General features: G+C 39.1%; 1 pseudogene across 1 annotated transcript; it reads right to left on the reverse strand.

Annotated features, from left to right (window-relative positions):
* Nucleotides 1-40564: 40564 nt before the first annotated feature.
* Nucleotides 40565-41361, reverse strand: LOC308617559 (rRNA-processing protein FCF1 homolog; annotated as a pseudogene). The gene has a single exon. The product of its transcript is annotated as an rRNA-processing protein FCF1 homolog (transcript).
* Between the last annotated feature and the right edge of the window lie 15195 nt (nucleotides 41362-56556).

The following is a 56556-nucleotide window of genomic DNA, read 5'->3' on the forward strand; positions in this document are numbered from 1 at the left end:
GATAACATAAATGTTGGAAATATCTGACAAAGACTTTGAAACAGCTATTATACAAATGCTTCAAGAAGCAATCCTGAACACTCTTGCAATAAGTGTTAAAATAAAAAGTTTCAGCAAAGAAATAGAATATATAAAGAAGAATCAAATTAAAATTTTAGCATGGGAAAATACAATAGCCACCCCCCCCTCCCCAATCTCATTGAATGGGCTCAGTAGCTGAATGAAAATAACAGAGAACAGTCATTCAGTAAGCTTGGAGACTGAGCAATATAAATAATCTAATCTGAACAATGGAGAGAAAAACACCGGAAAAAATAAATAGAATCTCAGGGATCAGTGGGAAAATACCAGAAGGCCTAGCAATATGCCAATAGAGTCTCAGAAAAATGGGAGAAATAGGGTATTGATGAAAAAAAATTAAGTAATGGCTGAAAACTTCCCAAGTTTGGGGAGAAAAAACAACCATAAACCTAGAGGTTAATGAAGCTAAGCAAATCCCAAATAGGGTAAACACAAAGAAATCTATGTACAGATACATACAGCATAATCAAACTGCTAAAAACCAAAGATAAAGAAAAAATATTGAAAGCATTCAAAGAAAAATGACATATCAACTATAAGGGGAATAATGATTCATATAACTGAGGATTTCTTATCAGAAACCATAGAAGGCAAGAAATGGCATGAAATTCTTAAACTGTTGAAAGAAAAAACTGTCAACCCTGAATTTTATATCTAAATAAAATATCCTTTTAGTAGTGAAGGTAAATTAAAGATATTCTCAGATGAAGGAAAACTAAGAGAATCTGTATCTATCTGCTGTGAAAGAATTTCTAAAGGAAGCTAAGGAAGCTTTTCAGAAAGAAGGGAAATGATTCCAGAAAAAAACTTGGGACTTCAGGAATGAAGGAAGAGCAACAGAAAGAGTAAATATAAGGGGAAACGTGACAGTCTTGAAATCTTTAACCCAAAGGAGACTGGAAATGGGAACCAGAATAATGTAAAACAAAGGGAAAAACAGAAAACAAAAAATGATAGTTTTAAATCTAAACATATCAATAATTATATTAAATGTAAGCAATCTGAAGATACCAATTAAAAAGCAAAAATGGTCAGAACAGATTTTAAAAATGAACTATATACTGTCTAAAAATAGTCTAAAAATATAATGTGATAGGCAAGTTGAAATAATTATGAGAAATGATATACTATGCAAAAACTAATCAAAAGAAAGGTGGACTGACTATGGTAATATCACAAAGCACACTTCAGAGCAAAAAACGTTGCCAGGAATAAAGACGGACATTAGATAATGAAAAAAAGTTTCAATTTACCAAAAAGCCATAATAATTCCCAATGTATATGAACCTAACAACAGATATTCAAAATACACAAAGCAAGAAGCTACAGTGCTAAAAGGAAAGATAGACACATTCAAAATTATAGTTGGAGACTTGAACAGTCCTCTCTCAGTAATAAATAAAAGTAGTTGAAAGAAAGTCAGCACGAAAATAGAACAAACTAATATCATCAACTAACTTGATTTACTTGACATTTATAGAACTCTGCCCAAGAACAGCAAAATACACATTCTTTCTGGGAGCACAGGGAATATTCACCAAGATGGATGATATTCTGGATTATAATTCACACTGACCAACATATAATAATGGAAATCATACAAAGTATGTTCTTTGACCATAATGGAATTATACTAAAAACAAATAACAGAAAGAAAACAAGAAAGTCCCCGAACACTTGAAAGTTAAAGTTCATGATTCAAAATGATCTATGCTTCAATAGACTGTCTTAAGGGAAATTAGAAGATATTTTAACTGAATGAAAATGAAATGCAACATAACAAACTCTATGGAATTCAGTTAATGCAGTGCACAAAGAGGAATTTATAACAGTAAATGTTTATAATATAAAAAAAACAAAATTTAAAACTTCTACACTGTGAAAGATAATGGCAAGAGAATGAGAAGATAAACCACAGACTGGGAGAAAACATCTGCAAAAGCCACATTTGATAAAGGATTGTATAAAATAATACAAAAAACTCTTAAAACTAAACAAGAAGAAAATAACCTGATTAAAAAATGGGCCAAAGACCTTAAGACATCTCACCAAAGAAGATATACAGATGCACATAAGCATATGAAAAGACGTTTCACACCATAAGACATCGGAAAAATGCAAATTAAAACAAGATACCAGTACACACCTAATAGAATGGCCATTATCTGGAACACCTATAGCAACAAATGCTGGCGAGGAGGTGAAATAGGAATTCTCATGCATTGCTGGTGGTAATGTGAAATGGTACAGCTACTTTGGAAGACAGTTTGACAGTTTCTTAGAAAACTAAACATGCTCTTACCATATGATTCAGCAAATGCATTCTTTGGTATTTACCCAAAGAAGTAGGAAACTTATGTCCACACAAAAACCTGCACATGGATGTCTGTAGCAGCTTTATTCATAATTGCTAAAACTTGGAAACAACCAAGATGTCCTTCTGTAGGTGAATGGATAAATAAACTGAAGTACATCCAGACAATGGAACGCTATTCAGTGCTAAACAGAGATGCACTATCAAGACATGAGAAGGTACAGAGAAACCTTAAATGCATATTACTAAGTGAAAGAAGTCAATCTGAAAAGATCATATTCTGTATAGTGACATTCTGTAAAAGGTAAAAAACTATGGAGACAATAAAAAGATCAGTGGTTAGCCGGGTTTGGGTGGGGAGAGATATGAATAGAGCACAGAGGATTTTTAGGGCAGTGAAATTATTCTGAATGATACCATAATGATGGATACATGTCATTATACATTTGTTCAAACTCACAGAATGTGCAATACTAAGAATGAACCATAATGTAAACGATGGACTTTATGATGTATCAATATAGATTCATCAGTTGTAACACATGTACCGTTCTGGTGAGCAGTGTTGATAACAGGGGAGGTTATGGATGCGTGGGGACAAGGTGACATATGAGAAATCTCTGGCCCTCCACTCAATTTTGCTGTGAAGTTAAAAGTGCTCTAAAATTCTTACTAAAACAAACAAGCAAGCAAAAAAACTAAACAAAAACCATTTACAATGACATCAAAACAGGAAGTAACTAGGAATGAATCTAACAAAAGATGTGTGAGACCTTTGTGTGCAATATTATTAAATCTTAGTGAAACAACTTAAAGGAGATCTAAATAGATATATACCATGTTCAAGGACTAGACGATAACGTATGGCAAAAATGTTAATGCTCCTCAAATTAATGAATAAATTCAAGCAATTCCAATCATACTGCCAAATGTTTCTCTACTGTATTTGACCTGCATGTTAGAAAATTTTATTTGGTAGTCTAAGAGCCAAGAATAGCTAAGAAAATCTTGAAGAAAAAGACAGAATTGAGAAGACTTTCCCAGCAGATATTAAAACAAATTACATCCTGACAGTGTGGAATATGCGTGGGATAAACCAATAGACCAATGCAAACAAATAAAAAGTCCAGAAACAGACCCTGGCATATATGAACTCTTCATATATTACAAGGATAACATACAATTATGTGCAGAAAGAAGTGACGGTCTAATAAATGGTGCTGGAATGACTATCAGAAAAAGAAAAAAATCAAATTTCTAGCTCACTTTATACATTAAAAATCATCTTCAAATGTACTAAAGAACTAAACATGAAAGGCCAAACTATATATTCTCTTAGAAGAAAATTCTTGGATATATCTTAAAGATTTGGGGTTTAAAAGTTATTTTAAATAGATTTGAAAGATGTTTTGAACATAACACAAAATGTCAAGTCCCAAAGGAGAAAGTGATATATCCATCCACATTAAAGTTTAAAACTTATCTTCATCTAGACACCATGAAGGAAGTAAAAAACAAACAAAAACTAAAGAAGATAGTTTTTACTCTCTATAAGAACCAAAAAACTAGTATCCAGATTATATAAATTTCTCACATAAATCACTGAGTAAATTGCAACCAATAGAAAATCAGACAAAAGCCTTAAACAGAATATACCAAAAAGGAAATGAAAATTAGCCAATAAACATGAGAAGATGCCCAACTTCTTTAGCAATAAAAAGTAAAGCAAGTTAAAACCGCAAGAATCACCATGTCTCACCCAAATTTTCAGGCAAAAAGTTAAAAATCTGACACTATCACATATAAGCATATATATGGAACAACAGGAACTTCGGTACATTGGTGGTGTGAGGTACAAATTGACCCAAACACTTTGAAAAACAGACTGGAATTCCACAGGAAAGGTGAATGTACACAAAATGTATGATCCCCGAATTTCACTTCTGGAGTAAATACATAAGAATATTAATAAAAATTACAAGAAAACCAAAATGTCCATCAATAGTAGAATGGAAAATAGTCTTAAAATGGAATACTATTCAGCAGGGAAACTGAATGAAGGACAGCTACACACACCAATGAATCTCCCCTAAACCTCATATTAATTGAATGAAATAAAGGTGACAGAGGAGATGTTATAGAGTAGTTTGTATTCACTAAGTTCAAAGATGGGAGACATATTCATAAGCAGTAAAATTATTTAAAATGAAAAGAAAATAGGGTGATTATTATAAAAGTCAGAATGATAAACCTCTGGGTGGAGAGTGAGAAGGTGATGCAACTGGGGAGAGGAACACAGGGGAACTTTTGAAAGAACTGGCAGCAAACACATAGGTGCATAATTTAGTAAAACTTTTTAAGCCAAAATATACACCTACACACTCTTTTGTATGATATACTCTTAATAAAACAAATGGAAAATTGCATAGTAAAGTAAATAAATTTTTATGAGATCCCAATACTGAATTACTGTGCTTGTTCAAGAAGTTGCAACCTGATATAGAATTTTTTGTTATAATTTTTCTCAGTCTAACATATTCCAGTTTTCAGTTCTTGACTCTCCTTAATGCCAAAATATAATTATAATATGGTATTTTGTTTAAGCATGTGCAATTAAAAGGACACCATTGTATACACCAGTGTATAATGTTTTCCAACTGCTAGAGGTGGAGAACATAATTCCATGTTGTGTATATATTCCTACTGAGGACTCTCTATTTCATAGATTATATAATATTAGAAAGGTCTCCTTCATGCCACCAAACTCTCTATCTCAAATTATAGATTAGAAGTGAGTTATTGTTTGGTGCAGAAGTCAGGAGACTGCTCGCAGAGTACCACTAATACATTTTAGGAAATACTACCCAGGCATAAAAGGGCCACTTTTTGAAGCCAGAATTGCCAGTGCATTATTGCTCTTTTTGTGCAGTTTGGCATAAGTCAAGGACATATTTGGTGCTATGTTGAGAAGAAAGGAAACCCTGTCCAGTCGATTAGAACTGGAGCTTAAGTGGGCAAGTGGAGAAAGTTCATAGGAACCAATCATAATCCCATTTATTTTCTACCACAGTGTCTTTTATAGAAGACTCGTTAACCCACTGTTTTCATATCTCAGTATTTCCTCCTTTCTTGTGATCCTTAAGATTATTCTGTCCTTTGAAACTAGAAATATAGAGTTAAGTTTTCCTTTCTATATAAGTAGATAAAATTCATACAAGCTTCTCTGCAGATTACAGATCAAAGAGTCTTTAGAAGATTTGTTTCTCTTGCTATAACCTGTAAAATATTTTTCCTTGCTAATTTATATCTACCTATAAATAGACACATTTTATCTTAAGATATAAATTAATCATTATTTTGCATAATATGGTAGAAAATGAACTTTCACTCTGATACTGGCTAGGGCTAGTGAGTTCTAGCCCCTTTCTGTGCAAGTCATGAATATATTTTAAGACTATTTTGCAGTGAGAATATAAGTAGCAGTATTTGCATCAAATAATACAATAGATACAGTGTTCCCTGAAAAGTCATGCTCTGTACATTTAACTCAACTTGGCAGAAACCACCATTCCTTCTACGGAGGATACTAATACTGTGTATAGAAATTTACATAGAAAATATGCTTGCAGACTTCTTGTAGTTAGAGTTTAAAATATGCAACCTAAATTGGATCAATTTTATGTCAATATTCTATGGGAATTAAAAAAATTTAGATCAGAACTTTGACAATTCTTACATAGACACCTATCCACATAATGAGTATAGGAGTGTGTGTGTTTATTTATTTATTTGATTTTTCTTCCAAATCGTTCACATTGAACAATCAGTTGAGATGAAATCAGCCTGATTCTGAGAGAAATGTAGCTTTCATTAGATACAGGTAATACATGAAGGTAGATCCCTGAAAAACCTGAGTATTAAAATCTCCAAAAATTATTGGCAAACTCTAAGCCATGATCATTCAAATTAAATGATTTATTATTACAATTTTGTTTGTTTTGAACAAACCGTACTGAAGTAATTGAAGATACACACACACATACACGCAGATCACTGGTGTATAGCTTAATAAATTTTCACAAAATAAACACATCTGTGCAACCAGGACTTACATCCAGAGAAAGAATATTACCATATCCCAGAAATTTCCCTCAGACCCCCTTTCAGTCACCTTCTGTCCCCAAAGGAAGTCACTATCTGACTTTTAAGACCATAGATAAAATTTGTCCAACTTTGAACTTTATGTAAGTGGAATCATATGGCAGGTACTCATTTGTGTCCTTTTTTTTGCACTCAACATTGTGTTTATAAAATTTATCCATGTTGATTTATGTATTTATATTTTGCTCATTCATATTGCTGTTCAGTATAAAATAATGATTTTAAGGCATCATGTATGACTGTATACAATGTGTTAAAGATATCATATTTAGTAAAATACTACTTTGAGGGTCAGTGGCTTAACCTAGCTGTATAACACGGAATAGAATTTGGGATCAAAGGAGCTGGAGGTAAGTTAGTAGCAGAAGCTCTTATTAACTCTTCCACCCTATATAGGAAAGGCTGACCTTACTCCTCAGTTCATATAGGAAGCCCCTATTACCAGGCTACTGTAGTTTACCTTATTCCTAATTTAGCAGACCCTGATGGTTGGCTCATCCAAGAGCCATTAAAACTATTGTCTTTTCCTCTCTTTCCTCTATAGAGGCTGAAAGAGCCTGGTATACATTTTCCCCAATCCCTCATACGACTAAGGAATGACCATATGATACAGTCCTGCCAATGACATTTGAGGGAGTTTTTGGAGATTTCTGGGAAAAATTTGATTTTTTTTGTTAAAGAGCTAAGTGTGGAGAGGAAAACAACCCAGAATAGCCAATATTGAAGCCAATATTGAAGGAGAAGAACAAAGTTGGAAGACTAACAGCATCCAACTTTAAGATTTATTAAAAAGCTACAGTACTCAAGACAGTGTGGTATTGGTGAAACAATAGACAAATAGATGTAGCAAAAGAGAGAATCCAGAAATAGATCCCTATAAGCATAGTCAACTGATCTTTGACAAAGGAGCAAGGGCAATACAATGGGGCAAAAATAGTCTCTTCAACAAATGGTGCTGGAACAACTGGACATCTACATGCAAATCAAGCAATCAATCAATCAATCCAGCCAGCCACAGACCTTACATACCTCACAAAAATTAACACAAAATGGATCACCGATCTAAATGTGAGACACAAATCTATAAAAATCCTAAAAGATAACATAGGAGAAAATCTAGATGACCTTGGGCATGGTGATGCCTGTTTAGATACAACACCAAAGTCTATCAAAAGAACTAATTCACAATCTGGACTTCATAAAATTAAAAACTTCTGCTCTGCTAAAGACAGTGGCTTGAGGATGAGAAGACAAACCATAGACTAGGAGAAAATATTTGCAAAAGACACTTCTAATAAAGAAATGAATTTATAACATATTTTTACAAATTCATAAAACTCAACAATAAAAAACAAATGACCAAATTTAAAAAGTGGGACAAAGAGCTTAAGAGACACCTTACCAAAGAAGATATAGGCATACCTCATTTTATTGTACTTCACTTTACTGCAGTTTGCAGATGCTGTGTTTTTTTACAAATTGAAGGGTTATGGCAAAGCCATGTCAAGCAAGTCTATCGATGCCATTTTTCCAACAGCATTTCCTCACTTCATGTCTCTGGGTCACACTTTGGTAATTCTTGCAATATTTCAAACTTTATTATTATTATTATATGTTATGGTGATCTGTGGTCAGTGATCTTTGATGTCACTACCATGACTTGCTAAAGGCTCAGATAATGGTTAGCACTTTTTAGCAATAAAGTATTTTTTAATTAAAGTATGTACTTTTTAAAAGACATAATAGACTTAATATTGAACACTTACACATAATAGATATAATTGAACACTTAATAGACTGCATTCTAGTGTAAATATAAATTTTATGTGCATTGGGAGGCCAAAAATTCATGTGACATGCTTTATTGCCATATTCACTTTATTGTAGTGGTCTGGAACTGAGCCTGCAATATCTCTGAGGTATGCCTGTATACAGTTGGCAAATAAGCAAATTAAAACATCGTAAGATACTACTACACACCTATTAGAATAACCAAAATCTGGAACACTGACAACAAATGCTGACAAGGATGTGAAGCAACAGGAACTCTCATACATTGCTGGTGGGAATGCAAAGTGGTATAGCCACTTTATAAGACAGTTTGGTAGTTTCTTAAAAAACAACATACAGCCACCCTCACTATCTGATGGGGGATTAGTTCCAGAACCACCCCCCTCCAAGGATACCAAAATCCATGGATGCTCAAGTCCCTCATATAAAATGGCATAGCATTTACATATAACCTATGTGCATCCTCCCATATACTTTAAATCATCTCGAGATTACTTATAATACTTAATACGATGTAAATACCATATAATTAGTTGTAAATACAACACACATGCTATGTAAACACTTGCTGACGTAGGGCAAATTCGAGTTTTGCTTTTTGGAACTTTTCTGGAATTTCTTTTTTCAAATATTTTCGATCCACAGTTGGTTGAATCCACAGATGTGGAACCCGTGAATATGGAGGATTGACTGTGTTCATAGGTTTTACCTGTGTTTCACAGATTGTATTACCATATGACCCAACAAACTCACCCCTTAGTATTTACCCAAAGGAGCTAAAACCTTATGTCCACTCCAACAACTGCACACAGATGTCTATAACAGCTTTATGCATAACTACCAAAATTTAGAAGTAACCAAGATGCCCTTCAGAAGGTGAATGGCTAAATAAACTGTGGTACATCGAGACAATGGAATACAGGCACACCTCAGAGATGTTGCAGGTTTGGTTCCAGACCATCAAAATAATAAAGCAAGTATTGCAATAAAGTGAGACACACAAATTATAACACAAATTATAACACACAAAAGTTATTTTACACTATACTGTGGTCTATTAAGTGTGCAATAGCACTACGTGTGAAAAAACAATGTACACATGTTTATTTAAAATTAATGCTGTTGATTTGCTAGACACAGGGTTGCCACAAACCCTTCATTTGTAAAAAATGCATTATCTGGGAAGTGCAATAAATGAGGTATGTCTGTATTATTTGGTGCTAAGAAGAAATGAACTGTGAGGCCATGAGAAGACATGGAGAAACTCTAAATGAATATTGCTGAGTGAAAGAATCCACTCTGAAAAGGCTACACTCTGTGATTCTAACTATTCTGGAAAAGGCAAAACTATGGAGACAGTACAAAGATGGGTAATTACTAGGGGTGGAGTTGGGGGAAGGGATGAGTGGGTAGAGCAGAGAGGGTTTTTAGGGCAGTGAAAATATATTTTATACTTTGTATGATACCATGACAATGGGTATATATCATTACCCATTTGTTAAAACCCACAGAATGTACAACACCAGGAGCTATGATATAACATAGTTCATCAATTGTAACAAATGTACCATTTTGCTGAGTGATGTTGATAATGGGGGAGACTATGCATGTTTGGGGACATGTACCATCTGCTCAATTTTGTTGTGAACCTACAACTACTCTAAAAAAATGAAGTCTTCAAAAAAATAAATGTAACAAAAAAAAAAGAGATAAACATAAGAGGAGAGGGGATCAATGTCATTATTACCTCATCTTCCTGTCTTGCTTCTGAATATGATTCCTGGAGCTTCAGCAGTCCTTTCGAGATCATGAAATAATGAGCATGAAAATGAAATGGTAACACACTAAAGTGATCAAGCCAAAAGGTGAAAATCAGAAACTCTGATAATACCATTGGTGCTGAACCAATGTTTAGACTCATGGTTCAGTAAAATGAATAATTTCTTTATGATTTAACCCCATGTTATTCAAGGTTTCAATTAGTGCAGTTAAAAGTATATCTGATACACCCTTTATACTGATAATCAAGGTACAAACATGCATTGAAGAATGTTGCTTGGAATTACAGTGTATTTTACATTGATTTCTTGAAAAGCAACAATATCCTGATTGAAAATATAAAACTGCATACTCATCCAAAAGATGAACCATGCCTCGTTATCAAACACCTGAAATGCTTTCAGATGCTTTGTTTTTTAAAAACAATTATTGTGAATTTCTTGCAACTGTAGTACAACTTGTGCAAACGTTCAAATATCTTACTGTTTAGACACTTCCTGGTCCACTGGGGAATTCTGGTGGTAGACTGCTAGCTAAGCACCTAGCTAAAATCCCCAGAGGTCAGTGGACTTCAAACATGATTATTATCCCACCAGTAACAGAAAATATTTTTACATCTTCCTTTAAACAAGTAGACTACTATAATCATAGTTCTGAAATCGTTTATTGTCTCATTAAATTAACAGTTTCCCACAGACTTTTTTTAAATCTTTTTATCTTATATTGGAATATAGTTGATTAACAATGTTGTGTTAGTTTTGGGTGTACAACAAAGTGAGTCAGTTATACATATACATGTATCTACTCTTTTTCAAATTCTTTTCCCAATTAGGTTCTCACGGAATATTGAGCAGAGTTGTCAGGGAAGGAGCATTTAAAAGTCCTTTGTTCCTCCCACTGAAAACTGAAACCTTTATTTATACCTATTTATGTTTATTTGTAGCAAACAACACTTTATCTCTCCCTTGCTGACTTTCTATGGCAACATCTAAGTAAGAATAAATTGGACTTAAGCTAAGTTTTCTTTTGATTGAAAGCAAATCTGATATCTCAAAATATAGATGGATACACACTCCAATGAGTATTTCATGAGTATTTGGAGTCTTTTGTATAACAAGACATCTTATTAACAATTTATATTTCTTATGTTTGTGATGAGACCATAGGCTGTATTGAGTTGGCTTAAACAATGCAGTCGGAAAAGCTGTCCTCAAATTTTACTGTTAGTAATATTTTAGTAGAGAGCTTGAGGAATCATAAGAAAAATGTATGTTAATGATCCTGCTTTGCTTCCTTGGAGAAGCACTATTTTTATACAATTAAGGGCCCAGTCAATGAATTTTTCCATTCTTATTATATTTTATAGCAGGAAATTCAAAGAGTTTGGGGGTTTAAAGAACAACTGTATGGTGTTTGTGAAGCTGAAAAAATTTCTGCATACTCAGACCCCCTCCATCTGATCAGTCTAGACTACTTTAATGGACCTCATTCATTTAAACTAAAATTTAAATTGTGTCATGAAAATGATGACAAATATTTCCCAGAAAAGCCAAAACTGAGTACTTATGAATATCTGTTCTTCTTATAAACCACTGATTGTAAACAGAAGGAATGAATCAAAGAGCTCTGATGTAACCATTTTATGTACATTTTGCATGGTATATTAAAATTCTAGAATTTGATAAACTCAGAAGATAAATAGGAAAATAAAATTCCATACAAAAAGCAGCAGATACAAAAATGCACATTTTCCAAATGATGAATAATAAATAATATAGCTAAGACTCATGGACACCCAGTATTATTTATCAGACTGTATTTAAGCATGGTGCAAGAAGAAAGTACTTATGCAGCATGTAAGCCAGTCTTTGACCAGCTTTGGCACTTAAACAGGAGTAAGATTTTTGGAGCCACAGATGTCTTCTGCACAGATAGGGTTTTATTTAATACCAAGTATGTTTTTTTCTACTTACATTTCCTGGAAAATAAGTACGTATTTTGTAACCAGTCTATGAATAATGAAATACCTTCTCATGAATGGCAGACTTCAGAAAATTCAGGATTTCAACCTTGGTAAACAAGTATGTATTTGTATGTCTGTCTAGGCTTATGTGTACCTATGCTGCATTCCATAAACCATCTCACAAAAAGGTTTCTGAAGCCCTCTCCTGACTCCCACTTCCCACATTTCATGAAGGAATGTGTGTGTGGAAAGGGGGGACTCTTCACAGAAGGATTCTAGTCAAGTGTTTCTGTCTTGAAACCAACCACAGGCTACTTCAGGAAGCAGAGCAGTTTGGAACATTCTATTGGAATGTTGGTAACATTCTATTGGAAGATGGACGAGAATAAGTGCTCTTAGTTCATCAGAGAGATTCTAGAGGCTTCTTACTAGTGGATAGAGTCAAAGAAGACTTTGATGATGGTGAACCAGGATGAGAAAGAAGACTTCTATGTTTTAACAAAGTAGGAAGTAGAGGTGGAAACCAGTTGTGTGTGTATGATGCGTGGTGTATTACCGTAGGGTAAGGCTTCTGACCTCCAGATGTCTATGCCTCTTGTTTCATCCAGAATCTAATTTTTTGATTCCTTCAGTTTGTACTTAGTGAAATGTTCAAACCACCCCTCACCACATCTCCCTCCCATGCTCACCCCCTCCCCACACACATACATAACTCAGATGGATAAAGATCCCTCAGGGTTCCTTTCTTGGAGACAGAAAGTACAGTTGGCCTGCAGATGGCCACTGAGATGACCCTGGCCTCTTTCAATTACAGACTCAATGAGTTCCTTTGGTTTCTCAGAGATTGGATGAGATATAAACTACAAAGATAATCAGAACTAATAACTCAGTTAACATTTAAATTCCATTTTTTGTTTAAGGAAAATTATATAAAAGTAATCATAATTCATGTATTGTTTAATATCTAGAAATTTAGATAAATATCTGTAATATTGACTACCCATTTGATTTTTGATTTGCCAAGCAGATTTTGGGTTTTATTTTTCTCTCAGGTAATTCACTTATAATTTGATATGTCAATAGGTGGCTATGGTGCCTGATTAAGGCATTCTTATCTAAACAGAGGGTAAACCATGCAAATAAAAATCCTAACTCAAAGATAAGAGGATATTTTCTATTCAAATATACAACTGTTCAAAAAGGAAATAGATTTTTTTCCTAAGAATGTGTAATGTGGTGTCTTTTATGTGTATTTGACTTGTATCACTTTTCATTACTATAAAATAATTTGTATTTATTCATCAGTTTAAAAATAATACTAATCTTTATACCCCCCAATAATATTTTGAAAATGATAGTGAATGGTAAATTGTGTTTGTACTAATAGTGGCACCACTGTAGGTGTTAAACAGAAATAACATCTGTGATTTGCTGAAATGAGTCTTGAATTTTTCAAGTATTTGTTATGCAGGAGTTTCAGAGATACATCCATTGCATAAAATATGACCACCCCGTAATTATGTGACCGTTGTGAAATAGTCAATCAAAACATACAAAGAAGAAACAAAAAATCATCCATAAGCCTAACACTAAGAAACATAATTATGATCTTTTTAAAAAAAGGTATAACTGCTGAAATGTTAAGCAAAATTTTAACTTATATTTTCCTTATTATACAAAATTAGAGTCAGGTTAGAAGAAACACTAACATCAGTTAAATACCTCAATTACTTAAATACTAATGCTGCATAACTACTGCTTACTTGGATTTATCTCCACCCTCATTTATTACTGTTAGATTTGACGAGAACGCAACTCCTGCATGCCTTCAGCCATGCGGTAGCCCTTCTTGGTCCCTTCATTCTTCTAAACACCAAGTTCCCTGACTCTACTTCCAAAATACACTTCAGATTCTCTCACATTCCTTCATCTTTGCTGCCACTGCCCTTGTCTAAGCTTCCATCATCTTGTACCTAGACTAAGGCCAAAGTCTCCCGACTAGTCTCCTTGCTCCCACTTCTGCCCCTTTAAAACTGCCTCTCCATTCAACAGTCAAAAATGGCTGTTATCCGTGGTTTGTGACCACCTAGAGGGGTGGGATAGGGAGAGTGGGAGGGAGGGAGACGCAAGAGAGAAGAGATATGGGAACATATGCATATGTATAACTGATTCACTTTGTTATAAAGCAGAAACTAACACACCATTGTAAAGCAATTATACTCCAATAAAGATGTTAAAAAAATGGCTGTTAATAAATGACTGGATTGATTTATTTAATCATTCATAGCTTTGAACCTACTTTTTTTTTTTTTTTTTTGCAGTACGCCGGCCTCTCACTGCTGTGGCCTCTCCCGTTGCGGAGCACAGGCTCCGGACACACAGGCTCAGCGGCCATGGCTCACAGGCCCAGCCGCTCCGCGGCATGTGGGATCTTCCCGGACCGGGGCACGAACCCGTGTCCCCTGCATCGGCAGGCGGACTCTCAACCACTGCGCCACCAGGGAAGCCCTGAACCTACTTTGAGGCTGGTACTTTTCTAGGCACTGGGGATAAATCAGTGAACAAAACGAAGTTCCTTTTCTCATGCCACAACTTATAGGTTCTGGAATTCCTATGCTTTCTCAGGCTCCATGTTCTTGCTCAGGGCACCCATTCTGCCTGGAATGCCTTTTTCCTCACATCCTTGCTTAGTTTACTTGCACCGGTTCTTCAAGAGTCAGCAAAGTGGTCACCTCTTTGAGGAAGACTTCTGTGTCCCACACCCCACCAGGTTGGGTTAATGTACCTATCTGTACTTTCAAGGTTTTCTGTGCATTGCTGTCTCTCAGCTCATAGCTGCACTGTATTATCATAGTTAATTACCTTGCTGTCTCCCTGCATTAGACTGTGTAATGCTCCTAAGAGGGGACTCTGTGTTTCCACTCTTGTTTATTAGATTACACCATGACCCCATGATCTAACTATGTTATTGGAAAGCTGTTGAGACAAAAGACCCAGAGAATTTAATTTCAGCATCATACAGATATGAGGCAGCAAATAAAAAATCTAGTGAAGGGTCTCAAGTTTAGAAGTCCATTCTGGGCGTTTTCTTTTATATCTTCTGCACAAGTTTTAGAATCTGGTTGGTTGGGAACGCCCCTAATTAAGGTAGAGATTGCATAAGCAGAAACGGGTTTGTGGAGTCTGAAAACAAACACAGTCAATATCAAACCCATTCTTAACCTTCCTGCTGGGTGATTCTCTGCAAATTATATGTGTGAGATTCACTTTTCTCATTTACATCCCAATAATCGATATCTAGGTCATGAAATATCTAGTTGGTTTTCCTCCAGGCAAATGAAAATGTTGAAGCTAATGGTGAGATATCCATGCAATGTGAGTTTTTATTTATTTCAATCACTGGTAATTTTCTGACTGTTCTCCTTGAAGTTTGGACCTATCTTTTAAGCCTATTTATCTCCATCCCTCTTATTTTCCCAGGCATAGGAATGTGGTAGGGTGTGTTAGACAGTGGTTTACAGTCAAACATAATTGGTCGGCTCTCTCAGAGAATATGTTTTTCTGAGATTCTGTCTGTGGAAAGAACATTGAATCCACATGTGTTGTTTTCTCTTGTTGCCATTGACATCCAGAAGTCAACATCTGGTCTGTTTTTAGCCTTTTAAAAACTTTTCTTTCTTTTTGTTTTAATGTGGCTTTCCTATTTTTCTAAACTTATCCCAGATGCCAAGATTGTTTAAATTCTAACTTTTCTCCAGGGCTTTATTTTGTATGGATAATAGATCAGTGAATGATTATTATCACTTTCCTCTGTAAAATGAAGGATGATAATCCTTATTTATGTTCTCCTAGGCTTTTCTAAAGATGAATTGGCTGTTTAAAACAAACTGTTTTAAAGTTGAATTTTATGCTTTTCTAATTAAAGGAGTATTTTAAAAATAATTGAAAAAAACTGACTTAATACATCAGAACAAAACTATCTTCTTCTTGGCTCAGGATGAACTGGCTTGATTTTGCAAAGGCCAAAGGACTCATTTTGTTAGTGCTGAATTTATTCACCTTCTTAATCTTAGTTTAGAATATGTAATATTGTGTGGGGGGTAGAGATTGGAGAACTAAGGGCAATTCCTTTAATAGGAAGGAATAGGGCTTCCCTGGTGGCGCAGTGGTTGAGAGTCCGCCTGCTGATGCAGGAGACACGGGTTCGTGCCCCGGTCCGGGAAGATCCCACATGCCGCGGAGCGACTGGGCCGGTGAGTCATGACCACTGAGCCTGCGCATCCGGAGCCTGTGCTCCGCAACAGGAGAGACCACAACAGTGAGAGGCCCGCATACCGCAAAAAAAAAAAAAAAAAAAAAAAAAAGGAAGGAATAAAGACTCATACTAAAACTTGCCTTAGATTTAATAGTGATCACTCTCCAGAATAACATGGCCCAATGTTTAGAGGGAAAAAAATGATTAGAGGCTCTGACCAGCCCAAATTTCAATTCTAAAAGATCAAAAATTCTCCATTTAACCTTAACCCATGTGAATTTCTTGAATCTCAGCCAAGTTTATTTTACAACTGGAAAGTACCACGACCACCCTGAAAAAACAGATGATAATTTTGCCTTAAAAATATCATTAAATAAATATTGATTCCTCAGGAGAAAAGCTCAAGCCGCAGACATCCACACCCAATAATTAGCTAATCTACTCTAAATGCCAAAGACAAATTGAAAAAAAATCTTAAAAGAAACTAAAGCCTTTCTTCATAGTTTAACAGGTGTATGAAATACTATAACCAAATTTCTGTTGCCTAGAGTTGGATTGCCAAATACTTCTTTGGTTTTAAATATTTAATGGATTTTTTAAATTAAAATGTTTTAATATAAACTGCTGTTTAAATAATTCTCCTAATGCTCTTATTCCCCTTTCCCTATGACTAATGCTTGAGAAATCATAGTCATTTTTGCTCAAAAATTATCTGAAGCTATTTAACTCCTTTTCCTCAAATATTAGCATAAATATTGCTGACCAATCACATTTCTTACTTATTGCCTCCCATTAAGATCATTTACCATGAGAAGGTGTAAAAGGGAATATAAGGTGGTCCATAGTGTTCATACTTCAAGTTGATGTTATCCTTTCAAATGATTTAATGTAAACATGTCTATTAATTATTCTCTGCATACATTTTCTAATTTGTCACCATATTCCAGGATTTTCTTCTAGAAAGCTGATTTGTATATGCAGTATTATGAAATTATTAATACACTAATGCATGATCTTGGGCACAACATAAGAGTATGTATTGACTGCTCCAATTTGTAAATTTCACATTTGGGGAAAATAGATTCATGGTGAAATATGCTTTGATGATAAATATGAGAGTTTTTCTCAGAAAATCAAAAGTAGAACACTGTCCAAAGATTGTTTAAAAACACATAATTTTCCAGAAGTCTTCTTGCTTCCTAATAATGAAGGACCCTGAAGTAACTTCAAGGTTGGTGGTCTAAATAAGAATTGAGTGGCAAGGACTGTCACTACAGGCTCTCACATTATTTTACCCACAGAAGTTTCCTTTTAAAGCAAACTCTACTAAGGATTCCAGAATTTGGGCAGAGATGAAATTAGAGTCCAGTCTTCCAGTTCACATTCTTTCTATAAAAATACAGTCACACGATTCTTATACCTGTGTTCTCATGTGAGTCACAGGATTCCTATTGTAAACGATGAAAGATGAATAGAGATAAGATTTGAGAAAGATAAAAAGACCCCCTTCAATATTATGTCATAACCAGGCTTCTGTTATACATTATTACTCTGAAAGTAAATTCAGGATATTTAATACTTTCTCATGAAATTTTAACTTTGCCTCATTTTCAGAACTTCTTGAGATTTTTTTTCTTAAAGCTTCGTTGGGCATTAGAAATCAAAGATTGTCAGTTGATGCCGATGATGATCATTGAAAACTACAACACTGAAAATGGTGATACTGATGATGCAGAAATAAATACAGTCCTGCTCTACCAAGTGCTCTTGTATCCTCTTCACTTTACCAGCATAAATTCTCACCAACAAATCTGAATTAGCTACTCCCATTGCCTTTCCAGCATATGATTTCCTGCCTCCTACCTGGTGACAGAAATATTTTACCCCTTGAGAAATTTTTTAAATCATTTTTTTATCAGAATCAGAGCGTGAGTGATGAAATTTTTTTTAAAAACAATTAACTTCAGATTTCTTTCTTGTCTGTCTGCACACACCTGCTTTCAACTTCATAATTGTTTCTTCCATTTGGGATCTGGTTTACCAGGCCACAAGACTAAGCCACCCACTCTCTTCTGATACTATCAGGTTTGAGTTAGGGACTGTCACCACAAGAAGAGACCTTAAGGTTATTTTGCTCAACTCCCTCATTCAGAAGATGATGAAACAGAACCAGAGATGCGAAGGGACCTATTCAAGGTCATGCAGCTAGGTAGTGGTAGACTTGGTTTAGATTTTGGAGGTGGGGGGAGGATTCTTTGTTATACATTCACTGGGTAATGCACCTCCTTTTCTTTATAATTGTAATTGTTTATTGTGTAGATGTTGTTGAAAATGGCCTTTTTTTCCCTCTTAACTGAATAATATGAACGTGATTTGCTCTGGATATCTGTGAAGCTGATGTCTTTGGTGGTATTGGTTGCCTGTCATGTGTGCGCCTTTCCTTCTTGGGTAAGGAATGAGGTAAGGAATTACCCATTACTCTTGATGTCCACAAAAATAAGAAATGGCAGGTGCTTGCTTTCACAGCTTTTGTAGCATCTAGGATAAAGGCATATAACACTGACATTGTCAGACACTCTCGGCCAATAAATCCACTCTAAGGCAAGTGATGTGAAGATACAGGGACAAAGATTTTGTCCTGGTGCAGGTAGCAGAGACAACGGTTCCAGGGTGAGCATTGGCAATGATGTCAGTAGCAGACAATGTCCAAGACTGGCAGGGGCAACATCTGACATCCTGCAGGTATGGCCATCATGTCCATCCTGATGTTTAGCTGTGTTCCTGGTGCTCAGGCTTTCTTGGTTCCTGCTTGTTTTCTGTGCCTAACATTCCAGCTTTTCTGGAAATTTTGCGAGTATCCAATAACCTTTTTGAGAAATTCTTTTTGGATTTAGCTCATCTGGAGTTAGTTTTGTTTACTTCCAAGAGGAAGTCTGATAGTTACATGGCTTGAATAGAGAAGTTTTGCTTTCTGGATCGATCTTGGAATACCGAACGAATATGCTTGCTTTGGTATAGATTTGACTAGCAGAGAGATGTATCAAGGGCCAACTTAATTTCTCAACTGTCAATAAGTGGTGGCTGTCCATTCTAGCCTCTCCAGAATATTCCCTATACAATTAGCAAAATATTTCAAGTAAAGTATGTTTCTCTCTTTTTTTTTCACAGGTGGGCTCAGTTATTCCATCTTTATGTAAGTTTTCCAAAGGCTTTGCTATAAAAACTGTATGCATCACGCACAGATCTAAAGAAATTTACTTAATTTATGTTATATTCATAAAAGTTTTCCTCCTACTATTGTTCTTTCTAAGTGGTAAGAACACTGGACCAGAAATCTGGAGAACGTAGATCATAGTTCTTGTCCTTTTCCCAACTGATTTCTCACCTTTGTAAATGACTTCATCTTTCTGGGCATAAATTTCCTCTGTGTAAAATGTGGGAGAGGAAAACCTGAGGAAGGTGGGCTGTATCACTTCTTGTATTACTTCTTGTTACACAGACTCTGATTTTACATGAAAATGTGGGAACAGGGGAAAATTTGTCCTGTTCCTTTCTCCCCAACACCTCCAAATAAGCATCATTATCCATCCTTCAATAAAATACAAGGAGCAATAAAAGCAGAAAAAGGGGGAAAAAACACCTTGTTTTCTTTTGATAGACGCTCATGAAATATAGCAAGTCAGTTTCAATTTTCTGGAGCTTTGTACAATAATTAATCTTAATTATTGCCTAGAGTAACAAAGCACGCACAATTCCAAGCTTTTAAAGAATTCCATTCATTAAAATAAAGGAACCAGGCATAGGTAGAGTGATAGTTTTTATGAAGCACTTGACTTGAAATTTTCCAACATCTGTAGAGAGTTAAAAAACAATCACTACGATCATTACAGTTACCCTGAAGCCAGCAATATATGAGCAATCCTTAGGCGCTTTATGGGTCCTACAAAATCATCAAATAGATCTTCAAAAGTGTTTGCAGTAAGAACCACACCTCTTTTTTTCTGGGCATGGAAAAACCATGTAAAATAGACTCGCAATGAAGCCAGCATTGTAAGTAACAGACACAAAGTTTATTTTTAGAGACTGAATTGCTATTAGTATGTAGTTGGACACTTTTTTAGTCTGACTTAAACATGCAAGAAACATCTTTCTGATCATTTATAAAGTCTTGTCTCCACCTTACACAGAATATAAAATGTAAAGTTTCCAATAATAGGGACACAGTTAAATGCATTCACGGGTGCTTTCTCTTTCAACACAATTAATTTGCCCTAAGCAGTACCTAGTTCATGAGGCCTTAAATTGTCAGGAATGAATGGGTATGTTCTCTGCCCTAACTTCAACATGAGGCAATGGCAGACACTGCTCTTTTCAGCTTATTTAAGTTGACTTTGGACCCTTTTCCTATATTCAGTGTCCCCTTAGTGAGAATGGTCATGAACTTCGAGCTGTCTGTCTCCTCCCTAAAAGACTGGCTTCGCTGCCACATGAGTCCTCCCCTTATTGGAAGTTGACACTGCACTAATAAAGAACTGCTGGCAAATGATTGTAATTAGGAAATTTAAACTTGGGAGTATTAGGAAAAGGCAGATTAGTTCTGTATTACCCTTGAGCATTTTTAGAAGGCACAAAGTACTGTTTGCTTCTAATTAAAACCAGAGGAAATACTGAATGAAGGCCAGCTTTACATGTAATGAAGAAGGTGTGTATTTGGACAGGCTTTCTCCCTGCTATTACTTCATTGAAAACCCAACTTCTCAAATTTCTTTAGTAGGGGAAAGCCACTTTGATTCAATTTTTCAAACTAGGAAGGAAGATGGCCATGTCCCTAAGGAGAGGTTGTACAATGATTCAAATTCATATTAAAGTACACATGGCTGACATTAGATTGTTTTCTGAAGGCTGGTTAGGATAAGAAGAAAAGAACATTAAGACAGTAAGAGTCTTTAAAAACAAAAAGATCGGGCCTCCCTGGTGGCGCAGTGGTTGAGAGTCCGCCTGCCGATGCAGGGGATACGGGTTCGTGCCCCGGTCTGGGAGGATCCCATATGCCGCGGAGCGGCTGGGCCCGTGAGCCATGGCCGCTGGGCCTGCGCGTCCGGAGCCTGTGCTCCGCAACGGGAGAGGCCACAACAGTGAGAGGCCCGCATACCGCAAAAAGAAAAAAAAAAAAACAAAAAAAAAAAAACAAAAAGATCTTGGAAATTGGACAGGAAGCATAATTCATCCACAAAGAAACATTGGGCAAGCAGGTATTTAGGAGGAAGTTGTGAGCCAGCTTGATGCTTACTCACTAGGCTTACTGAGAGGTTGTTAGGTAAGTTCTGTCTTAATGGGGGCTCCTTGGTCAGGTGTGGCTTGATGTCCAAAGAATACATCAAGCAAATGTTGGCAATAGAAATCTTAGTAGGACTTTTTATTTCTTGCCTATCTTCATATCTGGTATGTGAAATCCTTGGGGTAAGGAGTATTACTGTTTTATTCACCATTAGATCTCCAACACCTGATAAGGACTCAATAAATATTTGATATAGGTAGAAAGAAGGAAAGGAAAGAGGGAAGGAAGGGAGGAGGGAAGGAAGAAAGAATGGAAAAAGCAGAGGCCCACTGAGACCACCTCATGGCAGGAAATCTGGGGCATGTGTTTTTCGGTTGTCCAATGAGTGTGTAGCTATCTTTCAGAAGTCCTGTGTATGATGTGTGCAAATAGATTCCCAACAACCCCAAGCAAATGTGGTTATAAGACAGCTGACACAACAGCCTCCTGGCTGAGTTTGTCCCACTGTGTTCATTCTCCCCAAAGTTCCCTCTGGCTTCTGACTTACTTCCCACTACTTAGTTCCTCCCTCTTGGAACACATAGATGTGTCTGCATCACCCACCATGCTGCCCTTTGACTTGTATTTGACTGCTGGTCCTCAACTGAGGTCCTACTTTTTCTTGGAATTGACCACAGAGTCTGTGACTGGCTTTTTAGACACAAAGTCTGCAGAACCAGTGACTATCCAGGTGTTTTAGATTGAGTAGCAACTTTTATTCTCAGTGTGACCCCGGTCTGGCCACTGCCCAACCTTGTCAAGTCCTATGTTCGCAATGTGGTCTAAATCTTAGGGGTGAGATTGAGTCTTCAGAGGAGGGAACTAAAGGGTTTACCTCTGAGGAGCTAGCAACAGCAGAGACTGAGGAACGGGGAAGAAAGAAGAAAGAAAGGAGCTCCATGGGATCTGGGAGCACAGAAAGGGGGTGGGAATGCAAGAGCTCTATGTACTTTAAAATCTGGCCCGGGATTTGTCCTGTCTCAAATGCTGACTGTACCAGCCCATAAAACATTTAGAGAGATGCACAACTGTGCAAACAAAGCAAATTGCAAACCAGTTTCAGTAATTTCTCAATGAAGGGATTACCTTGTAATTCTCTGTGAACCTCCTATTTTGCAAGCCTAAAGGGAAAATGGTTTGTTCTGGACACGTCTATTATTGCTTGTCCCCCCTCAGCTGGTTGGAAGGGAAGCTGCCCTTGCCTTCAAGCCTCTGCTGAGCACAGACAACCATGCTCACTGGCCTTATCCATAAAATACGGTCAAAATAGCGTCTGCCTCCCAAGTTGTTATTGGGATTAAATGAACATGTCTAGAGGGTTTAGGAGGTTGTCTGGCACATAGTAAGTATCCATTAGATGTTAGCAGTGGTACTGACTGTGATGATACGAGATGACAGTGATGATTATGATGATGTTAACATATCACTGGCTGTGACTGATTGGACAAGGCATGTTATTAGTCCAAAGCTACCAATCCAGAAGCTGCACACTGCTTTATGATTTCTGTGGTTGGTTTCAAAAGATGAGCTAGACCAATTAGAGCCCTTTCTCAGAGACCAATGGAGACTGACAAAGGCTGGGAGGGGAAAGGTTGGGAGGGGAAACTAATTGAAATAAGGGTGGGTGGGTGGGGGAAGAAGAGGCATCGTAAGAAATGCACTCAGAAGCAGGGACACTTTGGGACTTCCCTGGTGGTGCAGTGGTTAAGAATCTGCCTGCCAATGCAGGGGACACGGGTTCAATCCCTGGTCCAGGAACATCCCACGTGCCGCAAAGCAACGCAGCCCATGAGCCACAACTACTGAGCCTGTGCTCTAGAGCCTGCGAGCCACAACTACTGAGCCCACATGCCACAATTACTGAAGCCTGCGCTCCCTAAAGCCTACATGCTGCAACTACTGAGCCCGCACACTGCAACTACTGAAGCCCGTGCGCCTAGAGCCCATGCTCCGCAACAAGAGAAGCCATCGCAATGAGAAGCCCGTGCACTGCAATGAAGAGTAGTCCCCACTCGCCACAACTAGAGAAAGCCCACATGCAGCAACGAAGACCCAATGTAGCCAAAAGTAGAGTAAAAAAAAAAGCAGGGACACTTTGCAGGAGACTGAGAGAAAGAGAGCCCACAGTGCTCAGTTCTCAGTCTGCTACTCTCACTACTGTTTTCTTAAATATCTCCTAGATTCCAACCTTCCCTCCTGGCTTTTAGTTTTAAACCCATTTGGGTTTGAGTGTCTGTGTTTACGAGTCCAAAGAACCCTGACTGGATTTTAAAAATACTTTTTATAGTATAATTAATCATACTACAAAAAAATGAGTCAGATATTATCTGGCTACAAGACTTCCTTTCAACTGCAGTTTACAAATTTTAGAGCATACCAATGATTACTAACGCTGATGAACAGATTCAGCTGTTTATGGGTATTAGAATTTCTATGGCTGGGCTCTTCTACGTAATTGCATCCTCGTGTCCACTATAAATTTAGAGATTGCTAGATGTCTGTGAACTCACCACCGACTGACATGGCAAGGGAAAGTGTCAGGGGTGCAAACTCCAATGCCTACAGGGGCATTAATGCATAGAATGGATGTAATACAGTAGAGAATGGTAGGAACATTGCCAACCAAAGAGGCATTCCCTCCTGTGCCTTCCAGGCCCCTCCCCAAAAAGGGACTTTCTTCTCATATCAGTCTTCTGTTAATTATGGAAATGTGTTCCCAATATAAAAGCTAAAAATCCAAAATTTTAAAATTTCAGTCTTCTGTCTGTTAAATACTGGGAACTAATTTAATATTTTTTTTAAAAGATATGGCCCAAAGAAATGTGTCTGCAGACCAAACTTTACCTGAGGCTAACAGTTTGCACCCTCTGATATAATATATAGGATGTGAAATATACTCTGGTAAAGAAATGGATGCTTCACAATTTACCACATTTCCTAAATCCCTAGCCAACTATGTGGTTATACTTTAGAAAGACAAGAGAGGGAAGACTTTGCGACTTTCTGCCAGACGTAAATGGAAAATGTATATCAACACTTGTCTAAACATTTCAAAAAAGTGTTAACATAATTATCATCAAATTATGGATCCTGCTGATTAATAATGCATACATAATAATGCAATAATGCCTTTCATATTGCAATGAAATCATGTTAAGTCCCCTAGCACCCCTGCACACCTGCATGTCATTTTGCAACTGTTTTCTCCATTATATACATTTCAGCAACACTGCAGTACATGGGTAATTTTCAAACCTTTTCCCCTATTTCTAACAGATCACTATTAAATGCTTAGCTTCAGGAGTTGTATTTAAATGTACTCTTTGACTATGATTAGAAAGTAGTTTAAGTGATATACACACATTTTTTAATTTCCCTAGAATAATGTGCTCTGGTTTTTAAGTTTTCCAGATTAACCCAATTAATTGGAATAGAATATACATTTCTGTTGAAATGCAAAGCGTATAAAAGATGATACAAGGCATGGCTTTCAGATTATAATTCTGTGATAAGTCTCCTCGCCTGCTTCAATTGTCCTCTTATTTATTTTCAAAAGACTACGTGAAAAAATACTGACTTCTGTGAAATGTAAATCTTTTATATTCTGTCTTTTCCTCTAAATTCCTCAAATTTAAAGCAAAGTCTTTATAATGGACAGATTAACTTCCTTCCACATCCTCTCTCTTAAAACTTGTGTGTCTAAGGCTACAGACAAAAGACGTAAGAGATTCAGTTATTGCTATGTAAGAACTCTAGATCTAGTACGAAAAATGACTACTTCCAGTGTTAGCCCTGATAATGTAAAGAGCTTAGAAGTCATTGCTCCTGTCCTTAGAATAAGAGAAAGCTGAACAAATAAGAACAATCAGCAACTATTTTTAGACACATTAGAGAACTGAGGTTGTAGGGGAAATTCCCCTGAAATCTGGAGACAAGTGGTGGTAGGTAAATAATAGCTGCCCGAAGAAGTTCACATCCTAAGTCCTGGAATCTGTGAATATGTTACTTTACACAGCAAAGGGAAATTAAGGTTGCAGATGGAATTATGGTTGCTAACCAACTAACAGGTAAATAGATTATAGATTGGGCCCAAAGTAATCACAAGGGGCCCTAAAAGTAGAAGAGGGAGGCAATGTGAAACGTACTCTGCCCTGTGTTAATGGTTTGCAAGATGGAGGAATGGATTTACCATCAAGGAATGCAGGTGGGCTGTAGAAGGTGGAAAAAATTAGGGAAAAGAGTCTCCTATGGAACATCCAGAAGAAATGGGGCCCTGTCAACTCAGTGATTTTAGCCCAGTGAGACCCATACAAATTTCTGACTTCCAGAACTATAAACTTGTGTTGTTTTAAGACATCAGGCTTGTGGTAACTTGATACAGTAGCAATAGGAAAATAATACTGATAGATAGGTGAATCCAGAGAGTCACAGCCAGGCAGCTTACCTGAAGCAGAAGCCACTAGGGCCATCAACTGGTAGGAACATCAAATGCTCATTTTCACAAACTGCTGGAGGCTGAGTGTGAACTAGTGAGAAAGTTCTGGGGGCCACGGGCCTCTCGAGAGGCCTCAACATTTTTACGGCGTTTATCACTGGGTTCTCCTGACGAAGATCTAAGTCCTCCTGTGGCTTGGGGTCAGGGGGAAGACCAATCAACATAAAATACACCCAGAATGAAGTATACATTTGATTGTTTTTTACTTATACCTTAATGTGAATTGGGGAAATACTGATTTAAGCCAGCAGTTCATAAAGGATGGTCCTGCAATCAGCAGCACCCACATCACCTGGGAACCTGTTAGAAATGCAAGTCTTTGGAACCCACTCCACCACTACTGAATCAGAAACTCGGGGGGTGGGCCCAGATATCAGTGTTTTAACAAATCTTCCAGGAGATTCTGTTGGAGCTAACATTTGAGGAATAAGAGGTTTCAGAAAAAAGAGGGCCCAAGACAGATCCCTTGCATTAATAGGAGCTCTTCTATTATAGGAGGGCATCTAGACATTTCCTTGTGTTTCCTTGGGGCGGTGTGTGTGTGTGTGTGTGTGTGTGTGTGTGTGTGTGTGAAGAAGAAGGCTGCTGAAAACCAGCAGAGTTAGAAAGGCCTTTCCATGGTCAGGAATAGATGCCCTGGGAGCAGGAACTGCAAGCAACCCCTCCAAGCCTGGGTTTGCAAGGGGCTGGCAGTATCTGAAAGAGCCAAGGAGAATCCAAGCCAGCAACATAGTGGACCGACCAGCCAGTTCTGCACAGACCCAGCACCCAGGGAGGTAGTAAGGAGCTTCCTGTGAGGTAGAAGGGGAAGCAAGCAAACAGTTCTTAGATGTCGAGGTATGAACTCTCTGAACATTTGCGTGAAATGAGACTGCTTGCGTGTTTAATTTGGAATATAAAGTTATCCCCAAACCCTTTGCCTACCCAAACACTAACCAGTTAGCTTAGAGCTCATGAAGCAATCACACACAAATTTTTTAAAAAAGACAAAACCAACTAATTTTGCAAATCTGTATAGAGTGGACATATTTCAACACAATTACATAAAGCTACTTAATCTACTGGATTATTTGGAAAATATTTGAGCATTAAAAGTCTTTATTCCAGATATCTTTTGTCAAATATTCTCTAAGATGTGAACGTGATGGAAGCACTCTTGAAATAGAGATGTTGCAGTGACAAACTAAAACCACTTGAGGGCAGTAAAAGCACATTTCTTGCCGGTTGGTTGCAGATGATTTAATTATAACTTTAAAATTGAACACTTTACCAAAATGCCCTTTTTTGTATTTCTCCCTTGGTCTAGAGTTATCTCCCACCTCCGTAGTTCAGATTCCTAGAGCATTTCTCTCATGTAGGTGAAACAACAACAAAAAGTATTTTAAATGCACACTTTTTTTTTTTTTTTGATTATCAGCTCTGTTTTTGCTGCGGCTTGTAACTGATGTAATTCTGAAACATTTCTCAATTAAGTCACTAGTTCAATTTCTTCACCTCGAATAATCTGTTATGTTCATGTAAGTATACCCTAAAGTCCATCTATATATGTGGGCACCCGTGTGTGTGTGTGTGTGTGTGTGTGTGTGTGTGTGTGTGCGCGCGCGTTTACCCAGAAGAGTTTGAGTAAATAAGTTAAAAAACATTTGAAACCATTACAGTGAACCAGCAGAATTCTTCGGGGGCACATTCATAAAGTACCTTTATTCTTTCCCATCACTGTCCTGTAAACCCACTATGTCATATGTCGGCCTCTTTTTCATGACCACCTTGCAAAAATCTTGGGCAAGTCTCAGATGTTAAAAAAAAAGTTGTCAAGTTACTTTTGTTTCCTTCTCAAAATATCTTATTTCAGTAATTAAAATGTCCATCTTATAAAATACTTAAAATTCTAAACTTCATGTAAAGCTAAGCTTTCCCCTTCGTCACTTTGTCTGCTTCTGCAGTGGGGAGAAGTGGTCCGGTGATGACAAACATTCAGGCTGACTTCTCTGCCTAGTTTCTACTCATCTTCCTGCTTACTAGGCTGCCTCTTACTCCTGGAGGATCGGAAGAGGGAAGAGAGGTAAAGAGACGTCTTTCATTGAAATCTCTATAATCCCCACTGATTTTCTCTGGCTGTGGCAGAAGTTTAGGCTTAAGTTCTCTTGAGGCAACTTTTGGGAACTTTTGTGAGCTGTGTGATTTCACTACTGTGTCCAGGGCCAGCTTCACTGGTGTGAGTCCTGTGTGGATGCTCAGGACCACCAGGTTAGAGGGGCCCCAGGCTTGGTCTAAATGCTCTGTCATGGCCATCTTGAAATTTTTAATAAATTTTGAAGAAGAGAACCCCGAGCTTTCCTTCTTTACTGGGTCCCACAAGTTACAAAGCAGGTCCTGACTGAGCCCCTCCAACTTCAGCTCTGTTGCAGGGCAATGCCTCTCCTTCAGCTGTCAATTTATAATCTCCCCCTCAGCTTCTTTCTGGTCAGATTACATCTCTGGCAGAAACTCCCTTGGGCAGTATTCTGTGCATTGAGACCACAAGCCAATACCCCTACTTAGGTTCTTTTGCTCCAAAAAAGCAAGAACTTTGGGGAGTACATACAGCTATTGGAAAGCTCTATGCTAGTAGTGCCACAAGTTCTCTGGGGAACCAACCTCTCCCCAGAGATTTTTTTCTCAGGCAGGAGTCAGATGATTCTATTCTGTTCCTAAGCAATGACGGTCCCACTGAAGCTCTCCATGTGCTCCTTGAAGCCCCTCCTCCTCTAGATACTGTCAACAAATCAATCCCTCCTCTGGCTCCCTGACTTCTTCACCTCAATTCTTTTATACCCTCAAGATGGGTGAGAAGCTGAGGGTCAAAACTTCAGTTTTTGGCGCCTGCTATGCAGGGTCTGTGTAGGGAGTTCAGCCTCGCTCTGAAAACTGCAAGTTCTTGCCCCGTGCTATTTTGTTCTCAGCCTTTAGGAAACTCAGCAGAAACAGAGAAAGAGTCCCAGTACAGTGCTCAGCCACATCATTTATGACAACAAAATTTTGCTTAAAGGTAGGGATTTTGAAATTAAAGTATTTGAGAAACATTTTAAGTAGTCCCAATTCTATAAAGATGTCAATAACTTCATCAATACGAGAAAGAAATTCCATTTAACAAATATTTTGAGCACCTCCTGTGTGTAGCAACCAGTCTTAAGTTCTACTGATATGCAAATTAATAAGACGGCCCCACAGTCTTGGGGAGCTCACAGTCAGACAATTTTCTGAGGTAAGATGGGTGATTAAAATTAAGTTCTGTCATGGGTTTTGTGTTAGTTTCCTGAGCTTGCGGGTGACAGCGGGGGTTGTGGAGCTTCTTTCCTGAAGCTTCCTGATTGACAGATGGCTTTTAAGAACCTCTTTAATAGAACTACCCCTCATATCTGAGTCTCTGGCTCCACCATACACACAGGATGGAATCCCAACCTATATACTTTCAGACAAGGGGTTCCACTTTACCCGTAAACTCTGTTATGCCCATTCAAAACTAAAATCCATAGCAAAGCTTTGCACAGGGCATCTTGAATTTTTTTCTATCTCATTGCTATGAGGAATCAATATTAGAGGCAATAGACAAAAACCTTTTGTAGCTTCTCCTTCAGTGTGAGAGAAACAGTCCGCAAAGAGAAATGGATAGGCCTCAGACTCTGATTTGTCCATTAATGGATACAGAGGGAAGCCAACAGCAGCATTCTTTGTGACACTGGATGTTTTAACTTGGAATTTTGTTCCCCCCTTTTATTTTCCCCCATCGGAGAGTTCCTAGTATGATTAATAAAATCTTATTAAATCTTTTAGGTTATGGATCCCTTTGGCAATGAAAGGGACATTTAGATCTCCAACAAGGAAAAAAATTCCCAGGTTAATTGAGTAAAAAAATACCCCACTTGGTTGGAAAGGAAACAGGGGATGGGGTGGATTTCAGTTTGGAATTTCCTGGACATAGCAATTATAAAGTGATTCACAACTTGGAAAAGTTTGTCCAGATATTGTCTTTCTGGTACTAAAGAAAGAAAGCCAATGCATACTGATTATAGAGTTTGATGGCTGGATCATTTTCTAAATAGGCTGACCTACTGGTGATATTTTTCTTGGGGGCAGGGAGTCACATTTTGTGTAAACATCCTTTGCCATAATGGAGCCAAATCATGCCTTCTTTCTTATCAGCTCTGGCATGTTTCTTCCCTAGAGCACTGAAGTCATCATGTATCACTCTCAGCACGAAGGAGCAGTGTTTCTGAAGCAATATCGGTTGCTTCCATAGCCCATGCACTAGGCGTTAGTATATCATATCATATACCACTCATTAATGATAATTTCTCTCATTCTCAGAATATGGTTCTCACACTTTTAGGAAAGATGCCAGGAATGCTCATTTCTCACTCCACTCTCATCTGCACTTGCAAATCTTCCCAAAGGATGCATTTTTCAGTCCTTCCTTTCTACCTAGAGAGATACTAGATTTAAAGTTATATAATCCTCGGCTGCTATTGGTAAAACCTCTGATGGAAGCCCCAGATTATCAGTGTCTCTGCCCACCCCAACTTTGAGAGGCCCAGCCAATTTATAACCCAGCAGAGGGTGTCAGTGCTCTGAGGGTAAAAACTGTCTTACAGAGCATTCGCCTTCTCTGGCTGAACCCTGACCAGTAACAAATGATTAAGCATACTCCTGTGGCTAGCTAACTTTATAGTATTATCCCATTCACTTCGGGACAAGTAAGGACATAATTGGGAAGCGAGGGCTGCTGTTACCAGTCTACTCTTGAAAAGACCCTCCAAATATATACCTTAAATTTAACCATGTAGCCTGCTTCAGTGCTAAAATGTCTAGTTTATGAATGGGGGATTGAGCTTTTAGCCATAGACTAGCAAATGCCAGCATTTTCTTTCTCCACATATTTAATTTTTAAAAATATACCACCACTCATAAGACTTATGCGCCAGCACCCACGTATGACATGTAATGACTGAAATTCGTAGAACTCAAATGGAGATGTTTTGATTAATAGAGAGGTTCCTGGGAGTGACAGCTGCATCATGGTGACGTGAGACACTCTCTGTCTCTCCTCTTCAATCTACCACCCGTAAAACATCTGTAACTCAACAAAACGTTCCTCTGCCCAATACGTCAGGACGTCGGAGAGCTCCATACATCGGTATATCGAACGGTGGGTGAACTGACCACACAGAAGAGGCAGAAACAGGGGTACAGCAGAGGTGGTGCCCGAAATCCTGGTTTCCCCGCTACAGCAGCTAAGCCTGAAGCCCAAGAGAACCCAGTAGCAACAAGAGAAGTAGTGCACGTGACTCCAGCCTCCTGGCTGCAGGAGTACACACTACCACAGGGGACTGGCAGCAGCAGCAGCAGTGAGACCTGTGACCCCATCCTTCCAGCTATGGTGGCACCTGCAACTCTGGCTCCCCCACCTACAGTGGTGGCATCCATGACCCAACAACCCCAAACGTGGCAAAGGCACCCATGACCCCAGCTCCCTGCATACCTTCCCCCTTCCCCTATCATGGTGGTGCTCTCAGCCCAGGCAATCCTGAACACCGTGGAGGTGCCCTGCCGTCCTGGTGTGTCCTGGTGTCCCCAGCAGCAACACCAGTGACAGCAGTGACACTGACAGCATCGAGGCATCAGCAACCCTGGAGGCACAAGCAGTGACAATGAGGGCACCAGGTGACACCTCTGACAGAAGTGTTGGAGAAGGGAAAGTTCCCATTCTCAAAGAACAGCCAGAGGCAGAGCAGGTAAGAGAACCAAAAACTTGTGCTATAGCGCCACCTAGTGAAAAAGAAAAGAAAGGCCTCTAATTACCAATCTATTGGATCGTTTGACTCAAATAAAAAAAGCTTTACCTAGAGAAGAAAGGTAGTCACTACTTAAAATGCACCACATCAGAACAACTTATCAGACACCATGAAGAACCCCAGTAGCACTGTGCCACTGAAAGAAAATGAAAATTCTTCAGAAACCAAATTTAAAGGCATGGAATATTATGATCTAACTGAGAAACATTCAACATAGTTGTCATGAAGCTCAATAAGCTACAAGAAAACTCAGAAAGGTAATCCAATGAGTTCATGAATAAAATTAACAAACAGAAAGAAGGCTTTACCAAAGAGACTGAAACTCTAATAAAGAACCAAAGAGAGAGACCTTCAAGATGGTGGAGGAGTAAGACATGGAGATCACCTTCCTCCCCACAAATACATCAGAAATACATCTACATGTGGAACAACTCCTACAGAACACCTACTGAACGCTGGAAGGAGACCTCACACCTCCCCAAAGGCAAGAAATTCCCCACGTACCTGGGTAGGGCAAAAGAAAAAAGAATAAACAGAGACAAAAGAATAGGGACGGAACCTGCACCAGTGGGAGGGAGCCGTGAAGGAGGAAAGGTTTCCACACACTAGAAGCCCCTTTGCGGGCGGAGACTGTGGGTGTCGGAGGGGGAAGCTTCGGAGCCACGGAGGAGAGCGCAGCAACAGGGGTGCAGAGAGCAAAGCGGGGAGATTCCCGCACAGAGGATCGGTGCCGACCGGCACTCACCAGCCCGAGAGGCTTGTCTGCTCACCCGCCGGGGCGGGCGGGGCTGGGAGCTGAGACTCGGGCTTCGGTCGGATCGCAGGGAGAGGACTGGGGCTGGCGGCGTGAACACAGCCTGAAGGGGCTAATGGACCACAGCTAGCCGGGAGGGAGTGTGGGAAAAAATCTGGACCTGCCGAAGAGGCAAAAGACTTTTTCTTCCCTCTTTGTTTCCTGGTGCGAGAGGAGAGGGGATTAAGAGCGCTGCTTAAAGGAGCTCCAGAGACGGGCGCGAGCCGCGGATAACAGCACGGACCCCAGAGACGGGCATGAGACGCTAAGGCTGCTGCTACGGCCACCAAGAAGCCTGTGTGCAAGCACAGGTCACTATCCACACCTCCCCTCCGGGGAGCCTGTGCGGCCCGCCACTGCCAGGGTCCCGTGATCCAGGGACAACTTCCCTGGGAGAACGCACGATGCTCCTTAGGCTGGTGCAATGTCACGCTGGCCTCTGCCGCCGCAGGATCGCCCCGCATCCGTGCCCCTCCCTCCCCCAGCCTGAGTGAGCCAGAGCCCCCGAAGCAGCGGCTCCTTTAACCCTGTCCTGTTTGAGCGAAATACAGAGGCCCTCAGGCGACCTACATGCAGAGGCGGGGCCAAATCCAAAGCTGAACCCCAGGAGCTGTGTGAACAGAGAAGAGAAAGGGAATCTCTCCCATTAGCCTCAGGAGCAGCGGATTAAATCTCCACAATCAACTCGATGTACGCTGCATCTGTGGAATACCTGAATAGACAACGAATCATCCCAAAATTGAGGCAGTGAACTTTGTGCGACTTTGTCTGTATAGCTTTGCTTTTACCATTTGTCCTAGGAGGTTTTGTCTGTCAGGGGTTTTTTTTGCCTTTTTTTAATATAGTTTTTAGTGCTTGTTATCATTGGTGGATTTGTTTTTTGGCTTCGTTGCTCTCTTCTTTCTTTCTTTTTTAATTACTTTTTAATTTTTTTATTTTAATACTATTTTTTATTTTAATTATTTTATTTTCTTTCTTTTCCTCCCTCCCTCCCTCCCCTCTTCCTTCCTTCCTTCCTTCCTGCCTCCCTCCCTTCCTTCCTTCCTTTCTTCCTTCCTTTCTTTCTCCCTTTTCTTCTGAGCCATGTCGCTAACAGAGTCTTGGTGCTCCGGCCGGATGTCAGGCCTGTGCCTCTGAGGTGGGAAAGCCAACTTCAGGACACTGGTCCACAAGGTACCTCCCAGCTCCACGTAATATCAAATGGCAAAAATCTCCCAGAGATCTCCATCTCAACAGCAGCACCCAGCTTCACTCAACGACCAGCAAGCTACAGTGCTGGACACCTTATGCCAAACAACTGGCAAGACAGGAACACAACCCCACCCATTAGCAGAGAGGCTGCCTAAAATCATAATAAGTCCACAGACACCCCAAACACAGCACCGGATGCAGTCCTGCCCACCAGAAGACAAGGTCCAGGCCCACCTACCAAAACACAGGCATCAGTCCCCTCTACCAGGAAGCCTACAGAACCCACTGAACCAACCTTACCCACTGGGGGCAGACAATGGAACCTACGAACCTGCAGCCTGTGAAAAGGAGACCCCAAACACAATATGTTAAGCAAAATGAAAAGACAGAGAAACACACAGCAGATGAAGGAGCAAGGTAAAAACCGACCAGACCAAACAAATGAATAGGAAATACACAGTAATGATAGTAAAGATGATCCAAAATCTTGGAAATAGAATGGAGAAAATACAAGAAACATTTAACAAGGACCTAGAAGAATTAAAGAGCAAACAAACAATAATGAACAACTCAATAAATGGAATTTAAAGTTCTCTAGAAGGGATCGATAACAGAATAAATGACGCAGAAGAACAGAAAAGTGACCAGGAAAATAGAATAGTGGAAATAACTACTGCAGAGCAGAATAAAGAAAAAAGAATGACAAGAATTGAGGACACTCTCAGAGACCTCTGGGACAACATTAAATACACCAATATTCAAATTATAGGGGTCCCAAAAGAAGAAGAGAAAAAGAAAGGGACTAAGAAAATATTTGAAGAGATTATGGTCAAAAACTTCCCTAATATGGGAAAGGAAATAGTCAGTCAAGTACAGGAAGCAGACAGTCTCATACAGGATGAATCCAAGGAGAAACACTCCAAGACACATATTAATCAAACTATCAAAAATTAAATACAAAGAAAAAATATTAAAAACAGCAAGGGAAAAACAACAGATAACATACAAGGGAATCCCCATAAGGTTAACAGCTGATCTTTCAGAAGAAACTCTGCAAGCCAGAAGGGAGTGGCAGGACATATTTAAAGTGATGAAGGAGAAAAACCTACAACCAAGATTACTCTACCCAGCAAGGATCTCATTCAGATTCGATGGGGAAATTAAAACCTTTACAGACAAGCAAAAGCTAAGAGAATTCAGCACCACCAAACCAGCTTTACAACAAATGCTAAAGGAACTTCCCTAGGCAGGAAACACAAGGAAAGGAAAAGACCTACAATAACAAACCCAAAACAATTGAGAAAATGGTAATAGGAACATACATGTCGATAACTACCTTAAATGTAAATGGATAAAAAGCTCCAACCAAAAGACACAGACTGGCTGAGTGGATACAAAAATAAGAACTGTATATATGCTGTCTACAAGAGACCCACATCAGACCTAGGTACACATACAGACTGAAAGTGAGGGGATGGAAAAATATATTCCATGCAAATGGAAATCACAAGAAAGCTGGAGTAGCAATTCTCATATCAGACAAAATAGACTTTAAAATAAAGACTATTACAAGAGACAAAGTAGGACACGACCTAATGGCCAAGGGATCAACCCAAGAAGAAGATATAACAATTTTAAGATTTATGAACCCAACATAGGAGCACCTCAATACATAAGGCAAATACTAACAGCAATGAAAGGGGAAATTGACAGTAACACAATCATAGTAGCGGATTTTGACACCCCACTTTCACCAATGGACAGATCATCCAAATTGAAAATAAATACAGAAACACAAGCTTTAAATGATACATTAAACAAGATGGACTTCATTGATATTTATAGGACATTCCATCCAAAACAACAGAATACACTTCTCAAGTGCTCATGGAACATTCTCCAGAATAGATCATATCCTGGTCACAAATCAAGCCTTGGTAAATTTAAGAATATTGAAATCATAGCAAGTATCTTTTCCGACCAAAACACTATGAGACTAGATATCAATTACAGGAAAAAATCTGTAAAAAATAAAAACACATGGAGGCTAAAGAATACACTACTAAATAACGAAGAGATCACTGAGGAAATCAAAGAGGAAATTGAAAAATACCTAGAAACAAATGACAATGAAAACACGATTACCCAAAATCTATGGGACGCAGCAAAAGAAGTTCTAAGAGGGAATTTTATAGCAATACAATCCTACCTCAAGAAACAAGAAACATCTCAAATAAACAACCTAACCTTACACCTAAAACAATTAGAGAAAGAAGAACAAAATAAACCCAAAGTTAGCAGAAGAAAAGAAATCATAAAGATCACATCAGAAAAAAATGAAAAAGAAATGAAGGAAACAGTAGCAATGATCAATAAAACTAAAAGCTGGTTCTTTGAGAAGATAAACAAAATTGATAAATCATTAGCCAGGGTCATCAAGAAAAAAAGGGACAAAAATCAATAAAATTACAAGTGAAAAAGGAGAAGTAACAAGTGATACTGAAGAAATACTGAGGATATGAGAGATTAACAGAAGCAACTATATGCCAATAAAATGGACAATCTGGAAAAAATGGACAAATTCTTAGAAAAGCACAACCCTCCAAGACTGAACCAGGAAGAAATACAAAATATAAACAGACCAATCATAAGCACTGAAATTGAGACTGTGCTTAAAAATCTTCCAACAAACAAAAACCCAGGACCAGATGGCTTCACAAGTGAATTCTATCAAACATGTAGAGAAGAGCTAACACCTATCTTTCTCAAACTCTTCCAAAAAATTGCAGAGGGAGGAACACTCGCAAACTCACTATACAAGGCCACCATCACACTGATACCAAAACCAGACAAAGATGTCACAAAGAAAGAAAACTACAGGCCAATATCACTGATGAACATAGATGCAAAAATCCTCAACAAAATACTAGCAGACAGAATCCAACAGCACATTAAAAGGATCATACACCATGATCGAGTGGGGTTTATCCCAGGAATGCAAGGATTCTTCAATATAGGCAAATCAATCAATGTGACACACCATATTACCAAACTGAAGGAGAAAAACCATATATGATCACCTCAACAGATACAGAAAAAGCTTTTCACAAAATTCAACAACCATTTATGATAAAAACCCTCCAGAAAGCAGGCATAGAGGGAACTTTGCTCAACATAATAAAGGCCATATATGAGAATCCCACAGCCAACATTGTTGCAATGGTGAAAAACAGAAACCATTTCCAGTAAGATCAGGAACAAGACAAGGTGTTCCACTCTCACCACTATTATTCAACATAGCTTTGGAAATTTTAGCCCCATCAATCAGAGAAGAAAATGATATGAAAGGAATCAAAGTCAGAAAAGAAGATGTAAACCTGTCACTGTTTGCAGATGACATGATACTATACATAGAGAACCCTAAAGATGCTACCAGAAAACTCCCAGAGCTAATCAATGCATTTGGTAAAGTAGCAGGATACAAAATTAACGCACAGAAATCTCTTCCATTCCTATACACTGATGATGAAAAATCTGAAAGAGAAATTAATGAAACACTCCCATTTACCACTGCAACAAAAAGAATAAAGTACCTAGGAATAAACCTACCTAGGGAGACAAAAGACCTGTATGCAGAAAACTGAGACACTACTGAAAGAAATTAATGATGATACAAACAGATGGAGAGATGTTCTTGGATTGGAAGAATCAACATTGTGAAAATGACTATACTACCCAAAGCAATCTACGCATTCAGTGCAATCCCTATCAAACTACCACTGGCATTTTTCACAGAACTTGAACAAAAAATTTCACAATTTGTATGGAAACACAAAAGACCCCGAATAGCCAAAGCAATCTTGAGAAAGAAAAATGGAGCTGGAGGAATCAGGCTCCCTGACTTCAGACTATACTACAAAGCTACAGTAATTAAGACAGTACAGTACTGGCACAAAAACAGAAATATAGATCAATGGAACAGGATAGAAAGCCCAGATATAAACCCACACACATATGGTCACCTTATTTTTGATAAAGGAGGCAAGAATATACAATGGAGAAAAGACAGCCTCTTCAATAAGTGGTGCTGGGAAAACTGGACAGCTATATGTAAAAGAATGAAATTAGAGCACTCCCTAATACCATACACATAAATAAAACCAAAATGGATTACAGACCTAAATGTAAGGCTAGACACTATAAAACTCTTAGAGGAAAACATAGGCAGAACATTCTAGGACATAAATCACAGCAAGATCCTTTTTAACGCACCTCCTAGAGAAATGGAAATAAAAACAAAAATAAACAAATGGGACCTAATGAAACTTCAAAGCTTTTGCACAGGAAAGGAAACCATAAACAACACGAAAAGATGACCCTCAGAATGGGAGAAAATATTTGCAAATGAAGCAACTGACAAAGGATTAATCTCCAAAATTTACAAGCAGCTCATGCAGCTCAATATCAAAAAAACAAACAACCCAATCCAAAAATGGGCAGAAGACCTAAACAGACATTTCTCCAAAGAAGATATACAGATTGCCAACAAACACATGAAAGGATGCTCAATATCACTAATCATTAGAGAAATGCAAATCAAAACTACAATGAGGTATCACCTCACACCAGTCAGAATGGCCATCATCAAAAAATCTAAAACCAACAAATGCTGGAGAGGGTGTGGAGAAAAGGGAACCACCCCTCCTGCACTGTTGGTGGGAATGCAAATTGATACAGCCACTATGGAGAACAGTATGGAGGCTCCTTTAAAAACTAATAATAGAACTACTATACGACCCAGCAATTCCACTACTGGGCATATACCCTGAGAAAACCATAATTCAAAAAAAGTCATGTACCACAATGTTCATTGCAGCTCTATTTACAATAGCCAGTACATGGAAGCAACCTAAGTGTCCATCAACAGATGAATGGATAAAGAAGATGTGGCACATATATACAATGGAATATCACTCAGCCGTAAAAGGAAATGAAATTCAGTTTTCTGTAGTGAGGTGGATGGACCTAGAGTCTTTCATACAGAGTGAAGTAAGTCAGAAAGAGAAAAAGAAATACCATATGCTAAGACACATATATGGAATCTAAAAAGGAAAAAAAAGTTCTGAAGAACCTAGGGGCAGGACAGGAATAAAGACGCAGATGTAGAGAATGGACTTGAGGACACAGGGAGGGGGAAGGATAAGCTGGGATGAAGTGAGAGAGTGGCATGGACATATATACACTACCAAATGTAAAATAGATAGCTAGTGGGAAGCAGCCACATAGCACAGGGAGATCAGCTCAATGCTTTGTGATCACCCAGAGGGGTGGGATAGGGAGGGTGGGAGGGAGATGCAAGAGGGAGGAGATATGGGGATATATGTATATGTATAGCTGATTTACTTTGTTATAAAGCAGAAACTAACACACCATTGTAAAGCTATTATACTCCAATAAAGATGTTTTAAAAAAAAAAGTGAAAGTAGGCAAACCCCTCTGTAAATTAAAAATGCTATCTGCAAAAAAAAAAAAAAAAAGAACCACATAGAAATTCTGGAGTGGAAGAACTAAAAAAAAGTGAGATGAAATATGCATTAGAAAACATTGAAAATAGAGCAGACCATATGGAAAAGAGAATTATCAAGCTCAAAGATAAAAATCTAGAAATAATTCAGGTAGAAGAGGAGAGAGAACTAAGAACTAAAAATAAATTAAGAAATTCTACAAGAACAATCTGCCTTCACTGGAAAAGGCAACATAGGGATAATAGTTATCCCAGGAGGAGAAGAGATGAAGGAGGGGACAGAAAGCTTATTTAAAGAAATAATAGCTGAGATCTTCCAAAACTTGGAGAAGAAACTGGATATACAGGTCATGATGCTAAGAGAACACCTAAGTACTTCAATGCAAAAACACATTCTCCAAGATACATTATATTAAACTATCAAAATTCAATGACAAAATATTTTTAAGGCAACCAGGGGAAAAAAGACAGTAACCCCCAAAGGAACCCCCATTAGTCTATCAACAAAATTTTTAGCAGAAGCTCTATAGGCCAGGAGAGTGGAATGACATATTCAAAATATCAAAAGGTAAAAAATATCAGCCAAGAGTACTCTATCCAGCAAAGTTATGCTTCAGATATGAAGGAGAAATAAAGGCTTTCCCAGACAAACAATAGCTGAGGGAGTTCATCACCACTAGACCTGTCTAACAAGAAATGTAGAAAGGAACTCTTCTTCCAGAAAAAAAAAGGGCAAAGTACAGAAAACTCTGAGTAAGGTGATAAATAGACAGAATCAAAAAATTGCTACTCTGTATCAGAATAGACTGTTAAACATTTAATTATAGCATAAAGGTTAAAGAGAAAAAAGCAGTATAAATTAACATTAGCTACTTCTATTTGGTAGCAAACTCACAACATAAAAAGAGGTTATTTGAGACAATAAAAACATAAAAGGGGAATAGGAAAAGGATGGAGGCCATGTAGGCAAATGAAGATAAGACACTATCAGGAGAAAAAGGACTATTTTACCTATGAGACTTTTTTTTTTATGTGAGCAATTATTTGATTTATAAAAAGATGCAACAGATTTTAAAATGACACAAAATATAATTTTCAAAACAACATTAAAAAGTGAGTATATTTAACCATACTCAGCTCATTACAGAGCATATGGGTGAGTGGAATAATAATTCATGCTATAGCATGTTTAATGAACTGGCAAAAGATAAAGTTGGTCAAAGGAAGGCAGAGGAAATTTGTCTTTTAAGAATTAGAACCGAGGGGCCCCATAATCATCTGGCAACTGCTCAGTGTTGTACCTATGGTTAGAAATGTACATGATGGGAACTCCAGGGATCTTCCGGATTCTTTGTTTAAGGTCCTGGTCAACTGTGGCCACAATGTAACACTTGTGCTGAGTTGCTCTTTGTACTAAGCAGTCAACTGCATAGGTTCCTTTGTGTGTGCATGGTAATCGTTCAAATCTTGGATCCTTGGCAATTCTTAGAGCCACTCAATACTTCTGCCCCAATTTCTCAATTTCAGCCATTACACAGTCAGTTATACAAGGGATACACTTGGCATACAGCCAGTCCATCACTGACTGCACTAAGTCCAGTTTGGCTTTAATGGAAAAGTTGATAAAGTTGGTATCAACCAGGATGTGGTAAGGTGGGCCCAGCTGTGTGCTATATTGGAAGAATAAGCAGGAAGGGTGTTGGGGGACTTCTCTTTCCTTGAGTGCACTGGGATCTTTTGTTTCTTTCTTTTTCAGTTTTAATCTATCCCTTTCTTTAAGCCTCTGATCTCTGAGACTAAGCATTTGCTTCATGGTTGCATACTTCCGTGTTTTCTTTTGCTTCCCCATGTTCACGCCACACTGTTGTTTCTCTACCTATGACACATTTTATACAAACCTCACGGTAACCACAAAACATAAATCTAGAGCAGAGACACGAAATATAAAAAAAGAGAACACTGAGAAAAACATCATAGAAACTGCCAGACTAAAATGGCAGACATAAACACAAGGAAAAAGAAACAATGGAGATATAAAAGAACCAGAAAACAAAAGACAAAATAGCAGTACTAAGTCCTCATTTATCAGTAATCCCCCTAAATGTAAATGGGTTGAATTCACCAGTCAAAAGAAATAGAGTGGATGGATGGATTAAAAACAAGACCCAACTATATGCTATATCTAGGCGACTCATCCAGCTCTAAAGACAAACTGAAGCTCCAAGTGAAGGGAGGGAAGATGATACTCCAAACAAATGACAGCCAAAAGAAAGTGGGTATAGCCACATCCATCCAACAAAATAAACTTCAATCAAAAAAGGTAACAAGAGACAAAGATGGACATTATAGAGTGATAAACAGGACAATTCATCAAGACATAACAGTTATTAATATATATGCAGCTAATATAACAGCACCAAAATATTTAAAGCAATTATTAACAGACCCAAAGGGAGAAATTGACAGGAACACAACTACAGTTAGAACTTTTAACACCCCACTTATATCAATGGAGATTCCTCAAAAAATTAAGACTAGAAGTACTAAATGATCCAGCTATTTCATTTCTGGATATTTAACCAAACAATACAAAAACACTAAATGGAAAGATATATGCACCCCTATGTTCATTGCAACATTATTTACAATACTCAAGATATGGAAACAATCTAAGTGCCCATAAATGGATGAATGGATAAAGATGTGGCATATATACATACAATGGAATACTACTACTCAGCCATAAAAAGATGAAATCTTGCTATCTGCAACAACATGGATGGACCTTGAGGGCATTAATATGCTAAGTAAAATAAGTCAAGTACCGTATGATTTCACTCATACGTGGAATGTAAAAAAAAGAAAACAAAATAAATGAACAAACCAAACAGAAAATACATAGATACAGAGAACAGATTAGTGGTTACCAGAGGGGAAGGGGGTGGGGGAAGGGTAAAATGGGTAAAGGGAGTCAACCATATGGTAATGAGTGGAAACCAGACTTATAGTGATGGACATGCTGCAGTGTATATAGAAGTCAAAATATAATGTTGTATACAAGAAACATATAATGCTATAAACCATTGTTACCTTAACAAAACCAAACAGTGGTTCTCAACCCTTGCAAAATATTAAATTCACAAGGAGAGATTTTAAAAGGAAAAACAGATTACCTGAATCAGAATTTCTGAATTTTAAAAAATCTCCCCAGGTGGTTCTCATTATCAGACATGGTTCAGAAACACTGGCCTAGAGTTTAGAATACCTGCTCCAGGTGGTGGTAGTGTCAGCCCTTTCTCTCCCACAGCTGCCATGGGCATTAGCTTACAGATGGGAAGGAGCTTGGTGCTAACCAAATGCTCACAAATCAAATCAGTGAGAGACGCAGGATCCAGGTGGAATCTTTTTTTTTTTTTTTTTTTTTTTTTTTTGCAGTACGCGGGCCTCTCACTGTTGCAGCCTCTCCCGTTGCGGAGCACAGGCTCCGGACGCGCAGGCTCAGCAGGCCCAGCCGCTCCGTGGCATGTGGGATCTTCCCGGACCAGGGCACGAACCTGTGTCCCCTGAATCGGCAGGCGGACTCTCAACCACTGCACCACCAGGGAAGCCCCCAGGTGGAATCCTTGATTGACATTCCTAAACACCAGCTGAACTTCCAAAGCATTGTCACTTCTCTACATCAACTGGGAGGAGGGTAGTAGATAAGGACAAGATTTCCCCTGATGAGAAACTATGTCTGCTATATAATTAACAGAGTCATGGTCACATCAGAACTAATACTTCTTAGGAAATATTTTCTATTCAGCTTCCTTGAGATAGTATAACCCTCTAAGGATTCAGATTTTTCCTCCTGAAGTCTTTCCAAATACAATTATACTACCTAAATATTCCAACACCTTCAAATACCATCCCACACCAGTCACTGGTAGGTAAATGATATCTGGAGAAATCTTGATGCACTGTTTCAGACTGTAAAAAATTTCCTCTGGACAAATGAATCCTAAATTTTTCTCATCTCCTTCACCGTCATAAACAATAGCCATTCTTTAAATCTAACAGTGAGAACCACTGTCTCCACCAGTAATCCTAGGGTGTATTAACATCAAGGTATATTGGTCAGATTTTGTCCATTGGTTTAGTATATGACCATCAATATCTATTTTTAACCTTTCTAGATTTCTGAAGACATTTGGATTCCAAAACTCAGTTCTGTAATGGTTACAAGGTCTTTAACATGGTCTGATGGCTTTTTAACCATTTTCCTTAAATGGTAATGTGTCTTATAATAATTATGTTCTATTTTGTACCCCTTTGCAACAACCCAATCTCACTCTTAGAGAATATCGCATTCTTATCAGGTAGCTTTCCTATTCTCTCCTTCTACTGCATGCATTCTAAGGAGTCACTGAAGTCAAAATTGTCTGAACTCAGGTTTCAGGCTCCTCTCATTTAGAAACACTAGCTGGGACATGTCGGAAATTACTTCTTTGGGTCTTCTGACATCTGTCAGTCTCAAAAATCATGTGGGTAGCTATGGCCATATTCTGTTATTAGAACATATTATCACAATAATAATCACTTTTTAACATTAAAAAGTTTAGACCAATCTAAGTTAAAATTCCACTGAAAATTCTAATTCAAAGCCTTTCCTGCCTTATGATTGTACTCTCTTCCCTCTTCTGCTTCATATTCCTCTAAAATCAGATTGTGGAGATATGGGATTAAAAGAAAGAAGCAATAATCTTCCACGTAACTCATTCTGCTTCAGTCCCTTGTCTTTGATATCCTGCATGGCCACAAGTACAAATTCTTTAGAGGACCTATTGGGAGTGTCCTCACTGTAGAGTTGTCTGGTGTGGGTCATGTGCTTTCTAGATGACTTTTTCCAATGACTTCACAGATCCAACTTGCCCCTGGGTTCTTCTTACCTAGATGATAGCCTCTGGATTGGGGACTGGTAAATGGCTCAAACCTAATGTCCCTTGACTGATGGCAAACTTGCATGTCCTTGCCAGGCTAATAAAGGCTACACTGCTGTTGCTTCTTTCAATATCTTTGTCAACATGGACTAATTTAGCAAGTTTTTCATCTTTTGGGTAAGAAACAGCTTAGGTCATTACACTCACATATGCATTTGAACTTCCAGGGACACATGTCTGGTCTCCTAAGAACTCTCTTACTGCACTCTGTCCTGTAGACTGATATTCTCTTCTTTTGCTGATCACATACTAAAAAATTTTGTCATGCGATTATTGTCCTTATTTGGTCTTTACTCCAAGAACTTCCTTTGAGACAGCAATTGATTTGGGTCAGATATTAAACCCCAGTTCTATCTGCTGTGGCCAAGGATATGGGGTTATGGGGGCCTTGCCCGTTTAGAAGTTTCTCTGGGAGCAGACTCTCTAATCACAGGGCTAGAGCAGATTTATTAAGGGTGAGTGGGGTACCGAGGAAAGAAATAATTTCATGTCCACTATTTCTCCAAAGTATAATTCTCTAAGGTATAAATATCAAGGATAGGAGAGAAGAACTCAGAAATCGGGATACCTAGAAGAGAGTAGATCTTTAATAATTATACTTTGGTTTTTGTAAATTCTTTACTGGCCTCACTCACTCATCTGACAAGATAAGTAAAATCAGTGGAAGCACCCTGATTAGAGTTTTTAAAGAGACAGGAAAGAAAATGGAAAAATGGACGTTTCTTACAGTAGTTAACATTTGCATAGCCAGTTACAAAACTTAGCCTGCTACTAAGTGAAAGATTTTATTTCAGAGTTTAAAGATCAGTATGAGACAGACAAGTAAACCATGATATTTTGTGGCAATTTTCATGTTGTCTTATAATTACAACTCGAGTCTCAAAGATAAAGTAAATAGATACATATCATCTCCACAATTTAAAGATCAACACTAGATTTACTCCTGCCTAACTCAGCAAAAGCTGGCAAAACGAGTCTTCTCCCAGTCTTTATAGATAAAGCACTAGACTGGTTTCTCACCGAGTCTGAACGCTCTTCCTCTGGGGTTCATGAAATAACTCTACACCCTTTCAATAAGTTTCTCAATTTTGCCTAAGGTATTTTATGTGAATCTCTGTTACTTGCAACCAAATGACCCCAGACTAAAATATGAAGTACTGTGGTCTTAAGTAGCTCGTCAGACAACCACACCGTTTTCCTTTTCTAGTCAATACCTAATGGAAGTAACTAGGGAACACCTGGGGTAACGAGACCAACCTCTGAAAGTTATGGAAGGACTTCTTAAGGTCAAAATGTGGGGGGGGCTTCCCTGGGGGCGCAGTGGTTGGGGGTCCGCCTGCCGGTGCAGGGGGCGCGGGTTTGTGCCCCGGTCCGGGAGGACCCCACGTGCCGCGAAGCGGCTGGGCCCGTGAGCCATGGCCGCTGAGCCTGCGCGTCAGGAGCCTGTGCTCCGCAACGGGAGGGGCCGCGGTGGTGGGAGGCCCGCGTACTGCCAAAAAAAAAAATAATAATAATAATAATTTTTAAAATGTGGGGAAAACCGAAGGTTCAGGTGATAACTCAGTCATCCTGACGGCAAATAAAATAAAAACTGTCAACTCAGCTACATAGGGGAGCAGGCACACTTGAAAGACGTGGGTAATATGAGGGGCATGTCTCACATTTGTCCCTGGCAAAGCCCATTAACAATTCCCAGGAGATAATAACAGAATCTGGGTAATAAAATAAAGTCTAACCTTTTTTCTTCTTTTCCTTTGTGCCTCCTTTGGTTTCACTTGCTCATAGGGTGCTGCGCAGAGGCCTCGCCCCCCGGGACTTCATGCCAGAGTTCCTAGTGCGAAAGGGCTGTGCCTGACACTTCAGCTCATCAGGTCGTCAACCTGCAGGCAGAAGCGCTCCACAGGACACTCAATTTAAGAAGGTGGCAGCGCGCCGTGTGCAGAGACCCTACGCCCGACACGGCACTCTGGAGCGTGAGCTGCGCAGGCGCGCGCACTCGCCTGGCGCGAGCCCCACCCCTTCCCCCTGCTGACGAGATTCCCGCGAAGCAGCCCCGCGCACAGCCGGTCCGGGAGAGCGTGGACTGTATCTCTGGCTCGCGCCTCTCCGTTCTTTAATCAAAGAATAAAGCTTTTCCTTTGCTTCTGAGCCAAATTTACCCTCGTTCTATTGACGGAGGACCCTTGTTAGGGACGACTCGGAAGGGTTGGTAACAATTCCTATCATGTATTATTCCTATTACATACCTTATAGCCCATATGCCATTTTACACGTATTATCTTCCTTATGAGACTATGAAGCTCTGAGGACATAAGTTCCTAATTCATCTTTATATTTTCCCATCAACCAGCATGGGGTCTGTTATTTAGTATATAGTGTGCTTAATAGGTATTTGTCAAGAGTGAAACTGATGGGGAACTAGGATTAGTCTCATTGGAACTAATGGATAGATAGCCCTATCTCAGGGATAGCTTATTTGATGAAAACAAAGGGAATATACCTTAAAAGAAGAGACACTCTGTGTTTCCCTGGTGGCGCAGGGGTTGAGAGTCCGCCTGCCGATGCAGGGGACACGGGTTCGTGCCCCAGTCTGGGAAGATCCCACATGCCGCGGAGCGGCTAGGCCCTTGAGCCATGGCCGCTGAGCCTGCGCGTCCGGAGCCTGTGCTCCGCAATGGGAGAGGCCACAACAGTGAGAGGCCCGCGTACCGCAAAAAAAAAAAAGAAGAGACACTCTGAGATGTTACCTTATGGGTAGAGTAGTGGTTCTCAAGCAGGACTAGTTTGTCCCCCAGGGGATGTTTGGTGATGCCTGGAGACATTTTTGTTTGTTACAACTGGGAGTAAGGTATGCTACTAATATCTAGTGGTCAGAGGCCTGGGATGCTGTTAAACATCCTACAATGCCTAGAACGGCTCTATTCTCCACCCTCCACCTGCTGCAAAATGTTAATAGTACCAAGGTTGAAAAATACTAGAGTTTCCTCTGATCAAAGAGTTTTTCTTGATGACTGGAGCAGAAACAACACCTTTGGGCTTCAGTTACTAATACCAACATCTGGTGCCAGAGGTACTTTTTGCCCCACTATAGCAATTCTCCCCTTATTTCTTTTGATAATAGAACATCTTGAGTTTTAGCTGGATCCTTGACTACCAACTAGAGACTCCAGCTCTCATCCTCTCTTGTAGGCAAGCTTGAGGATGGGAGTAAATTCTTGCCAATGAAAAGGAGTGGAAATGATGTGTGCTTTGTGTCCTTAAAAAGGAAAATTTTTGCACTCTTCATTCTTTCCTTCCTGTAAATTATAACATGGATGTGGAGGGTATGAATGATATTTGTCCATGTGGATACAGATAAAATTACAGGAAAGGAATTCCTTGATGGTCCAGTGGTTAGGACTTGGCACTATCACTGACACAGCCCATGGCCCGGGTTCAATCCCTGGTCGGGGAACTAAGATCCCACAAGCCCTGCTGGTGTGGCCAAACAAACAAACAAAAAACAACAAAAAGCAAAACAAAACAAAAAAAACCTTACATGGAATGCAGAGTGATGCAGAGTGATGGGATAAAAGAAACCTGGTCTCATGGAGCAAAGTCACCTACCTAATTTGTCCTGCCTGTTTCCTGCTGGCCAGTCATATAAGAAGAAAGCAAACTACTTTTTGCTTCAAACAGCGTTGTCTGAATCCTTTGTAATAGCAACTTGGTTTTTGTCCTACCTAATACAAACCAGATACAGTTTTTAGTGTCTGGATGATGGCTGGGAGTGAGTAGCACTATAGGAGACAGACAGCCACACGCACAGGTTTAGAATACTGTAGACAGGACCGGTTAAAACTGATTAATACATGATGTTGGCAGACAGAAGGAAATAGACTACATCTCAGAAGAGACCATATTATTTGCACGCAGTGGTCTTTGTAGCAGTCAGCTAACTCATGGATCATACAAACTGTGAAATGTGGCAGGAGTTGAGGTTACTGTGATTTTTAAGTTGAAGGATTTAGAACGTGCATTGATTTTTTCCCCCCTGCATTGATATTGCTTTTAATTTCTTTGTTTATAAGCTTTAGAGGTGTTATTAGGATATACAGCCATCTAGTAGAAAAAACTTCCCAGTTTCCTGGAACAATGTTCTATAAGAAGGAGATGGACATTTAACTCTTATTGTAAACATTAGGATCTTACGAATAATGCAAATGTCTTATTTAGTAATCTGAGGAAAAGGTGGGGAGTAGATAGAACTAAAGATTAAAACTAACACTTTTTAGCTACCAATTGCCTGATACTCTGCTTTACTCCTCTTGTTGTGGGATATGATTTAGGGAAAATGATCATTGTTTTTTTCCTCCTACATATTCTGGTTGCTGCTCTGATTTCTACCTGTCAAATGAGCAGCTTTCACCCTCTCAGGGGAGGATATGTGTAGCTGAGAAGGGGAAAGAGATATGTTAAAACTCCTCTGAGCCAGGCATTTTGAAATCCAAGCCTTTTATGAGCCAAGCTTTTTGAGATCACAAAGGATTTCTGAGCTACAAAAGGCTAAGCCTCTGGAGAATATTAAACATGGAGTCTTGAGGATAAAGTTGGGGGTGAGGGAGGGGAGCTTGCTAAGAGTATTTTCCCAGAGGAAAGGAGATGAAGTTTAATAAGTGAGTGGGAAGAGTGTTATCTGAGGGGAAGGAGCTAGAGTTTGGAAACCGAGGGTGACTGAGACAGCATGTTGTGCCCTACTCTCGGCCTCACCAAGCTCTGGATGGCGTAAATGCAGACCACAGAGAGATTTGGTAGGAATCTTGGATCAGAGGAGGAGAGTTTTCCATGAAGCCTGAGGGAGTGCAAGCCTCGAAGATAAGTCCTGTTAGTGTACCTGTTCCCAACCAAAGTCATCATCGTCTTGCAATAGAAGGGTAGAAGGGTCTGGGTCTGGGCCTGCGTCTGGGCCTGGGTCTAGGTCTGGGTCTGGGTCTGGGTCTGGGTCCGAGTCTGGGCCTGGGTCTGGGCCTGGGTCCAGAGCCGGGTCTGGGTCTGGGCCTGGGTCCAGAGCCGGGTCTGGGTCTGGGTCCAGGTCCAGGCCTGGGTCAGGGTCTGGGCCTGCGTCAGGGTCTGGGCCTAAGCCTGGGTCAGGGTCTGGGCCTGTGTCAGGGTCTGGGCCTAAGCCTGGGTCAGGGCCTGGGTCAGGGTCTGGGCCTGGGACTGGGTCTGGGTCCGGGTCTGGGCCTGGGTCAGGGTCTGGGCCTGGGACTGGGTCTGGGTCCGGGTCTGGGCCTGGGTCAGGGTCTGGGCCTGGGTCTGGGTCTGGGCCTGGGCCTGAGTCTGGGTCCAGGACTGGGTCTGGGTCTGGGACTGCGTCTGGGTCAGGGTCTGGGCCTGGGCCTGGGTCTGGGTCTGGGTCTGGGTCTGGGCCTGGGTCTGGGACCAGGTCTGGGTCTGTTACCAGGTCTGGGCCTGAGTCATGGTCTGGGTCTGGGTCTGAGTTTGGGTCTGGGTCTAGGTCCCTAAGCCTGGGTCTGGGACTGGGTCTTAGGCTGGACTTGGTGCTGAAAGAGGCTGGAACTGGGACTGGGAGCAGTGATGGGGCTGGAACAAGGCCTAACCCTGGGTCTGGGTGTGGGATTGTGCCTCGTTCTGCACTAGATCTGGGCATAGATTTAAGTTGGAGATGGGTCTGGGCCTTGGGCTGGGCTGGCGCTGAAGATAAGTTTCTGTCTATAAGAGGAAGTCAGGGCTGCTGCAGAGCTGCAGAGGCTTTGCTCTTAATTAAGTTAGTAGATATCAGGAGTTGTACCTAGACTTGCTCTGATAAGGTCACTAAACTGTCAGTGACCAAGAATTTCCTACCAGCAAAGCCATTAACCCCTTTCTCACTCAGACTTTCCTTTAAATCCAGAAATCCTGGTATCTGATTTCAAATAAGAGTTCATCAAGAGCAGAACAAAAGTGAAAATATAGTTTTAGTTACGGCAGAGTCTTAATTAGTTTGCAGTTAGAAGACATTTACGTTTTTTAGTTCTTTTAAATCTTAAACAATTTTCATTTATTCGTATTTTATGTTTTAAAGTAATTATTTATATTTTAATCAAACATGTTACCTTTGGTTGTTATTTATATTGGTTTTGGAATTATTATTATAAGTATTACTGTAACTTTCATTTCTAAACTTTTGTGGATCTATGATTTTATAAAAATGGGTTATGGATTATGGATTATAGTTATCCATGTTGGAGATGGTAGAGCATGCCTTGAGAATAACTCTTTCAATTCCAGCTCTGCCTTTATCTTGACTTTGAACGTGTCGATTACTCTTAGAACCTCACTTTTGACATAACAACCTTGCCTCGTAGGATCGTGAGCAGTCCATCAGCTAGTAAAAACAACATACAGAACAGATAAGCCATACTCCGTAATATCCATTCCCTTCATAGGTGTCACCCTCCACCTGTCCTCACTATCAGAATCCTTCTCCTGCGGAACACAAGCTACTTTGGGCAACTCAGTCTTTTGAGTCCCTCAAAAGTGGTTGTGAATAACCTAGATTGTAAAATCCCCACACTCATTTGCTAAAGTGTAAGTTACTATCCCACTTTGGACTCAGTTTGCTTCTTCTGTTTTGATCTTAGTAAGAGAAAACAACCATTATGAGTTTCCATGATGTCTGGCACTTAGAACTCATTTACTCACTTAATTGTCACAATGACCTGCAAAGGTGTGTTATTATCCCTATTTAATTTGAGGAATATGAGCCTGAGAAAGACTTAATCACTTGCCCCTAGCTACGTAGGTATAGCTGACTGAGTCAGAATTTGAAAGAAATACCTTCTGACCCTGCATAGGAAGCCCCAGACCTATTCCTGCTCTCTCATTGCTGGGGCACTTACAGAGGTGACAATGCTCCCTGACTCATAGTCAAGTGCCTGCCTTTGGTTTCTGACCTTTCCTAGATTCCTCTGACCCTCAGCTTTCCTTCAGTATTGTGACTTAGCTTCTTCTGTCTTGAATCTGAGCCCCATGTCTATGATTCACTGTTAGGTATTCTCTTCGTGGGGTGCCTAAAGGTAGAGTTTTTAATGTATGTAAAAAATTGATTTGGTTTGGACTTATGTAATGATGTAGAAATTAAGACATATGATATAAAAACTAAGAAAAAGAAATACAGCAACTCTTGATTTTCACAAGAGGGTGTGTGTGTGTGTGTGTGTGTGTGTGTGTGTGTTATTTAAGATAAATTACAAATTCTGGGGCAATTTTTTATCCCCATCTAGTATAATAAACTGCTGCCTACACCAGTCTGTTTGTTTTTAAAGAATGCAAATTAATTTTAATATTGGAGTAAGGCTTTTTAAAGGAAGGAAAATCTGTTGTTAAAACATCATATAATTCAGACTTCATTTGTATTCCACTTTGAATACAATTGCCTGTGGTGTTACTTCATCTAGGAACACAGATGGCAGAAATATGTTTATATATTCACATTTTTTATATTCCTTATAAATTTCATTCATAATCTTTGGCACTGTCAACTGACACAGTTTTATTCATTGAGATTCTAAGATATGTGTAGAACTACCTGTTTAATTGCTCTGAATACAAGTCCAGGAAATTCAGGGTCATGAGGAAATCATTAGTCATGACCTTGAAGAGTTAATGTAGCAAAGAAAATCAGGAAGAAAGATTTTGTCCACAACCGATTATTACTCAACATCAGTTTTTGGTAAAAGACAAAAATATTAAAAGGTAAAACAGAAAGCCTTATCAGCTCTTATTAATGTGCTTAGCATGGCTGACACAGGGGTGATAGTTGTGTTGGCCACCAGTCTCTGTAAGGACTCATCAGTACCTTGGTCTCTGGAATTACCCTAGGAAAGAAATGAGAACTCTATTTTCTTTTACTGTTTTTCATGAAGTGCAACATCAGGATAGTGGACCTTTAAATTAACTTGACCAACCATTGGCTATTAAAAACAGATTGCTAAAGGTTGCTGAAAAGGAAAAATGAGTAGAGAGATTTAACAAATACCGTCTTAAGATAGCAGTGAAAAGGAATTCTGTAGTCAGAGCCAGATTTATATACAATAAATTGTCTAAATGCTAACCTGCTATAAATTCTATGGTTTTAGGAAAATATAATAAGAAATTAACTCATGCCTAAAATCTCACACCATCTTTGTTTTCCTTTCAGGTTAGAGTTTTGAACTCTAATTAATGTGGATAACTCTCCCTGAGAGGTAATGTCACCCAGTAATTGGTACAAAGTTGCTTAAAAGAGAACCAGAGGAGGGTGGTGTGAGTGATCCCATGAGGCAGTGTCACTGCTCAGTCTTATACGTGCTGATTTTCTGGGGGGTTGCCAGTTCATTACACCAGCATGAATGAACATCTGAAGCAGGTTTTCCTAGGAGAGAGAAAACATAGTTGGACCACACCAAAAGAAAATAATGACATGGGGCACATAGACCATAGCTGCCCAAAATTATATGGAGAGCACAGTATTTAAGGTTAGGGGTTTTGGAATTATGCATGCCTGGGCTCAAATCCTTCATCCACCAACCATTTGTGGAGACAAGATACATAGCTATGCTATGAAATAGACTCCTCAGCTGTATCTGCTAGGGTTGTGGATAAGATTAAAGAAGAAAATGATATCATGAGCATAGTATAGGATTTATCTCCATAAACAGAAAATGTTTGGCTCTTGGCAGCTAATATTAATTCTTTTATTATCATCATCACCTCCAGTGCATGGCAGGAGTATGGATTCTGGAGTCAGACTATTAAGGTTCAAATCCTTTCTTCATCAGTTACTAACTCAGTAACCCTTTGCAGGATATTTACCCTTGATGTGCCTTAGTGTCCTCATCTGTATAATGAAGATACTAATACCTATCTTATGAGTTTGTTAAGAGGAATCAATGATTTAATACATGTGGACAATTGAACAACTAGATCCTGTAAATAGTAAGCACTCTGTTAGTTTATAGTCCATCTGTATAATTTTTTTTTCTTTTTTGCGGTATGTGGGCCTCTCACTGTTGTGGCCTCTCCCGTTGCGGAGCACAGGCTCTGGATGCGCAGGCTCAGCAGCCATGGCTCAAGGGCCTAGCCGCTCTGCGGCATGTGGGATCTTCCCGGACCGGGGCACGACCCCGTGTCCCCTGCATCGGCAGGGGGACTCTCAACCACTGCGCCACCAGGGAAGCCCCCATCTGTATAATTTTAAATGGTGTAGAGGAACTCTGAATAGGAGATCAGTGGCAATTTGAACATAAAATAGGATACTTTTTAGCTTTTTAGGAGAGTGATTTTTTTTTTTTGTATGACTGTCCAAACTAACCTCAGGTGCCTGAAGGTTAGGATTAATTTTTTTTTCTAGGACTCTGTTATGCTTGGAGCAGTACCTCCAGTCATAGAATCTCCAAGTAGGAGGAAACCCAGTGGTTTTTCTGGCCTATGTAAGACATGCACACTCTTTATAGTACCTTGGACAACACAGGGCATAGCCAGTGAAGGTGAACATATTACTTTTCAAGGCAGCCAATTTTCAGACAGTCATAGGAAAGAAAGTTGGTTCTTGTCTGGAACTGAATCTCAATTCCCTTCTAACCACTGGACAAGTCCAGCCCTAGAAAGCATCACAGACTAAATATAGTTTCTCTTCCTTATGGAAATTATTCAAATATTTGTGAATAGCATCCATGTCTATTCCTCTCCCCTGTGTTAGGCTGAGTTTCCCTTTTCTTGAAGCTAAGTTCCTTCCACTGTTGCTTGTATAAGAACAGCATGGAATCCTTTGGAGTCATATTGGGTGGACATCAAATTTCCATGTGCTTATCCTGGGCTGTTTTTTGGTTTTGTTTTGGTTTTTTTTTTTGCATTACGCGGGCCTCTCTCTGTTGTGGCCTCTCCCATTGCGGAGCACAGGCTCCGGACACGCAGGCTCAGCAGCCATGGCTCACGGTCCAGCCGCTTCGCGGCATGTGGGATCTTCCCGGATCAGGGCACGAACCCGTGTCCCCTGCATCGGCAGGCGGACTCTCTACCACTGCGCCACGAGGGAAGCCCTGGGCTGTTTATTAGATCCCTCTTTAATGCCTCATAGAGATGGAAGTGGTAATACCTAACTTAAAAATTGCATTAGGGATTAAATGTGTGAGTGTATGCATAATACTAGACACAACATAGGTGCTCAATGATAACAATAACTACATTGGTAATTATTGTTTTACCTAGAATGTTTCTTCTGCTATTCTTGGCCTTCTTTGATGAAAGTGTTCAATGTGTCAACATATGAAGAAAGAAGAATAATTACTTTCGTTTTTTGTACTGTTCCTAGGTGTGGTTTAATCTTAGATTTTAAGACTAAAATGTCATAGAGACATTTGAAATCACTTCTAATTAATAAATTTTGTGAAAGTTTCAGAGTGCTTATTATGTGTCATTCACTGTGTTAAGTGCATTAGGTGCATCATGCACTTTCTCCATTACAATAACTCTATGGGGCAAAAGGCATTTTATTTATTTATTTATTTATTTATTTATTTATTTATTTATTTATTGACTGCGTTGAGTCTTCGTTGCTGCACGCGGGCTTTCTCTAGCTGTGGTGATCAGGGGCTACTCTTCATTGCAGTGAGCGGGCTTCTCATTGTGGTGGCTTCTCTTGTTGCAGAGCACAGGCTCTAGGCACGGGGGCTTTGATGCTCCGTAGCATGTGGGATCTTCCCGGGCCAGGGATCAAACCCCTGTCCCCTACATTGTCAGGTGGATTCTTAACCACTGCGTCATCAGGGAAGTGCCCAAAAGACCATTATTTTCCTCATTTTATAGAAAAGCAAACTGAGATTTAGTGATACTAAGAAACTTGTGCAAATTCACATAGCTGTTAGGTAGCAAAACTATTATTATCCAAGTCTCTCTGATACAGCATATAGCACAAGTGGTCCACAGTCAGGTGTGGGGTTGCTGGCACAATCCATGGTCCTATGAATTTTTTTTTAAATTTATCAACTGAAGCTGTCTTCTAGGATGAAGTTCTACTCTAATGGGAAACTTCTGGACATTGAATCCAAATTGAGGACAGTGTCAATGGGAATAAAGGAAAGAGAAGATTCCTTATATAAGGAATGGGTGGGTCGGAGGGCAAAGCCAGGAGATCTCAGGAAGTATATGACAATTTTAAAATTTACTTTACAAAAAAGCAAGGAAGAATAGGTTCTAGAGCTGGGGTGCTGGAAGAGCTGGAGAGTCCAAAATAACTCCTTTCACATAGTTGCTTGCCATTTGCAGGGGCCTTAGCTGAGACTCTCAGCAGAGGTCTTGACCTTTTCCAGATGGGTCTATCATCAAGGCTTCTTGAACTTCCTCAAGCCTTATGGCTGAGTTATAAGAAGAAAGCAGAAAGCAGAAGCTGTCAGTTCTCTTAAGTCCAGGACTCAGAATTTCCAAGAAATCAGCTTTGCTGGTCAAAACACCACAAGACCAACCCAGATTCAGGGTGTGGGGAAATAAATCCCACCTCTCAAGAGGAGAGTACCACATTTGTCAAGTAAGAAAAGAACTGATGGAGGCCATCTTTCGAGACTATTTACCATATATGCTTATACTAAAATGCAAAGAATGAACCTAAAAGTGTATCCAGTTGTTGATATAACTATGCTGAGAGAAACTATTCCAAAACTGACGTTAAAATGTAGTACTAGATTATACATCTTTAGCAGGTATATTTTAAGGACAAAAATAACAAAGTAAAATATATATCTTAAAATGATTTGAGAAATCATACTATTTGTGGTAGTGTTGGTATTGACAATCTGGGACTTGTGTATAAGCTGGAAAAAAAGAAAATTATATGATATTTAACTTTATCATGTTATTAAGAATCAGGATTCGTGGCATGGGAGAAAGAAGACAGTATAAACTCATGATGTATTTTATCTTATTTTTTTATATTTTACCTTAAAAATATTGTCCACTGAAAATTTCTGAAAAAATAAGCAACCTAGAAGAAATACACATTTAGCACTCAGTTGAAATATTATGTCTCACTAAAAAGAATGAGAGTTCCTTGGGAAAATGGCTGATT

Source organism: Mesoplodon bidens (genome assembly GCF_964165515.1).
Source record: "Mesoplodon bidens genome assembly, chromosome: 5".
NCBI classification, from domain to species: domain Eukaryota; kingdom Metazoa; phylum Chordata; class Mammalia; order Artiodactyla; family Ziphiidae; genus Mesoplodon; species Mesoplodon bidens.